The sequence below is a fragment of the Podarcis filfolensis genome (genome assembly GCF_964270895.1).
Source record: "Podarcis filfolensis genome assembly, chromosome: 16".
NCBI lineage: Eukaryota > Metazoa > Chordata > Lepidosauria > Squamata > Lacertidae > Podarcis > Podarcis filfolensis.
In genome coordinates, this window is record NC_139620.1 from 7,127,761 (window position 1) to 7,198,710 (window position 70,950).

A 70,950-nucleotide genomic window follows, 5' to 3' on the forward strand; every position below is an offset into this window, starting at 1 on the left:
GTCTTACCAAAGTCAGCAATGCAAGCAAACTTGCCCACCCCCTCCTCAATGCAAGAAGGCACCTCAGAAATGCTGCCCACCACCTCAGCAGTGCTGCCCCCCTCCCCAGAAGTGCTGCCCCCCACCTCAGCAGTGCTGCCCCCCTCCTCAGCAATGCTGCCCCCCTCCTCAGCAGTACTGCCCCCCTCCTCAGCAATGCTGCCCCCCTAAGCAGTGCTGCCCTCCCAAACAGGACCCCCCATGCTGTTAAGCGACGTCTGCCACAGCCTACCCAGAGAAGTCCCCGCAAGGAGAAGGGTAGGAGGGAAGGAATGGAATATGGAAGCATGGTCTGATATTTATGATCCCATTCGTTTTCCATCCACCTTTGCTGTCGGCTCCATTCTAGCAAACACTTTCCTACCTCTTTCAAAAAGGCAAGCTGAGAAGAACAGAAAATCTGGGAATTGATGTTTCCAGGGCACACAGGACCCCAGCCCATCTAGTCCCGTCAACATCAATGGACACTCATCTAGTCATCAGCTCAGAACATCGATAGCCAATGGATATCTGTGTGTCTCACCCTGACAGACCTTGTGAGCGCTCAGCTGAAGAGTCCTGTCTGGAAAAAAAACCTTCTTTGCAACCTAATTTCCCCTATATTTATTTTATGATGTATCCAAAATAGCACATTGAATCATCTGGTTCACCCTTTCCCCCTTACAATATATCTTTTCTTCCAATGTATTGCTCTGGGCTCTGACGGCAAGATATTATTAAAATTTATGCACAAGCATCAGTCTGCCTTCTCAAAGTCGTTCTTCCCTGTGTGTCTTATTGCAGGATTTGTACTGCAATGGTTGCTTTGGTCTGGCCAATGGGAGGTGTTCCCTGGCAGGGAATCCTGAGAAGTGTGGGTCCAGTGTAGTGTAGTGGTTAGAGTATCAGGCTGGGAGCTGCAAGACCAAGGTTCTAGTCCCCACTCAGCCATGAAGCTCTCTGGGTGACTTTGGGCCAGCTGCCACCTCTCAGACTAACCTACCTCACAGGGTTTGTGTGGGGATTAAATGAGGATGGGGAGAACCATGTATATAGGAGACTATGGTCCTTCAGATTGCCTGGGCCTAACTGTACAGGAGGAAGAAGAAGAAGAAGAAGAAGAAGAAGAAGAAGAAGAAGAAGAAGAAGAGGAGGAGGAGGAGGAGGAGGAGGAGGAGGAGGAGGAGGAGGAGTGGGAGTGGGGGGAGTAGTTTGGATCTGATATCCCGCTTTATTGCTACCCGAAGGAGTCTCAAAGCGGCTAACATTCTCCTTTCCCTTCCTCCCCCACCACAAACTGTGAGGTGAGTGGGGCTGAGAGACTTCAGAGAAGTGTGACTGGCCCAAGGTCACCCAGCAGCTGCAGGTGGAGGAGCAGGGAATCGAACCCGGTTCACCAGATTACGAGACTACTGCTCTTAACCACTACACCACACTGGCAGAGCTTTCCAAACTGTGTGACTTGACAAGTTAATGGGTCAGCTGCAGTGTGTAGGTGTGTCAGGCGAATGGTCCCCACGCTCCACCCGGGACTGGAAAGGGGTTAGTTTAACCTCCAGTTTGTTAGTAAAACTGAATTACCATGTCACAAAATGATGTACATCTAAAAAGTGTGTCACCAACATGAAAATTTGGGAAAGCTCTGGTATAAAGGTAAAAGGTGAAGGACCCCTGGATGGTTAAGTCCAGTCAAAGGCGACTATGGGGTTGCGGTGCTCGTCTCGCTTTCAGGCTGAGGGAGCCGGCGTTTGTCCACAGACAGCTTTCCAAGTCATGTGGCCAGCATGACTAAACCACTTCTGGCGCAACGGGACACCATGACAGAAAGCAGAGCGCACAGAAATACCATTTACCTCTCCGTCACAGCAGTATCTATTTATCTACTTGCACTGGCGTGCTTTTTAACTGCTAGGTTGGCAGGAGCTGGGACAGAGCAATGGGAACTCTGCCGTGGGGATTCGAACTGCCAACCTTCTGAATAGCAAACCCTTAGTGGTTTAGCCAGGCATGGCCAAACTTGGCCCTCCAACTGTTTTGGGACTACAACTCCCATCATCCCTAGCTAACAGGAATAGTGGTCAGGGATGATGGGAATTCTAGTCCCAAAACAGCTGGAGGGCCAAGTTTGGCCATGCCTGGTTTAGACCATAGCGCCACCCACATCTCATGGTATAGGGCTTTATGGACCATAAGCAGCACTTTGAATTGTCCCTACAAACAGACGAATAGCCCGTGGAGCTGTTTTAACAAGGGAGTCATATGGGCTTCTTACAAAGCCCATGGACCTATGGGAACAACCACATAACCTCCAACATTTCTATGGTGAAAATAGGGATGTTCTATGCCAATAGCAACAACAACAGCAGCAGCTATTATTATTATTATTATTATTATTATTATTATTATTCCACCCAACTGACTGGAGTATACAGGGCTGCCTTCAGATGTCTTCTAAAAGTTGTATAGTTACTCATCTCCTTTGCTCCAGGGTTGCATAGCTCCATACCCTCCAACATTCTTCCAGTGAAAATAGGGACATCCTAAGCAAAAGGGGAGGGACACGGGTGGCACTGTGGTCTAAACCACAGAGCCTAGGGCTTGCCGATCAGAAGGTCGGTGGTTCAAATCCCCACGACGGGGTGAGCTCCCGTTGCTCGGTCCCTGCTCCTGTCAACCTAGCAGTTCGAAAGCAAGTCAAAGTGCAAGTAGATAAATAGGTACCGCTCCAGCAGGAAGGTAAACGGTGTTTCTGTGCATTGCTCTGGTTTCACCAGAAGCGGCTTAGTCATGCTGGCCACATGACCCGGAAAAACTGTCTGCAGACAAACGTCGGCTCCTTCGACCAGTAAAGCGAGATGAGCACCGCAACCCCAGAGTCGCCCACGACTGGGCCTAACAGTCAGGGGTCCCTTTACCTTTAAAGAAAAGGGGAATATTCCAGGATCCAATCAGAAACCAGGACGGCTTCTGTAAATCCGGGACTGTCCCTGGAAAATAGGGACAATTGGAGGGTCTGCAAACCCGCATATTCAATAGTCAAGAATGGCAGGAGTTGTGGTCCGGTAATGTATGGAGGGCCACTGATTTTCCATCTCTGCTGTTTAAGAACCCTCCCAGTACAGTGGTACCTCGGGTTAAGTACTTAATTCGTTCCGGAGGTCCGTACTTAACCTGAAACTGTTCTTAACCTGAAGCACCACTTTAGCTAATGGGGCCTCCCGCTGCCACTGTACTGCCGGAGCACAATTTCTGTTCTCATCCTGAAGCAAAGTTCTTAACCTGAAGCACTATTTCTGGGTTAGTGGAATCTGTAACCTGAAGCGGATGTAACCTGAAGCGAATGTAACCCGAAGTACCACTGTAGAATCACATTACTATACCATATAGCAGACATCAATATATTTACAGAAGGGCTGAAGAATCTGGTGCCGGCTGGAGGATAGGTGAATATGGCACTGCCCCTCCAAATTCAGCCTATGATGTATGCCTTCTTATCTCACAAACAGTCCAGAGCATTAACACCGCCTGCCAACTTCTGCTCCTTAGTCTCAGGGCTGTTCGTTGTAGAACTCAACCGGGAGGAAGACGGCGACAAAAGTAGAACGGGTTGTTTCTGCTTCTCGTTGGCTCTGACTCCACAAAATGTTGGGCTCTTTGCCTTCCGTCCCACTCGTGCCTGAGGGCATCAGCCACCAATGATTTTTCATGGGCAACCCAGGAGCTAAAATCAAGACACGGTGAGAAAGACTGCTTAGCCAGAATAGCAAAGCTTGCAGTGATTCCCAGGCTCAACGTGCTTATTGCCAGATCCGTTTCACAATCATGAGGACCAGTAACTCATGCATTTCCCGACAAATCCCTGCATGTAGAGAAATGCAGAGACGAGATTCAGCTCTCCTCTCTCACTCCTTGGTCAACATCCAACAGGAAAATAGGAGTCTGCCAATTTCAGTGGCTTGTGAAATAACAGTTCATAATGACCGCTCCCCACATTAAATGGGGGGCACCCTTTGCGTGGTCACGCGCAGCCCCCTGGACCCTATGCGGCACCATTAGCACAGGCCTGGCTTTGCCTTCCCCAGGTGGGATACCTGGAGGTCTCTGCCTACCTCAGCCAGTTGCCCAATCCCGCCTGGGGAGGCGTTGCCAAGGAGATCAGGCCAGGTAGGGGGAGGGACTACCTGCCCACACAATAGAGGGAGGATCTTACCTGGGAATCGTCAGTTGGCTCCAAAGCTTCTCCCACCCTACCCACCCTCAGTGACCTTCTTTTGCAGGTTAACTTTTTCTTCACATGCTCTGCTATGTCGTGGTCGCTGTTGAAGGGCCAGAAAGGAAATCTCCTGCATTGTCAGGTTTGCCTTTCCCGTAGCAAAACGTTACAACTTTGGTGGTATCGGGCCTTGGGTGGAATCCTTTAGTCTATCTTCCTTGAATGGGGGGGCATGCAGCGGTGACCCACACACCCCTCCTCTTTGCGGCGGCGATACCGGGGTTCCCTGTTAAAGGGGTTGTTTGAGGGGAGGCTTTGCCGTACGCCTAGTGGTTGTCATTGCTCTCCCCTGCGACAGCGGCATAACGGGGGCAGGCTTTCTCTGCTTGAACATATAATAATGATGATGATAGTTTATTATTTGTACCCTGCCCATCTGGCTGAGTTTTCCCAGCCACTCTGGGCGGCTTCCAATCAATATGTTCTCCAGAGCCAGCCCCCACACTCTGGATAACCCTGATGTTATCCCTGGCGGGGGACTGGGAGAGATAAACGCCCAATGCCTGAGCCAAGGTCTACCCACATCTGAAACATAATAAAGTTGTGGCCAATTTTAATCCCATAGCACGTTGTCTTGAGTCGTTATTCCACACGGGGGCCGCCCAGGGTTTGGGGGACTCAGCCTGTCCACGTACTGCTGTTCTGCCCTGCAGATCACCCAGAAGACAGCACGTCATGCGTGTGGAGGGTGGTCAGGTGGCCTCTTCGCAGGGTGCAGTATTTTGAAGGTGTCAGCTGTTTGAAACTTTTTCCCTTAGCCTCATCCTCCATGAATTTATTTTTAAACGCCGCCCAAGTTGCTTGTTATCACTGCCGCCTGTGGGAGTGAGTTCCACAGTTTAACACTGCACTGTGTGAATAAGTCCTTATTTTATCTGTCCTGAATCTTCCAACATTCAGCTCCATTGGATGTCTATGAGTTCTAGTGTCATGGGGGAGAAAGAGAGAAACATTTCTCTATCCCCTTTCTCCATGCCATGTATAATGTTATAAACGTCTGTCTTGTCACCTCTTACTTTTTCTCTAAAACTAGAAAGCCCCAGATGATGCAGTCTTCCAGCCAAGTAATGTGTACATAAATAATGCCTCTACTGGCATAAAAATGCATTTTTCTGTGAAAAGAACGTTCAAAAACTGCTTTATTTGGGGGGAAACAACTGCATAAAAATGTGTGCATTTGGCAAAAATGTTTATAACAAGTGCAATTTGCACGACCACGCAAATTTCCACGAAACCAAAATTGACTGATTCTCCCATCCTTACCTCTTCAAACAGCTGGGCACTCATAAATTCAGGCAAATGCCTGAAAATGGCTTAGAAAACATCTGCAGGGCATCTAAATATGGGAACAGCTGGATATGGTATTAGGAAAGGGTTAGGGTGCCCCCTGGTGTCCAACCATAGGGCTTCTGTACATCCAGAATTTCCCAGATATAGCCAGAATACAGTGGTACCTCAGTTTACGAATTTAATCTGTTGCAGAAGTCCATTCTTAAACCAAAACTGTTCTTAAACCGAGGCACGCTTTCCCTCATGAGGCCTCCCGCTGCCGGTGCCCTTCCACTGTTCGGATTCCGTTCTTAGACCAAAGTAAAGTTCTCAAACCAAGACACTATTTCCGGTTTTGCAGAGTTTGTAAACCAAATCCTTCTTAAACCAGACTGTTCTTAAACCAAGGTACCACTGTATTGATCTTGGAGAATTTTCTTTAAAATAGCTCAAACTTTGCCCCCCCAAAAAAGCTCAATAACTTCTGTGTCTGGATTTTCACTTTTCTGTCTATAAGACAACCCCATCTATAAGACACCCTCTATTTTGGGGGACTCACATTTTTTAAAAGGGGGGGTGTATCCGTGTGTAAGATGCCCCCTAATTTTTGACATTATTTTTTAGGAAAAAAACCTAGTCTTATACACAGAAAAATACGGTATGTCACCCCCAAACACTGACAAAGGAATATAGGAAGTGACCTCATAATAATTCAAACTGTTGATCCACCTAGCTGCTTGATGCCCTAGCTAGGGTTGCCATATGTCCTCTTTTTCCAGGACATGTCCTCTTTTTCAAGGGTATGTAAAGTGAAAGTTGTCAGCGACCCATAGTTAAAAGTAGAAGTCGGCAAATATGTCCTCTTTTTTGCTCTTCAAAATATGGCAGCCGTACAGCCCAGAGCTTTCCAAACCATGTGTCATGACATGTTAGTGTGTCATCTGCAGTGCATAGGTGTGTTGGCAAAAGCGCTCCTCCCGGGGCTGGAAAGGGGTTAGTTTAACCTCCGGTTCGCAAGTAAAACTGAATTACTGTGTCAAGAAATGATGCATGTCTAAAAGGTTTGCCACCAATATGAAAAGTTTAGAAAGCTCCGCTGGCCTAGCACATGGTAGAGGGCCTGTCACATGTTGTAGTACCAGCTTGCCCCCAATTCCAGTGAGTGATCTTAGAGCTCCTGAATGGGGTAACTGTGCCCCTGAAGAACCAGGTGCGCAGCCTGGGAGTCATTTTGAACTCAAAGCTGTCCATGGAGGAGCAGGTCAATTCTGTGTCCAGGGCAGCTGTTTACCAGCTCTATCTGGTACGCAGGATGAGACCCTACCTGTCCATGGACTGTCTCGCCAGAGTGGTACATGCTCTGGTTATCTCCCGCTTGGACTACTGCAATGCACTCTATGTGGGGCTACCTTTGAAGGTGACCCAGAAACTACAACTAATCCAGAATGTGGCAGCTAGACTGGTGACTAGGAGTGGCTGTCGAGACCACATAACACTGGTCTTGAAAGACCTACATTGGCTCCCAATACGTTTCCGAGCACAATTCAAAGTGTTGGTGCTGACCTTTCAAGCCCTAAATGGCCTTGGTCCAGTATACCTGAAGGAGCTTCTCCACCCCCATCGTTCTACCCGGACACTGAGGTCGAACGCCAAGGGCCTTCTGGCGGTTCCCTCACTGCAAGAAGCCAAGTTACAGAGAACCAGGCAGAGGGCCTTCTCGGTAGTGGCACCTGCCCTGTGGAACGCCCTCCCACCAGATGTCAAAGAGAACAACTACCAGACTTTTAGAAGATATCTGAAGGCACCCCTGTTTAGGGAAGCTTTTAATGTTTGATGCATTACTGTATTTTAATATTTTATTGGAAGCCGCCCAGAGTGGCTGGGGAAGCCCAGCCAGATGGGCAAGGTATAAATAAATTATTATTATTATTATTATTATTATTATTATTATTATTATTATTAAATGCACACACAATATGCTTAACCTCGTTATGCACGATGGAGTGTTACCGTAGTGCAGTGCCAGCTTGGAATACAAGTTGAGATCTGGCTGTGAAGCTGACAGCATAGGTCCATGTGACGTTCAGGAATGTTTCCAAGACAATGCGCCAACAGACAAGATGGAAGAGCGACCGGACCTGGCATGAAGGCTCGGGCATGATTCCAGCTGAACAACAGGCTCTCGTTAAGAATTCTCATGGTTCGGTTGACTGACAGTACAATGGTGTATGTGCCTACTCAGAAGTAAGTGCTCTTACTTTTCCTCTAAAACTAGAAAGTCCCAGATGCTGCAGTCTTCCAGCCAAGTAATGTGTACATTAAAAATGCTTCTACTGGGGCTAAAATGTGCATAAAAATGTGAAAAGAACGTTCAAAAACTGCTTTATTTGGGGGAAAACAGCTACATAAAAATGTGCATGTTAGACAAAAATGTGCAATTTGTATGACCACACAAATTTATAAGAAATTGACTGCTTCTCCCATCCTTATCTCTTCAAACAGCTGGGTACTCATGAGTCCAGGCAAATGCCTTAGAAAACATCTGCAGGATATCTAAATATGGTAGCAGCTGGATATGGTACAGTGGTACCTCAGGTTAAGTACTTAATTCATTCCGAAGGTCAGTATTTAACCTGAAACTGTTCTTAACCTGAAGCACCACTTTAGCTAATGGGGCCTCCTGCTGCTGCCGCGCCGCCACTGCACGATTACTGTTCTCATCCTGAAGCAAAGTTCTGAACCTGAAGCACGATTTCTGGGTTAGTGGAGTCTGTAACCTGAAGCGTATGTAACCTGAGCTACCACTGTATTAGGAAAGGGTTAGGGTGCTCCCTAGTGTCCTACCAAAACACTGACAATGGAATATAGGAAGTGGCCTCATACTGATTCAAACTGTTGGTCCACCTGGCAGCCTCTCAGTGGTGCTTGATGCCCCAGCTAGGGTTGCCATATGTCCTCTTTTTCCAGGACACATCCTCTTTTTCATGGGTATGTAAAATGAGAGTCATCATAGCGATCCATAGTTAAAAATAGAAGTCGTGTCCTCTTTTTTGCTCTTCAAAATAGGGCAACCCTACAGACCAAAGCTTTCCAAACTGCATTTAAAAGGGTAAAGGTAAAGGGACCCCTGACTGTTAGGTCCAGTTGTGACCGACTCTGGGGTTGCGGCGCTCATCTCACTTTATTGGCCGAGGGAGCCGGCGTACAGCTTCCAGGTCATGTGGCCAGCATGACTAAGCCGCTTCTGGCGAACCAGAACAGCGCACGGAAACGTCGTTTACCTTCCCGCCAGAGTGGTACCTATTTATCTACTTGCACTTTGACGGGCTTTCGAACTGCTAGGTTGGCAGGAGCAGGGACCGAGCAACGGGAGCTCACCCCATCATGGGGATTCAAACCGCCGACCTGCTGATCGGCAAGTCCTAGGCTCTATGGTTTAACCCACAGCACCACCCGCGTCCCTACTTTAAAAGGGTAGATTGCGCCCAATTGGTAGAAGATTAGATTAGCAGTGACTATTAGCTACCACGGCTGTTTCCTGCTTCTAGTATTAGTATATATTAGTCCTCATAAGGGCAGAAGCAAAGTGTTTCGCTAGACCTTGTCCTGTTTTTCTGCTAGAAGCAGTTCCTTCAGAATCAGGAATGTGCCCAGCCTTGGTTTATCCATCAAAGGTACAAGTCACTACAAGCCTATGGTTTCAGAGAGCGAGCGAGAGAGATGGTGGGATATCTTGGAGATCCAAACTGTGGTTGAGGAACCCATGGCTCTCCATGTTGGACTCTAAATCTCATCAGCCCCAACAGTCACTCAGCATTGCTCAGTTATCACCTGGGTGTTCGGGAGGGGGTGGAATACAGTGGATTCCTCTATTTCCTCTGTGTGTTTGGGGATCCAGACAATGGTTTTTTCCACTGTGTGTGTGATTCTATTCCTCCCTCCAATTTAGTTGCCATTCTCCCTTTTTCAGCAACTCAGCATACCACGCCATTGAGGTTTTATGGGGTTGTTATGCGAACACATCGATTTCGATGTGTAGATCTCACTTCTGTCTCCAGGAAGCATCCAGATGTTAACCAGTAAAAATTACAGATCCAGTAAATAGATTTCAGACATTATTGTTTTTTTAAGGAAAGGGGACATGTAAAATAAATAAATGACAAGAGCAAAGCTGTGGTAGAAAGAAAATACTTTGGTTGTTTTTTTAAAGAATTCCAAAAAATGTAAATAAATAACTTTTTGCAAATGAAACAAATGCAATGGAAATGGCCAAATTTACAAACCAGAAAGTTTAAACCCTATCTATTGTACTCAGTTCTTGGTGGTAATTGAAGCTTTCCATTCCCCTCCTCCTCTATTTCTCTGACTCATCAACCTTCCAGTCCAGCAGATAGAACATTCCAAAAGGACCAGTGGAAGAGACAAACGTAGAAACAATTTCAATCTCCCTCTCCTCAACATGGACTAGGATCTTGCCCAAAGGCGTGTTTCCATCACGCATGGTGTGGCTTGGTAATGTAAGAGTCTTGACTGGTCAGGTGTGGAGGGAGGGATGATGGCCAGGTATTGGGGAAGAAGGAGTGGGAATTTGGTGGGGTTGGCAAACACACACACACAAACACAAGCACATATTTATAAATGTGTGCACATACGTTTTCGCGCGTGCACACACACTGGCTTTTCCTGTGTGTACCCTACTGTTACATTGTGATGCCAAAGGTATTTGTGTGGCTCCCAAGCACACACACCTGAGCTCAAAAAACATACGTCAATTTTATTTTATTAAAAAATCACTTTTGCTGGCCGCTCCTTTGGGTCCCCTTGGAAAAGAAGCTTGAGAACTACAGTTCTCACCAAAGCCACTTTGTCACGTTGGCTACACTTTGGCAGTTCCCCATCGCTTGGAGGGTTGGCTTATGTGGCCTTTGGCTCAGAAAGGTTAGCTGCTTTTTGAGGTTTTGTTTCTCTTCCTTCAAGTCTGCTGCCTCCTCATCTTCTGAGTCTCACCCCTGGACTTGTGGCCCAAAAGTATTCCATGAACCCACCACTGAAGGTAATGGCCCTGGCTGCTGGTTGCCCCCCACCCCTGTTGTAAATGGATTATTGCATCTCACCCTCCCACTGCTCAGTTATTAATTTTTGTGCATCGTAAGCATTGGCACCCAAAGCAAACAGGATCGCTGATTGTTTAGTACAAGACGTGTCTATACAGGATGGCTGTCTCTCTCTCACACACACACACACACACATGCACACACACACGAAGGAGGAGGCACAACTGTTCTTTCCTATTCAAATGCCCCCCACTTCCACAAAAGAAACAGATTCTTGACCCCATCACATCTCGTTGATTGTTCGGGTGACTTCATCCAGAACTTCCTCCAAGGAGCTCTGAGTCCTGCAAGAGAGAAAGGGGAGAAATCATTGCAAATGAGCGTGGACAGTGTGGCTCAAAATCTGTGCTGCATCAACAGTACAAAACTGGCATTTTCAATCAGTGAAAACAACAACAACAACAACCTTCCATGAGAAAACCACCCACTTCTCAACGTATTGGAATAATTGATTTATTTGCTGTTGCATTTCTATCCCAATTAAAGGGGGGGTTCAAGAGGGCATACATAGTTCTATCCTCTCCCTATTTTTATCCTCAAAACAACCCTGTGAGGTAGGCTAGGCTGAGACACAATGACTGGCCTGAGGCCACATCCAGTGGACTACATGGCCCAGCAAGGATTTCAACCCTGAACTCCTGGGTCCTAGCCCAGCACTCTAACCACGACCCAACTGTACCTAATGCTAGTCCTACTCAGAGTAAGGTAAAGGTAAAGGGACCCCTGAGCATTAGGTCCAGTCGTGACCGACTCTGGGGTTGTGGCGCTCATCTCGCTTTATTGGCCGAGGGAGCCAGTGTACAGCTTCCGGGTCATGTGGCCAGCATGACTAAGCCGCTTCTGGCGAACCAGTGCAGCGTTTACCTTCCCACCGGAGTGGTACCTATTTATCTACTTGCACTTGATGTGCTTTCGAACTGCTAGGTTGGCAGGAGCAGGGACCGAGCAACGGGAGCTCACCCCGTCGCGGGGATTCAAACCGCCGACCTTCTGATCAGCAAGTCCTAGGCTCTGTGGTTTAACCCACAGCACCACCCATGTCCCTCCTACTCAGAGTAGACCCATTTAAATTACAGGTCAATTTAGGCCCATTAATTTCAGTGGATCTACTCTGGGTAACACTAACAACGGACTCAACCCAATGGAAATAACTGGTTTGACACCTTGCCTAGCTGGATCTGCTGTTGTCAACATAGCCTTTTGTTCTCAGGGCAGATTATACCAAGAGAACAAATGAAACACAATGCAAGAAGTAGGTCAGCAATTTAGCACTTAAGAGTGTGTTTTGTCAAAAGCGTTCAGTAACAAATCTTACAAAACCACACCCTCTGTGAAGGTTTGAGGCTGGGAGAGAAACATGTTTGAAGCTGACAGTAAGGAAAATGGGGATCTCTGAGTTGTTGGGCTGGTTTGTTTTGGTTTTTTCCTAGCTGATTGGTCTGAAGGTGATGAGGAAGAACTGTAGTTCAGCGGTGAGCATCAGATTTCCATGCAGAACATCCCAGGTCCAATCACTGGAATCTCCAGGTAGGCCTGGGAAATGCTCCCTGTCTGCAACCCTGAAGAACGGCTGCCAGTCTGAATAGGCAACACTGAGATAGACAGACAGTCTGACTCAGCATAAGGTAGATTCTGAAGTTCCTATGTTCAACAGTAATTAGTTGGGTAGGAAAGATGGGGGGGGGGTCACACCTGGCAACCAATGAGCCCCTTTCTGCAAGATCTCTCCTATGGATTTAAAATTGTACAAAGATAGAGACTTGCTTTTCCCAAGAGCAATATTGTCTGGTTCCAGAATTAACCTTAAATACATTATTTCTGTTAAATGAGCCACTATAGCCTCTAGAGGGCCATGAAAATTTGTGTCCCAGGCTTTTTAGACTCATCTACCCATGTACTAAAAGGGGCGTGGGTGGCGCTGTGGTCTAAACCACAGAGCCTAGGGTTTGCCAATCAGAAGGTCGGCAGTTCAAATCTCCATGACGGGGTGAGCTCCCGTTGCTCAGTCCCTGCTCCTGCCAACCTAGCAGTTCGAAAGAACATCAAAGTGCAAGTAGATAAATAGGTACCGCTGCGGCAGGAAGGTAAATGGTGTTTCCATGCGCTGCTCTGGTTCGCCAGAAGTGGCTTAGTCATGCTGGCCACATGACCCGGACCTGTGGACAAACGTCAGCTCCCTCGGCCAGTAAAGCGAGATGAGCACCGCAACCCCAGAGTCGTCCGCAACTGGACTTAAAAGTCAGGGGTCCCTTAACCTTTACCTTTACCTTTACCTTTACCCATGTACTATCTGAAAGCAAAGGGTTTCCCAATGTGAATACTGGCACAATTTTCCACTTTCCTACCCCACTACAATTGGAAACACCCTCAGAAAATAGCCTCAGCCTTAGTGTCTCTCCTTTGCAGTAACTTCCTTCGTACACACCTAACCATTTGGGAAGGGAATATCTGCCATCTAAATATATCCTTTGAAGAAGAAGAAGAAGAAGAAGAAGAAGAAGAAGAAGAAGAAGAGGAGGAGGAGGAGGAGTTTGGATTTGATATCCCGCTTTATCACTACCCGAAGGAGTCTCAAAGCAGCTAATATTCTCCTTTCCCTTCCTCTCCCACAACAAACACTCTGTGAGGTGAGTGGGGCTGAGAGACTTCAGAGAAGTGTGACTAGCTCAAGGTCACCCAGCAGCTGCATGTGGAGGAGCAGAGACACAAACCCGGTTCACCAGATTACGAGTCTACCGCTCTTAACCACTACACCACACTGAGGTGACCCTTTGATGTGACGCTTTGGGGAAGGACCATAGTTCAATGGTATAGCATCTGCTTTTCATTTAAAAGGATCCAGATTCAATCCCTGGCATCTTCAACTGAAACAGGAGCAAGGTTGCACTCCCCCTGTTCCTCTCTCTGCATAGGTCATCCATCAGGGCAACTAAAGCCAACTCAGTCCTGTGGTCAGGACTGAACCCATATTGTCATTGACTCAAGTTCTACCCATCATCAGCTCTGGCTCCCCCTACTGTTGGGCTCCCAGCCTTTCACCCTACCAAACCCAACAGGTGCCAACCACTATTGTTGCTCCTTTGGAAATATTAGAGCCATACTAATGAGCTCCAGTAATCTCTCCCTTACGGAGGCTGGCTTTGCAATGGCTTCCAAGGGGAAAGGGCTGCCAAAGGTTCATGAATGACTTTCCTACCCCCGATAGATAATGCAGTTGCAATAGAATACCCCCATATGGAACAGTACCTTCTTTGAAGTCCACGCTAGGGACACAATCACCTGGGGCACACTTCAGTAAACACAGGGCACAACCTCCTTGTCATTCATCAGTTCAACGTCGGAGTCGGGGAGATTCTTCATATGCTTGTACTTATTACTGGATGTCCTCTGGAGCCACAAAGAAGGGAAGAGGATGAAGAAGAAGATAAAAGATGTGAGGGATCACAGCTTTGGAGAATGAATCATATCTTACCCCCCCACACACACACACCTGAAACCTTTACTTCTCCAGGTATCAATGGAATTCCTTTTCATATAGCAGAAGTCCCAACAAATTATGAGAACCTCATTGGATTAGCCAGGGGAGCTGCCCATCCCCTCTGTAGACCCACCTGAATTCTTGGTCATTGGTTTCAAGGCCAGATAAGGATGGCAGCCTTTTCCCCCTTTCCTTAGTGTGAGAGGTGTTGGTTAAGATAGATAAGATAAAACTTTATTTGCATCAGCCAATGGCTATAGCAACAGTAAAACATTACAGTATACGCAGGAAAGGGAATTTGATATAAGAGCACAATTTAAAGTCCTGAATCAGCCGTCAGTTAGTGGCCCTTATTCTGATTGCCCCTGCTATGAACCTAGCAACCTCTGCTGTTATCTGCTCATTTTGATCTGATAGAAGAAAGGACAATGTGGCAGTGGTTGAGCGCCCTGGGATGGTTAGTACAAGTGGGGTGATGATCTCGTTCCTCAGGTCTTTGTAGAGAGTACAAGACAGGAGGACGTGGGCCGCTGTTTCGGTGCTACCATCTCCACAGGGGCAAAGACGTTTCTCAGGCGGGATCTTTTAGAATCGACCCTCAAGTACCGCAGATGGCAAAACATCCAGTCTTGCAAGTGTAAAAGCACGTCTGTATTTTGGGATAACAAGAGGTGTTGGTTGCTTGAAATGCAAATTGGCCTGAGAGGAGTATGGTGATTGGAGAAAGCCATTTCCGACCTGGGAGGAGAGGGGGTTGCGGGCAGAATTCCCTCCCACATCTCGCGCGGGGGCTGGCCCTTGCCCCCGCGTGGTTAGGGAATCCCCGGGCGTGTCAGCCACCCGGCCCGCCAATCGGCGGGCTGGGGAGGCGTGGCCTAGCCTATTTATGGCTGGGCACGACCGGGGACCGCCCTCTTTGCCCCTTCGTTTCCAGCTGAGCGGTTTTCCCATCCCACCCTCCCTTTAGGTTTAGCTTGCCTTGACCTTGCTATGGACTTCGGTTGGTCGCCGCATGGGGCCTGGTAGGAATTTTTCCAAGTTGGCGCATTTCTAGCCTTTTGGTTTTTTCGCCTACCTCGTAGCAAACGTCACAACTTATTTTGGTATTGGCGGTTAGGCATTGGCAGGGGTCTATTGTTATGCAAATGAAGGGGGGGAAGGAAGCGCCATCACCTTCCCCAAAGTATGGGTAGTCCGGTAGAGGACTCCGAGGGGCGTGGCCTTGTCCGAAACCTAGGGAGGTAAGGGCCTCCGGCACGCCCCAGAGCGGTGACACCCGTGGGATCCTAGTTGGCGTACTTCAACAGGACTCCCACGGTTTGTGGACAACCCACCCCGGTCACCATACCGGGTAGTCGGTAGGAGCCAATGCCTAAGGCCAATACCTTCCAAATTCTGTAATCAATAAAGTTGTGGCCTTTTTATGCCCATTAACCTAAAATTCTGTGTCTGGCGTCTTCATTTCACATGGGGGAGGGGTCTTGCCACGCAAAGGTCAGAAAGCCACCAACGATGCCTCCATAGATACAGGCCTTGTTTGTACCCTACATTTAAAGCAGTATTATACCACTCTAAGAGTCATAGCTTCTCCCCACGAATTCTGGGAAGTGTAGCTTGTTAAGAGTGCTCAGCACTTTTAGAATACCCCCTATCCCCCCACCCAAAGCTACAATTCCCAGAGTTCCCTGGGAAGAGGGATTGATTGATAAGCTACTTGTCTAGATGATATTTCTCCATCTGCCTGCTGCTCTGGATCCATCTGTGTTGCTAGACCCCTTTCCCCTCAAACAAGGATTACCTTGACCGGTGAGAGTTCCTGGTGAATTAGTTTCTTAAACTCACTCTTCTGGAACTTCTCCGTCTCGGCCACCTTCTTGTGGTTTGCCTTGGAGTTGCGCTCAATCATGTTTGTGAAGGCTTTGTACAGGCTTGACATCTTGCGATGCTCAGATGTTTTCCTGCAAGTAGGAATGAAGGCTGATCACAAGAACATAATAAAAGCCTGCTGGATCAGGCCAAAGGCCTATCTGCTTCAGCATCCTGGCTCAACTGGTATTCAGCAAAAAGGGTTTATTGTATGAACCAAAAGCCGTAACAATTTAACTGGTAGTCAAAGACATATTGTGGAAGGGCTAGGAGTCCCTTCCTAGTGCAGGAGGCTGAATAGGTCACTGTAGGTCTTCTTTTTATGGACCACCTTAAAATACCTGATGACCCTGGAGAACCCATTCCTGATTTTTATTCCATTTTGGAAGCAACTGCAATGTGCTTTGCTAGATGCTGAATTATTTGTAGCTGTCCTCTCGTTGCTTCTTTTATTTCTTATGTTGCATCTTACTGTATTGGAATCTGCACTCATAGAATTCAGATTGTAATAAAATGCAGTAGAAGAAAGAAAAGATGCAATCAAAATGCAATGAAAATTCAACATGAAATTTCAATGCAGACATGCCCTGGACCACCTGAATGAAGCTCATGGATCCACAGATTGCAGTTTGGGTACCACTGTTGCAGGGGTGCCACTGTGGGTACCCACTGCTGCAACGTGGGCATGCAACATCACATGCACTACATGCAGGCGTGTGTGTGTGTGACGTCACACATCTGCGTTGCGGCGGCAGTGGGGACTCCTCTTCTTCCTCCTATCCACAGACAGCAAAACACCCTTTTCCATGGGGAGGGGCTTGGACTTGGAGACAGAGAGACCCACCCACCAGAAAAGGGTACCTGTTAGGTGAGTGAGTCTGAGAGACTTCAGAGAAGTGTGACTGGCCCAAGGTCACCCAGCAGCTGCATGTGGAGGAGCGGAGACGCGAACCCGATTCCCCAGATTACGAGACTACCACTCTTAACCACTACACCACACTGGCAGAGTTGAACTACTTCTCTCTAGGAGACAGTGTTGCTGCCACCTGCTGGTGTTTTTCATTGACTTTGTGGGCACCCAGCCCCCAAAATTATATTATTATTTTTTCTATTTTATTGAATTTTACAAGAAAAGAAAAAGAAAGAGAAACAAAGAACAATAGATAACACTGTAAACACATTTATATACATTTTTTCCAAAATGCAAACTAAAAACAAAGACAAAAGAAAAGAAAATACTTTTCATAACCAATAATATTACCAAATTCATGCTTCAAACATTACAATATATAAATCCTAGTTAAAATATTATAAAAGACTTCCACCGCATTCACCACATGTCTTAGTTATCTTGCTCGCCTTTACATCTGTTCTTCCTTAGGTTCTTTCATAATCAGTTAAATCTTTATGTTCTCTATATTCTTCACAAGGTTAGTCTAAGCACAACCAAACTTTTGTATTTGAGCCCTGCTTGTATAAATAGTCATTTAAGCATTCCCATTGTTTCTGAATTATAGTTTCGGATTTATGCCTTATTAAATCCGTCAGGTACTCACATAGTTTACTTAACCATTCCCCTTTTGTTGGGATAGAATTTCCTTTCCAATGTTATATTATTATATAATTCCAATGTTAGATATTATATACGGAATTTCCTTTCCAAAATTATATTATTGTGGGCGCCCAAGCACCCATGGCCCCCTGGAGTTGGCTCCTGTGCACTGTTATAGCCATTTGATTTTCATGACCCATTTTTCTCCTGGCAAGCAAGCAAGTATCACCCAGGGAGCTACACCCCACGGCTGCAATTGAACAAAATAGGAGGCGGAGGAGTGAGAGGAGGATTTGGCCATGACTCACACCCAAAACCGCCCATATGTTCTCCCACACAAATCATGGGTGTCTGCTGGAACACTTGGGATTAACCTGGAGAAATGACACCTGTTGACACAACAGGCAGTGCAATCCTAAGAATGTCTACTCTGATGTAAGACCCATCAAGTCTAATGGGTCTTGCTACCAGTTAAGTAGGTGTCAATTTGCAGCCTCTCAGCTGTCAACCCGGAAAATACTTTTTTGTTTTTTCAATCAATCTTTATTATGGTCCAGAGACCCAACAAATAGTTACAGAGCAATGCACAATTCAGACAGCCTACCTCCAGGTTAAACAAGCATTTTGTTCAGACTTAAAGACAGGGATCATTGGTTCTTGCAACCACCGATAAAAACTTCGCCACTGCTAATGTTCTAGCGTTTGTCCGGTCTTCCAATAGGAACCTGACATAGTGAGCCTCTGATTTTCCCGGGAAAGGTACCAGCAAGGTTTTTTTTAATTAATTTATTTGGTTTTTGAGGTTAAAATTTTAGTCACATATACAACATAAAAACAAGATTCCAAGGAATCTCTTGGACTTTCCTCCTCCCCTTTGTGGGTCCTATTGTCAATCATTTCCCCCTGCACAGGCTTCCTCAACCTCGGCCCTCCAGATGTTTTGGGACTACAACTCCCATGATCCCTAGCTAGCAGGACCAGTGGTCAGGGATGATGGGAACTGTAGTCTCAAAACATGTGGAGGGCCAAGGTTGAGAAAGCCCGCGTCCTGCATCTTTTATGACAATCCAAATATTTTACCTCTCTATTGTGTCCAAAATTCACCAATGAACCACAAGTGATATTCCAATCCTACGAACGATTGTAACTGTTTACAATGGACTTTAAGATACGTTATAAAATATTTCCCCATTCCTTATTAAAATTTTGGCCTTCCTTATTTCTGATTCTTCTGGTCATTTTAGCCATTTCTGCATAGTTCATTAACTTAATCTGCTATTCTTCTCTGGTTGGGACTTTATCTTCTTTCCATCTCTGGGCCAATAACATCCGCACAGCCGTGGTCGCATACATAAATAGTCTTATCTGTTCCCTAGGAATTTTGGCATCAACCGGGAAGATTAAGGACAGTCCAAAGGAAGGATTTCCTCACATAATGCGTAGTTGAACTATGGAATTTGCTCTTCACAGGAGGCAGCGATGGGCACCAGCTTGGATAATAACAATAGAATACAGTGGTACCTCGGGTTACATACACTTCAGGTTACAGACTCCGCTAACCCAGAAATAGTGCTTCAGGTTAAGAACTTTGCTTCAGGATGAGAACAGAAATCGGGCAGCAGGAGGAGGCCCCATTAGCTAAAGTGGTGCTTCAGGTTAAGAACAGTTTTAGGTAAGAACGGATGTCCGGAATGAATTAAGTACTTAACCCGAGGTACCACTGTAATAATTTATTAGTTTCCCCAGCCACTCTGGATGGCTCCCAATCAAGTGTTAAAAACAATACAGCATTAAATATTAAAAACTTCCCTAAACAGGGCTGCCTTCAGATGTCTTTTAAAGATAAGATAGCTGCTTATTTCCTTGACATCTGATGGGAGGGCATTCCACAGGGTGGGCGCCACTACCGAGAAAGCCCTCTTTTTGGTTTCCTGTAACCTCACTTCTCATCAGAAGGCCCTCGGCGCTGGACCTCAGTGTCCAGGCTGAACGATGCAGGCGGAGATGCTCCTTCAGGTATACAGGACCGAGGCTGTTTAGGGCTTTAAAGGTCAGCACCAACACTTTGATTTTGAAAGGGGATTAGACAACTTCATGGAGCAGAAGGTTGTCATGAGAGTTTTGTTCCATCTCCACAGTCCAAGGCAGGACGCCTCTGAATACCAATCACTGGGCCTCAGGTTCTGCTCTCAGGCTTCCCAGATTTAGAGCAGACAAAACGAAGGGCTATAGGTCATAGGTGCCCAGCGCATTCACCGTGATGTCATGATGTCACATTGCAGCGTGATGTCATGACATCACGCGCCCTGCAGCCTCAGAACCTGGCTTCTGGTGCCACCAGAAGTCAGGTTCCAAGATCCTGCAAGGCCTCAGAGAGCACCAGAAGTTGCATCGGGGGGGCCCTGCAGTGTGGGTGCTGAGCTCAGGCCCCCAGGGGCCCCTATAGGGAAATCACTTCAAAATGCTTCATAAAAACTGATTCATATGTGAAAAAACAATAGGTTGCATTTAATGTTAACGTATACCATTGAAATTGATAGGCATAACAAACTTAGATCAATTAATTTCAAAGGGGGGGATGACTTGAAGTTGTCTGCAAAATAATAATCATATACTGGTAATAATAACAAGTTCGAAGAATTGATGCTTTTGAATTATGGTGCTGGAGGAGACTCTTGAGAGTCCCATGGACTGCAAGAAGATCATACCATTCCATTCTTACGAAATCAGCCCTGAGTGCTCACTGGAAGGACAGATCCAGAAGCTGAGGCTCCAATACTTTGGCCACCTCATAAGAAGAGAAGACTCCCTGGCAAAGACCCTGATGTTGGGAAAGATGGAGGGCACAAGGAGAAGGGGACGATGGAGGACGAGATGGTTGGACGGTGTTCTTAAAGCTACGAACGTGAGTTTGCCCAAACTGCGGGAGACAGTGGAAGACAGGAGTGCCTGGCATGCTCTGGTCCATGGGGTCATGAAGACTCGGATGCGACTATATGACTAAACAACAACAAATCAATACGCATGCCTTATTGCAGAACGAAATCATCGTACTCATCATCTAATACAACAAAATAATATGCCTCTGAACAGTAATTTACTAGAATGCAATAGTGGGGCAAGGCTGTTTGCTTCCCGCCCTGATTTTGAGCTTCCCAGATCATTTGGCTGTCTACTATGGGATAGGGCTGTAGCTCAGCAGTAGACATTGGTGCCAACTCCCTGGGCCCCTGGGTGCCTGAGCACCCACAAAATCCCACATGAAGGGGCTGAGCACCCACAAATTTCAGTGCCAGGGACATGCATGCTGCATGGCACCCATGGCACGGGGCACCCACAGTCATGGAGCCAAGTTGGCACTCCTGGACTTCGTCATACAGTAAAAACCATGTACAGAACAATTGCATATATAAGAGTAGTCAAACACACACACAAACATATTCAGATACCAACTGGAACCACCATCAGCCTCTCATCATCAATGCATTTCATAACATACCATTTTTCTATAAAGCACCAGTACTTCCACTGATGATGTTCTACAGTCTGAATTTCCCCCAGGTTGGTTTCAGGGGCTGGGGGCACTGCTAAACCACTGAGCCCCTTGGGCTTGCTGATCGGAAGGTCAGCAGTTTGAATCCCCCGACGGGGTGAGCTCCTGTTGCTCTGTCCCAGCTCCTGCCAACCTAGCAGTTCAAAAGCACACCAGTCCAAGTAGATAAATAGGTACCATTGTGGCGGGAAGGTAAATGGTGTTTCTGTGCGCTCTGGCACTCATCATGGTCCTCCATGCACCAGAAGCGGTTTAGTCATGCTGGCCACATGACCCAGAAAGCTGTCTGTGGACAAACGCTGGCTCCCTCGGCCTGAAGCAAAATGAGCTCCGCAACAGTCACCTTTGACTAGACTTAACCATCCAGGGGTCCTTTACCTTTACCTTTACCTTTACCTTTACCTTTACCTTAACTTTCATGCATAGTGAATCCTTACAGCAATGGAACCTCACGGAAATGAGCTGAGCTATATGGGCTTTCGATGCCTCCCTCATTCCCAACTCTGTGGTCCCAGCACTGCACCCACAAAATGTATCTAAGCCATTTATTTATTTTTTAAGCACATTACTTTCTCCAAAGAATGCTGGGCACTGCAGCTTACTCCTCACAGAGCTACAAATTCCCAGCACTCTGAAGAAAGTGTGCCTCCCCCTGGATTCTTCAGCCTAGTTTGCTTTAAATATGTATGCAGCCTAAACCTAAGACAGAATAAAATCCCAAGACTTACCCAGGTCAGCTCTGAGAAATTGGCCCGGGCAAATGCAGCATTTGCAAAAGCAAGGCACCCCACGCCAGCTTCCCTTATGCTGAGCGGTGAGAGAAAGTGGGAGGCGGATGGTGAGTTTCCTTCTGGCCAAACCTGCTCTGCTGTTGTTGTTGCTCCATTTCCCCTGCGTTCCTGCTGGAACCCTCCCAGATGATCATATGTCAGGAAGGTGTTTATCCACGTGGGTGAGAGACAGGTTGAGAGAGATGGGGAGCAGCTTAGCTCTCTGCAGGAGATTGGGGTCAAGGGAATAAGAAGAATGAAAAAGAACGTTTCCTTTTTAAAAAATATATCTTTATTAATTTAAAACAAATAGATTTATGAGAAAACAGACGTACATACATGTAAACAAACATACAATCAAACAAACAAATAACAGAAAAATCAAACAAACCACCACACTATAAGATAATTAATTAATATAATTATAATATAATTAATATAATTATCCTTATATATACTCCTGATACTAAACACAATTATAAAACTTATAGAGAAGAAATTTAAAACTGACTTCCAATTAATCTCACTGTACTTTATCTATCCATTGCTTTATACAGCACAGTTACATATTTCTTATATAATTTCTTTTTACCTCCCTACGAACTTATATTTATACAATACAGGGATCAGTCCAATTGTGCCAAGATGTTTCCTTTTATTCCATAGTTTTCTAAATATTCTTTAAAGATTCCCCAGTCCTTATAGACTTTTTGTTTTGGGTGGCCTCTTCCTCTTCCTCTTCCTTTCGCTAGCTGCAGATATTCTACCATTTTATTATTTATTTTTTATTTAGAATACCTGCGAAAAAGAACGTTTCCTATGCACTGAAAAAAATTATAGCTGTCCTCTGCCTCCACAGTCAGAGGCAGCAATGATTCTGAATACAGTGGTACCTTGGGTTACATACGCTTCAGGTGACAGACTCTGCTAACCCAGAAATCGTGCTTCAGGTTAAGAACTTTGCTTCAGGATGAGAACAGAAATCATACAGGGGCGGCACAGCAGCAGCAGGAGGCCCCATTAGCTAAAGTGGTGCTTCAGGTTAAGAACAGTTTCAGGTTAAGTACGGACCTCCGGAACGAATTAAGTACTTAACCCGAGGTACCACTGTACCAGTTGCTGGAAACCACAGGAGGGGAGAGTGTTGTCCAGTTTGGTTCAGCTTATCTATTTCCCACTGGGGAACAGATTCTGAACCAGATCATTCATTCATTCTTAAATTTGTATACCGTCCTTCATCCGAAGATCTCGGAGCATTTTGCAAGATGAGTATAGAAAACAAAAATACATAATGAAAACTAAAACAAAATAACCCCATAAACTCCGCTCCCACAAATACCGGTACATTGAAAACAAAAAATTATGGAAAAGTGGGATAGATATATGTTCAAAAATACAGTCAAGGTTGGCTATCTATGCTAGCATTCGACTGACGTTGGAGAGAGACCGAGATGAGAAATAAGACAAGGGTACATATTGATATAGGAATGTATTAGATAAAATGTAAAGAAATATACTATAATAAGAGTACATTCATTTGTAAAAAAAAGGAATATACAACGGGATAGACAGGAAGTCCAGAGTGTTGGTACATATATAATTTTGGAATAGTTTTTTGTCCTTGTTCCCCCTTTTTTTTTCTTTTAGTATATAAACTTTGTATACATGTTGAAAATTATAGTACAATAAGCCTTGTGATGCAATATGATAATGTTTACCGATGTAACATAAGAACTTTAATAAATAAATCCAGATTAAACGTCTTTCTTTCTGCAGTGTTGGATGGCAGGTTGAGAGGAGTTCCCTACCAGGACAGACTTCGCTCGTGTGCTGAAGACATCGATTCTATAAAACATATTTTGCTGCACTGTGCGAAATACGAGCAAGCCAAGGCTGAACTGATATTACCCTTGCTGGTACCTTTCCCGGGAAAATCAGAGGCTCACTATGTCAGGTTCCTATTGGAAGACTGGACAAACGCTAGAACATTAGCAGTGGCGAAGTTTTTATCGGTGGCTGCAAGAACCAATGATTCCTATCTTTAAGTCTGAACAAAATGCTTGTTTAACCTGGAGGTAGGCTGTCTGAATTGTGCATTGCTTTGTAACGATTTGTAAGGTCTCTGGACTGTAATAAATGGAGTTAATAAATAAATAAAATTCAAAATAAATAAATAAATAATAAATAAATAAATAAATAAATAAATAGTACAGTGGCACCTCAAGTTAAGTACTTAATTTGTTCCAGAGCTCCGTTCTTAACCTGAAACTGTTCTTAACCTGAAGCACCACTTTAGCTAATGGGGCCTCCTGCTGCCTCTGCGCCGCCGGAGCACGATTTCTGTTCTTATCCTGAAATAAAGTTCTTAACCCGAGGTACTACTTGCGGGTTAGCGGAGTTTGTAACCTGAAGCATTTGTAACCTGAAGCGTTTGTAACCTGAGGTACCACTGTACCTGCCAAAACAGCCTAATGTGGGTCACCTGTGCTCTTCAGCCATGGAATGTTGATTGGCTATTGGGATGAGAAGGGAAAATTGGAATGGCATGTTGTGTAGCATGGTTTGGCTGGCTGGAACTATGAGAGAACTGACACACTTCTTCATTCATCCAAAAGAATAATACAGTATAATCACAGTGTTGGAGAAGAGCCTGTGTGCCGTGTAATTCAACCTTCCCCAACCAGATGTTCTACAAATGAAGTTGAACCGTGACTCCCATCATCCCTTCACGTTGGTCATGCTGGCAGGAGCTGAAGGATGTTGGGGGTCCAACAATATCTGGAGGATGCCACATTGGAGAAGACCAATCTAGCAGGACACTGCTACCCTTCTTGAAGGAGCAAATCCAGGATTGGGAGATTCCGTTCCACCTTAAGGAACAGGCATGATTGTTATGTGTCACATGCTTGTTTACACTCCAACACAGCTTGCTGGGAACTTCTGTTTGTATATAGCTTTTGCTTTTGCTGTCTTGCTTTGGACACGAAAGGGATCAGACATGTTTCCTTTTGTCTTGCTGTATGCTGAATAAACTGCTTGTAAATATGCTCACACAACTGCTGCTGTCCCTTATTGATGATGTCCTTTAAATTTCCCGAGTTTCAAAGGAAGCAGCTCCTCTCCCACCCTCCCTGCCGGCCAGGGAGGAGGGAGGCTCCAACTGTGTTGCTTGGCTGCGTTGCTCACCCAATAAGGGGTCTAAGAAGGACTGGGGGGTGGAGCTTGCATGCCTTGTGCCGATCAAATCGGCCGCGTTGCCTGGGGACTCGCCTTTGCTCAGCGCTTCCCAGCGAAGAGGTGACGGTGGTTTTCCTTGCTGCATCCCCTTTGCCGGGTTGCTGCGCTGTGGGAACCACCGCTTGAGGCTTCGTTTGGCTGCTGGCTGGGCTTTCTGCCTTTGGCTCGGAGGGGCTCAGAAGTTGAACATACCTGTGCTTGGAAAATCCCTTATTTTGGCTGCTGATCCCTTATTTTCGAGGCTGCTGGTCCCTTATTTTCAAATCTGTAAGTTGACAGCTATGTTTCTGAAGCTTCTGAAGCTCGGGTCACTAATGCTGCACCAAGGACTGGAGATCGCCCAGCACACCGGACAGTGGGCTGGAGCCAGCTGGGGGTCTGCCAATTGCCCCCGTTTCCTTGGTAGCTTGCCAACAATGAGCACTCCCAGCAGAGGTGGATGTCCTTGAAGACTGAAGACCATTCTCTGCTAGATGTGGTGGTTATGTTCTACCTCGACTGCCATAGGCAGTAGGTCTCTCCCTACCACTTGCAGGGCATCACAGGCTGGGAGGGTGTTGCTGTTGTGCTCAAGCAGAGACGGATTTAGGGCAGCGCACCCAGTTCTGCCACACTGGGTGCCAAACATAGTGTCAGAATGGAAGGCGAGAGGCAGTGGGGCACTGAATGTTGGCCTCTCCCAGGATGCTGCTGAAATTTGAAAGAGCAAAGTTTGCCCCGGGTCAGGTCCTCTTGTGAACTTCCCATTGGGGCACCTGGTCAGTGTCAGGCATCAGGAGATCTGACCCCCCCCCCCACGGTTGGCTACCAGGAATAGATAGACAATCCAAGTTCTTACCCCAAACTCGGCCCTCCAGATGTTTTGGGACTACAACTCCCATCACCCCTAGCTAACAGGACCAGTGGTCAGGGATGATGGGAATTGTAGTCCCAAAACATCTGGAGGGCAGAGTTTGGGGGTGCCTGTTCTTACCAATGTATTTTATTCAATATTCACACAGAGTGGTTTAGAAATGCAGTCTCCTGGAGTAATGGCGTTGTTCTGGGTAATCTCCACTCCGCTTCTCTCCTCAGTCGTCAACAGCACCTCATCTTAAAGTGACCGCTTAGGGGCATTTGTCTCTGAGATCTTTGCTCTCTTAATTTTAATGCTCACCAGGTTCTTGGAGAAGGGGTGGTCTGGAATGCTTTCTAGTGATAACGTGTCAGCCAGCTGCTCCAACTCTGCCTCTTCCTCCTCCTCTCCCATTTTTTTCCCAACTTTAACTCCTCATCTGGCTCTGAGCTGTGACCTCCTGCAAACCACTGTTGTAAATCTATACTAAGCCCTTTGTGGCTTAGGGCCCTCGTATTTATGGGACCGCCTCTCCAGGTCTGCCCCACGGAGGACCTTAACGTCCATGGGTAACCATAGTTTAGAGGTCCCAGGCTCTAAAGAAGTCACACTATCCTCCGCCAGGGCCAGGGCCTTTTCAGTGATGGCTCCAACCTGGTGGAATGCTCTGTCCCATGAGACTAGGGCCCTTCAGGATTTAACCTCCTTCCGTCAGGCCTCCATCCGCCTGGCCTTTAATTTGAATTCAGCCTGATCTTTTATTTCCCTTCCCTTCTCTTCCCTCCCCCTCCCCTTTTATAAAGATTACCAGCTCTGAGACCCCGACAGCTAATTCTCCCCTGGCCTCCTCGCTGGCCCAAGTAGGACTAATTCAGCCAGCTAGCCCTGGTGACTATCTAATTAGATGGATTTCCCCCAAATTGATTTCTGAACTTTGAATTTTATTGTTATTCATGTTTTTATGCTTTATTTTATGCTGCTTCTACAGCATTGTTAGCCAACCCGAGCCCAGTTTTCTGAACCAGGAAGGGCAGGGTATAAATAAATTTTTTTTATTATTATTATTATTATTATTATTATTATTATTATTATACTGTCTTCTTCTTCTCTGGGAGGTTCAGGCTGGGGAAGTGATCTCCAATATTCCTCCCCTGTCCAGTGCCTGATAGTCGGCCACTGTGAGAACAGGATTCTGGACTAGATGACAGCTTTGGCTTAATCCAGCAGGGTTCTATCTAGACCAGCCTTTCTCAACCTGTGGGTCCCCAGATGTTGTTGAACTACAACTCCCAACACCCCTAGCTAGCAAGGCCAGAGCTCAGGGATGATGGGAGTTGTAGTCCAACAACATCTGGGGACCCACAGGTTGAGAACCACTGATCTAGACAAATTCATGGAGGATGAAGCTACCAGTGGCTAGTACCCATGAAGGCTATGTCAGAGTCAGCCTCTGAATAACACCAGTTGCTGGGGGCTGCATCCAGGGCAGATCCTGTGTACTCGGATGCCACTGAGTTCAGCAGGGAGCTTACTCCCTTTTAATTGCGTATCAGATTGCAATCTCTGAGCTGTCAACCGGGAAAATCCAGGAGAGGCAAAAGGAAGAACTTCTTCACACAACACATATTTAAAGTGTGCAATTCACTCCCACAAGATTGAGTGATAATGGCCATCAGTTTGGACAGATTTGAAAGAAGGATTGGGCAGCTGTCAGTGGCGTCAGGTTACCTCCAGTGTCAGGTGGTGTATGCTTCTGAATACCAGTTGCCCGGACCTGCAAATGGAGAGAATTGCTGTTGCACCCAGGTCCCACTTGCCCGTTTTCCCTGGGCATCTGGTTGACACTCTGAGAACATGATGCTGGTCTAGATGGGCCTTTGACCCGATTCAGGATGGCCCTTCTGATGTTCTTATGTTAGGGAAAGGCTATCAACCCTTTAGGTCAGGCATGTCCAAAGTCTGTTTAAGGGGCCTAATCCAGCCCCCATGGCAGCATATGTCCTGGGGTAAAATCCTTAAAAAAGCTCAGCAACTTCAATCCTTAAAAAAAGCTCAACTTTGGCTGGTCCTCACGCATGTCCACTTCATCAAAGCTGGCCCTCTTTGAAAAAAGTTTGGGCACCCTTGCTTTAGGTACAGTGGTACCTCGGGTTACAGACACTTCAGGTTACAGATGCTTCAGGTTACAGACTCTGCTAACACAGAAATAGTACCTTGGGTTAAGAACTTTGCTTCAGGATGAGAACAGAAATCACGCGGCGGCGGCAGGAGGCCCCATTAGCTAAAGTGGTACTTCAGGTTAAGAATGGACCTCCAGAACGAATTAAGTTCTCAACCTGAGGTACCACTGTAATTGCTTCCATTGTCCAACTGCTCTCATCATCTCCTGGCATCCATGTGGAATTAACCCTTCTCCAACACAAGCTCATTAAGTCTCTGTACAGGAGGCACCAGCTTGCAAGGGTGATTAGGGGTCCAATGTTGCTCGTGTGATGTCCTGATGTCACACGTGTGACGTTCGTACGTTGGGAGGAGCCAAAAGTGGAGACAGATGTGGTGCCCCTGCAGCTTCAGTGGCCAGTGGCTCCTCCTTTGCCTCCTCCTGGTACTGCCACTGGCAGGAGGCTGCTTTGACTCTCCTTCCCTCCGTGGCAGGAGAAGGATGACTCAGCCACTGGAGCCCGCACTGCAGTCGGCTCCACGCTTCACCTCCGCACTTTTGGAACACTGGGGGGCGGGTCCTGGCTTCAACCCCCAAAATATGGGAAATGGACCCAGCCCCCTGGAGCTGGCCCTCTGCTTTGTATTCTTCCATGTGATAACCCTTCGCTGCTCCTGAATACCAGCAGGACACGACTGGGAGAGGGCTATTGTTGACGACAGCATGAAATCATGAATCATACTGGGCTAGATTGTCCTGACTTCACAGGGCTGCTATGATGATAAAGCAGAGGGAATGGCTTTGTTTACTACCCTTAACCCCTAGAGAAAGGGTCATCTTAGGAACATAGGAAAATGCCTTCTGCTGTGTCAAGCCATTGGGTCATCTCTCCCAGGTTTCAGGCAATTCCCGCCCCACCTGGAGTTGTTGGGGATTGGACCTGAGACTTTATGCACACAGAGCAGGCGCTGTTCCACTGAGCTGCAGCTTTTCCTGAGTGTCAGGAATGAGCCAGCTCTAAGCGAAGGGTTACAGCCAACTGCAGAAAGCAGCCAGAAACAAGGAGGCTTTGATGTTAGTCAGGGGAGAACTGGCAGCTGCAGAAATCGGCTCTTCCTGACCTTGATGGGCAAGCTGATAAGGCAGTAGCTGAGAGCAGGCTAGAACACTGCCAAAGCACGCTGGAAGCTCAAATGGGCGCAAATAGACAAGGAGACAGTTTGCTGGAAAAGGAAGAGTTGGGCACTAATCTAATCTCTCCAAGGAGTTGGCGAATGGGAGGGCTTCTAGACAGGAAGCAAAACAAACGGTGCAAGGGGTGTCATTTCAATATATTCTGCAAATCCCGGAAGGAATCTTCAGAAGGTTCATCATGAGTAATGATGCAGGAGGCTTTGTTAGATCTGTCCGGAGATATCTGTTTGCTTTTCCAATAAATCCTCCTTTTTAATTATCTACACTCACTGTATTATCAAGCTGGGAACCAGGACTCCTGATACTTAGCTGCAAGGTGTCCATTACTTCTCCCAAGTGCTATTTTCTGGGGGGCGGGGGGGAGGATGCCAGAACTCACCATGAATGCCTCTCATGTTCTCTTATAATGGCAATGATGCCTGCCTGAGAGGTGTAGGAACTGAGTTCCAGTGAGTTGTGGCTGAAATAAAGCCCTGCCTGTCCCACACCCAACCCAGGCTGTTTCCTCTCTCAGAATTAAGCAAAGCCACAGATTCCAAAACACAAAAGACAGTACATCTCTTTATTTACACCACAGCAAAGTTGATTCTAAGCTCCCCCTTGTGGAATTTGTGTGTAAATATATTAACATATTAACCAACCGCCATGATGCAACCCAACCATCTAGAGCAGGAACATCCAACTCCCAAGAGACTGCGATCTACTCACAGTGTAAAAAAACTGGCAGTGAGCTACTCATTGTCATTGGAGGATGGACCAGAGTTGCTGAGCTTTTTTTAGGAAGCCAAAGTTGTTGGGCTATTTTAGGGAGCCAAAGTTTTTGGGGGACATTTACAAATCACCAGGGGACAAAAGATCAACCAGGATCAACCAGGAACACCCCGCGATTGACCAGTAAGTCACGATCGACCTGCTGGACATGTCTGATATCTGGAACGCCCAAATCATATATGCTCAAAGCAAACTCAGTCTTGTTACGTTGCCAAAACCGCACTGCACACATGCAAGAAGGAGACATCAGCAGGTTAAGTGGGCGCCAAAATTAGCAGAAGTGCAAGAGATCATTAATGAGAGAACCGCTAAGGAGAGTTTTATTTAAACACCTAAAAACAGCACAGTACGTACCTGCTGAGCATGGTTAGCGGCCCCTGAACAATGAGTGTTTTTTGGAGAGAGGAAATGGAAAACAGGGGAATGGTGAAATGAAATATCCTGGTGAAAGGCATGTCTTAATGGATGGAAACCTCAACAGTTGCAGTCCAGGCTGTGGCATTTTGTTGTAAGGTCTCACTTGGAGTCACTCTCATTCCTCTCTAACACTTCCAGCACTGCAGCGGATGAGTGAAGAAGTCTTCAGTTGTGCCTGTAATTGGGCCACTTGGAAATTTCCGAACGGATCGGCTCTCCGGGAGAAACAAGATTGCTGATGTCGCTGTGGGCTACTACGAGGTAATCTGGAGACAGGTACCCGACCTTGACAGAGAAGTCAAGCAGGCACTTCAAAGCTTTCCATGCCGCTTGGTTGGGAGACCTCTCTGGAAGAGAAAAGGATGGTGGCATGAGACTCCAGAGTTTTTACAAACACACCCGTTAGCTATGCATATATTTTTTTTAGAAGCATAAGAAGAGCCCGCTGGATCAGGCCACATGCCCACCTGGACCGGCATTCTGTTCTCACAGTGGCCAACCAGATTTCCCTGAGAAACCACTGGTCTGATCCAGCAGGGTTCTAAGTCCATTTTCCAGCATCCTATTTCACCATAGCGAGCCAGATGTCTCTGGTTAGTCCACAGGCTGAAAATGAGTGCTATAGCGCTCTCCAACTCTTGTTTCCCATTGACTGGAGGTGGACCACAGACATAGCTGTTGATAGCTTTATTCTCCATGAATCTGCTTAATCTCCTTTTCAACAAAGGGACTCAATAGATCTATGTGAATGGACTCAACGCTCTAGAGCATTCTAGCATGTCTCCGCCCATGTGCCATGTTTTCAGAGCACACACCTGGAGGGCAGGTGGGGGAAAGCAGGGGTGTTGCATCAAAGCATACAGTGGTACCTCACGTTACATGCGATTCAGGCTACATATGCTTCAGGTTACAGACTCTGCTAACCCAGAAATATTACCTCAGGTTAAGAACTTTGTTTCAGGATGAGAACAGAAATCGTGCTCCGGTGGCGCGGCAGCAGCAGGAGGCCCCATTAGCTAAAGTGGTGCTTCAGGTTAAGAACAGTTTCAGGTTAAGAACGGACCTCCGGAACAAATTAAGTTCTTAACCCGAGGTACCACTGTACTTCAGTTTCTTCTGTGAAACAAAAACTGGAGAGCATTCACTTCTAAAAGATTGCTCTGTAGCAAGATGACTCTTTCACACACATCCAGGCCCAATTTAGGAATGTGTCGCAGAGCAACCTTTGACTTCAGAGGACCAACACCCTCCGCTTCAGTACAAAGCAAACTGTGTTCCCTTGAGAACCTCCCAAGAGTGGCATTCATTCAAAGATGCCTCTGCACCATCCCATACAAAGCATGCAGTCCAAAGGGTGAGGTCATAAGCGAACATAAGCCTGGCTGCTGGATCGACCAAATGGCCCCATCTAGTCCAGCATCCTGTTCCCACAGTGGCCAACCAGATGTTTCCATGGGAAGCCTGCAAGTGAGACAACAGCAATTCCCCCGATTCTAGATTCCCAGCAACTGGTTTTGAGAAGCTTACAGCCTCCAACAGGGGTAAAACATAGAATAGAATAGAATTTTATTATTATGGTCACAGACCATTTCCAGGTCACTTACAATATCAGGAAACTCATAAAACACAACAGGAATACATTAAATTGCAATTGGGTATAACAGAGACAATTCAGATATAGTGGCAGTTAAAAATTTTTATTAAATCTTGATCACTAAAATATAACCTAAAATTATCATTTAAAACCTTAATCATTTCGGTAGTACAGCTTGTTCCCTAAGTTTTTATGGCAGCCGCACCGAATTTGGCCACCCTTAGCGTGATCTCTAGATCCTTGTCCTCTACCAGGAGTTTTAGACATTGAAATTCGGACCCATTTGGAGACTTTTGTGTAACAGGAATGATAAATACCGAGCGTATATCCCCGTGGAAACGGCAGCGTAACAAGACACGAGAGACAGTTTCTACCTCCATCAAGCCGCAGGGGCAGACTCGTTCCGCGTATGGTTTGCCCTCAAATCTGCCCTGCAATAAGGCAGATGGCAGCACGTTGAATCTAGCGAGGGTAAATGACCGTCTCTATTTGGGTATTTGTAATTTTGACAAATAATTTGCTGGGGTGAATCCTCTCCCATTATTTTTTATTGCTGGGTGTTTATTCATCTCGCTCACGTGGCATTGCAGTTCCACATGCCAAATTTTTTGCCGGATTATTGCTGTAGCTTTCTCATAATTTCTCATAATTATTGCTCTAGCTTTTTCATGCAATCATAGAATCATAGAGTTGGAAGAGACCACAAGGGCCATCGAGTCCAACTCCCTGCCAAGCAGGAAACACAATCAGAGCACTCCTGACATATGGTTGTCAAGCCTCTGCTTAAAGACCTCCAAAGAAGGAGACTCCACCACACTCCTTGGCAGCAAATTCCACTGTCGAACAGCTCTTACTGTCAGGAAGTTCTTCCTAATGTTTAGGTGGAATCTTCTTTCTTGTAGTTTGGATCCATTGCTCCGTGTCCGCTTCTCTGGAGCAGCAGAAAACAACCTTTCTCCCTCCTCTATGTGACATCCTTTTATATATTTGAACATGGCTATCATATCACCCCTTAACCTCCTCTTCTCCAGGCTAAACATGCCCAGCTCCCTTAGCCGTTCCTCATAAGGCATCGTTTCCAGGCCTTTGACCATTTTGGTTGCCCTCCTCTGGACACGTTCCAGTTTGTCAGTGTCCTTCTTGAACTGTGGTGCCCAGAACTGGACACAGTACTCCAGGTGAGGTCTGACCAGAGCAGAATACAGTGGCACTATTACTTCCCTTGATCTAGATGCTATACTCCTATTGATGCAGCCCAGAATTGCATTGGCTTTTTTAGCTGCCGCGTCACACTGTTGACTCATGTCAAGTTTGTGGTCAACCAAGACTCCTAGATCCTTTTCACATGTACGTACTGCTCTCAAGCCAGGTGTCACCCATCTTGTATTTGTGCCTCTCATTTTTTTGCCCAAGTGCAATACTTTACATTTCTCCCTGTTAAAATTCATCTTGTTTGTTTTGGCCCAGTTCTCTAATCTGTCAAGGTCGTTTTGAAGTGTGATCCTGTCCTCTGGGGTGTTAGCCACCCCTCCCAGTTTGGTGTCATCTGCAAATTTGATCAGGATGCCCTTGAGTCCATCATCCAAGTAGATTTGCAATGTAGCTTTCCATTTAGGTTGGTAGGAATCCAGTTAAGGGTGCCAACCCAACAGGGATAAAACAGGGGTAAAACATAGTCATTGTGGCTTGTAGCCATGGAGAGCCTTCTCCTCCATGATCCTGCTGGAGATGTTTGTCATTCTGAGGCTCAACGGTGGTGACTCTTGGGTCATTTGTTGGAGCCTCAGGTTGAGGAGGAGACCAGGGAACCTCCAGATTTTGCTGATCTACATCTCCCTGGCCACTGGGCAGTGCTATGTGTGGCTGATGAGAACAATATTATTGGGAGAGTCACTGGGAATCTATGGGCCCTTTCTATGATGGTAGATAGCCAGTGCAATTAGGGAGGAACCACTTATGGGGGAAGGAGAGGAAGGCAGGCCAGCAACCCAGTGGGGTTCAGCCCACTGACTTCAACTTATCCTAGGGCTGCCATATGGCTGGGTTTTCCCGGCCACATCTGGGAATCAGGCAGTGAAATCAGGCAACTGGGTGGAAATGGCATCTGGGAAAACCCAGACGCATGGCAAGTAGGGCATTGTTTTAAAAGAAATGCTTAAAAAATCCAAGAAAGGCCCAAAACTTTGTTGTTGTTTTGCAGAGGGGGCAGGTGTTCCCAAAAAAAGCTCAGTGATTTTGTCCAGATCTTCACTTTGGGGAACATGGCAACCCTAGTTCATCCTGTGTGCATCATTTGATGTTACCAACCCACTGATGGCAACATGTTTTCCTAGGCTGTGATGCAACACCCTTCCACAAATGAGACAATCCACTCACCAGGGATGCTGGCTCCTAGGGGCCTCTGGGCCCTTTTGGGGCCCCTATATTTGGGGAGGTAGAGGCTGGCACCCCCCCCCCAATATCCCAAAAGTGCAGGGCCAAAGCACAGAACTGAGCACAGCATGCCCCCAGCAGCCAGCTCCTTCTCCACTCCCAGCTCCTCCCAACGTCCTGACGTCACACGTGAGACGTGACCATCATAAGCTGACGCCTCTGCCACTCACTGAGCTCCCATGTAATGGAAGAGTAAACAAGGAGAGGATGCCAGAAACTATGGGATGGTTCTGGACTTGGGATATCACCCGAAGCCCTTTTTTTCATGTGCCTCCTCCATGAGAGATCCGGAGGGTGGCAAGACAAGAACGGGGCCTTTTCTGTGGTGGCTCCCCATTTATGGAATGATCTTCCCATGGAGGCTCACCTGGAGCCACCATTACATATCTTTAGACGCCAAATGAAAGCATTCTCCTTCTCCCAGGCCTTTGGCTAATTCAACAATCTACAGCCTTTTAAACTATGGGGAGGGGCTTTGTTTTTGTTTGTTACCATGTTATATTTTCCTGTTTTTTATATATTCTAAACCACCATGTGAGGGTAGGAGGGTGAAATGAGAGACAGAGCGAGAGAGCGAGAGAGCGAGAGAGAGAGAGAGAGAGAGAGAGAGAGAGAGAGAGAGAGCACTTTTTTCCTATTAAAAAAATGTTTAGGGGTACTCTCATTTTCCTACTCAGATTGAAATACTGCCCCTCACCGAGGCCAAACTTAGATTCACAAAACGTTTAGAGGTATGCATACCCCTGCGTCCCCCCAGAAAAAAATCACTGGTTTAATAATAATAATTTATATCCCGCCCATCTGGCTGGGTTTCCCCAGCCACTCTGGGCAGCTTTCAACAGAATATTAAAACACAATAATCTATTAAACATTAAAAGCTTCCCTAAGTAGGGCTGCCTTCAGATGTCTTCTAAAAGTCTGGTAATTGTTTTTCTCTTTGACATCTGGTGGGAGGGCGCTCCACAGGGCGGGAGCCACTACCGAGAAGGCCCTCTGTCTGGTTCCCTGTAACTTGGCTTCTCACAGCGAGGGAACCACCAGAAGGCCCTTGGATAGATAGATAGATGATATAGATGATAGATGACAGATAGATAGATAGATAGATAGATAGATAGAAGATAGATGATAGAGATTAGATAGATAGAGAGATAGATAGATAGATAGATTAGATAGATAGATAGATAGATAGATAGATAGATAGATAGATTAGATAGATAGATAGATGATAGATAGATGATAGATAGATGATAGATAGATAGATAGATATAGATAGATAAATATTCCTCTGTTCCTATTAAAGTTAACCCTTGATCCATCACCATGGGGACTAGAATCTTACTTCGTTTGTAGGCATGAGGCCATAGCTCAGTGCTAGAGCACTTGCTTTGCATGCAGAAGGTTCCAGGTTCAACCCCCAGCATCTCCAGGTAGGGCTGGGGAAAGACCGTTCTCTGAAACCTTGGAGATCCCCCGCCAGTCGGTGCGGGAAATACTGAGTTAGATGGGCCAATGACCTGACTCGGTTAAAGGTCTCCTAAGGCATGGATCTACTCACCTACGAAGGTGCCAATGAAAGCGATGCCGAGGGACAAATCGTTGTAGCCGTAGGTGTGAGATCCAACATTGCGCCAACCGCGCCCTTCATACACAAGCCCATCCTCGCCAATCAGGAAGCTGGAAGGAAGGAAGGAAGGAAGGAAGGAAGGAAGGGAGGGAGGGAGAGAGAGAGAGAGAGAGAGAGAGAGAGAGAGAGAGAGAGAGAGAGAGAGAGAGAGAGAGAGAGAGAGAGAGAGAAAGAAAGAAAGAAAGAAAGAAAGAAAGAAAGAAAGAAAGAAGATATATTCTTGTGAGCGGCTGTGACTCCTGTACTGCAAGACTCCAAAGACTAAGGATAGGGAGAAATCTGCATCTCCTCAAAGAATACACCATAATCGAATCGAATCCTACAAAATCTACTTTCTCCCCTGAATTTTACAATCCAGTTCTCCAACAATCCAGTTCTCCAATCCATATATATATGAAGACAACGTACAAGAATGCATTATATTAAACTGTCTGCAAAGAAACAAAGAGGCAGGCAAAATATTGAAATTTAATGCTAATATTTTAATTAAATTTACATTTAATTAAAATAACGTTTTAATTAAAATACAAATTGTAACAGATGTTCACGGTGGCTTTTTAAAAATAGCAGCAGCAGCAAAGCAAAGCAAAGCAAAATGGAGAAGTAGCAAACTGAACTTACGATGTGGAAGAGACACAGAGAGAAATTGAACAGATATGGCTTCTTACATTGAAGGGCGTGAAAGGAAGTGAGTGAGAGATTGAGTGTGCCCTTCTTTTCTCACTTTTCCCCTTTACACCTCTTGTTCTGTTTGCTAGACAGATGTAAATACCTCGTCCAAATGAGGCCTCAAAGTGACTAATCTTCTTAAAGTCATACAAGACAGTGACCTTCACAGCCCCTTGTGGGAGTTACTGCGGTCATTTAACGATTTGTTGTTGTTAAAATTTATTAGTTGCTTCTTTTTTTTACCAAAAGCAACTGAAATAGACTTGCAGCAGAAAAACTAAACAACACATGCATATATCATTGCTACACATGTGTTATAAAACTAGCAAAATGGACTGTGCTTAAAGTAGTCTAGGTTCTTCAACACATGCAAAATTCCAGTCTAAAAGCAAAAATACAGCAGCAATTTCCTATATGGAAAAACAAACAACACTGATTCACAGCAATATGAGTTAAGTGTGATTGTAGTAAGACTCGGAGCTCTGTAGAAACAGCTACTGACTTGCTACATTATTCTGGAATCCAACACCTTTCCCAGTCATTTTATAAATAAAAAACAGAGTTAATTGTTAACAATGATGTGCTTTTGTTTTTTTGTTTGTCATGTATCTGGCAACATTCAATTCTACTGGAATATCCCCAAATTCCAGTGTTATGAGGGCTCATCGCAAACTCAGTTGAATTACTAATTGGCACGTTGGGGCTCACAATACCTGAATCTGTTTTATTGCCTCAGTTCCTCTGTTGTTTGCAAAAGGGGTTCACATTAATCTGAGCCTATCCAACCCAGCTCTGGAGTGGCAAGCTCCATGGGGCAAGGAACTGCCTCTTTGCTTTATGTTTGAGCTTCTAGTTCTTATAGTTGTTGAGATATACAGTGGTACCTTGGGTTACATACACTTCAGGTTACAGACGCTTCAGGTTACAGACTCTGCTAACCCAGAAATAGTACTTCGGGTTAAGAACTTTGCTTCAGGGTGAGAACAGAAATCGTGCTCTGGCGGCGCGGCAGCAACAGGAGGCCCCATTAGCTAAAGTAGTGCTTCAGGTTATGAACAGCTTCAGGTTAAGAACGGACCTCCGGAACGAATTAAGTACTTCACCCGAGGTACCACTGTATAGGGAAACCCATTCAGGCAGTATATATATATATATATATATATATATATATATATATATATGGTCGTACCTTGGTTCCCGAATGGCTTAGTTGCAGAACAAAATGGCTCCCGAACACCACAACCCCAGAGTAAGTGTTCCAGTTTGCAAACATTTTTCGGAAGCCGAACATCCGACGCCGCTTCCGTTTGAGTGCAGGAAGCCCCTGCAGCCAATCGGAAGCCGAGCTTTGGTTTTTGAACGGTTTCGGGAGTCAAACGGACTCCCGGAATGGATTAAGTTCGAGAACCAAGGTACCACTGTAGGCTACTTTATTGTTAAGTTGGTATTTGAAGCGGCTTAAGCAAAGTCAAACAGTGATCTCGACTAACAGAAATGCAGCAAGGAAAAGAGATAATTAAGATACTTTGGTACAAGAATAAGAGCAACGCTCTTACTTATAGGCCACATCGCACCACCCTTTGAGGCCCAGGTGATAATCCTGAGCGTTCCTGACTTCTCTGGAGCATTCGGCTCGCGTTTTGCACGGATTCTGAGCCGTGTGGATGATGATGACGTACTCAGGCGGGAGGTCCTTCAAAGGTTCAGAGCAGTTGGCCGGCTTTGCACCCCACTTGGAGGGGGTGATGAGTTTGAAGCACCCCGAAGCTGGGAACACACAAAAGGAAAACTGTGAAGTGGCACGGGGGTGCGAAACCAGGGCTCACAGAGTTCCTTCCAAGCTCTACCACTCCTCTTGATTCCAATGCAAGCCATCCGATGACTAAAATCCTAACTGAGGTCTGCTCAATGAATTATGGCAGTGCCGGATTTATGTGTAAGCTAAACAAACCATAGCTTAGGGCCCCACTCCCTTGGAGGCCCCCCAAAAAAATTAAAGGAAAAAAACCTGGATCTACATTTCGAAAATATAAGATAAAAAACAAATAAAATAAAACCTACATACAGCAACAGTGTTTTGTGTTGTGTAGGCTCCTATTTGTGATGTGCAAATGGATTTAGATACCTATTAGGTCCATAAATTACCATATATGGGATGCGGGTAGTGCTGTGGGTTAAACCACAGAGCCTAGGGCTTGCCGACCGGAGGGTCGGCGGTTTGAATTCCCGCGATGGGGTGAGCTCCCATTGCTCAGTCCCAACTCCTACCAACCTAAGCAGTTCGAAAGCACGTCAAAGTGCAAGTAGATAAATAGGTACCGCTCCAGTGGAAAGGTAAACGGCATTTCCGTGCGCTGCTCTGGTTTGCCAGAAGCGGCTTAGTCCTGCTGGCCACATGACCCGGAAGCTGTATGCCGGCTCCCTCGGCCAATAAAGCAAGATGAGCGCCGCAACCCCAGAGTCGGCCATGACTGGACCATTAGGTCAGGGATCCCTTTACCTTTACCTTCATTATGTGCAAATGGCTTTAGATACCTATTAAGTCCATAAATTACCACATAGCATATATTCAACACAAAAAACAGCGACAATTTGTCGTTGACAAAGGACAGGTGGACAGTAAAGGGCCTCATTACCTTCAATAGCTTAGGGCCTCATCAAACCTAAATCCGGCCCTGAATTATGGTAATTCTATCCCCATGCATTAATAATAAAATAATAATAATAATAATAATTTTTATTTATACCCCGCCCTCCCCAGCCAAGGCCGGGTATCAGGTGGTCCAGTCATGTTGATGATCATACCACATCCTCCAGTTGTTTCGATTGGCTTTCAAGCTTACCTTGTGACAGAGCACACAGAAAAAGCAGAATAATCTCTTGGCTGGCCATCATCTTGCTATTAAAGACCTGTGGGAAATAAAATATTGATGGGTTAAAGCTGGTCTAGACAACATTATATATAATCCAAGCTTGTGAGGAGAGATATTACAGTAGACAATGTTCTATGAAACAAAGAGATAGAGGGCTTACATTTAATCACAAGACTACAGTGGTGCCTCGCAAGACGAAATTAATCCGTTCTGCGAGTCTCTTCATCTTGCCGTTTTTTCGTCTTGCGAAGCACGGCTATTAGCGGCTTAGCGGCTATTAACGGCTTAGCGGCTTAGCGGCTATTAACGGCTTAGCGGCTTTAAGAAAAAGGAAACAAACTCGCAAGAACTCGCAAGACGTTTCGTCTTGCGAAGCAAGCCCATAGGGAAATTCGTCTTGCAGAACGACTCAAAAAACGGAAAACTCTTTCGTCTTGCGCGTTTTTCGTCTTGCGAGGCGTTCGTCTTGCGAGGTACCACTGTATTCATAATATATTTGCAGAATATTATTCTGATTTATCTCAAATAACTGAACCTTTGGAAAAGAAGACTTAGTTATATTTGGGAAATGTAAGACTGCAATTTCAAAGCTGAAACAAAATAGACCCCCCTCCAGTTTTGCACTTCTTTCTATTATTATTATTATTATTATTATTATTATTATTATTATTATTATATTTGTATCTCACCCTTTATCCGTAGATCTCTGGGCAGTTCACAGCAGACCTGATGTGACTAATTTTGTTTAATGATGTATGGTGGGGAAGAGGCACCCAAAAGACATTGAATGCTTCTCAGATTATTGTCTCACTCAAACCTGGACAAGATAGGCAGGAAGTGGGATCATAAAGACCTTTCACCCTGCTCAATCAGGATTAAAGAAAATGATTGTATCAGTTTTGGCATTTCATGTGTGCAGGGTGATTGCAACAATTATGAATTTAGATCAGACAGGGTTCATACCCAATAGACATATGGCAGATCCAGTATGCTGTTTATTAAATGTTACATTTGATTGTAGAAGGAGGAAAACTCCATTGGCTACAGATCCCTATAAAGCATTTGATTCCCTGGAATGGTGTTGCTTGTTGGGTGTTTTAAACAAATACCAGTTGGAGGCTAAATCTACAGCAGCAACTGCTTAGTTGTATAAAGTGAATTATGGCACAGTGTGTACCCATGATCAGGATTCCTCACTGATTTTTATTTGAAGGGGTACTAAACAGAGATGTCCCTGGTCCACATTGCTCTTCCCTCTTTTGCAGCTGCTGGCTGAATTTATATATCTCAGTTTTTATGAGGGTACAGTTGAGTCTTTATGCTAATGAGTCTTTATGTTGAGTCTTTATGCTGATGATGCGGTGTGTATGCTGAGAGATCCTAAAAGGGCTTTACTTGCAGCGTCACCAGAATAAATTACATTTTGATGAAGCAGTAGGCCTGCATACAGATTTGGATGAATCTATTATTTCCACACAGATTGTCCTTTGCCTCAGACAGAGAGAGCAGGGGAGACAAGCACAGCAGGGCTGGATTTCCACGTTTGGAAGACACATGTACCATCTGAAGAGAGCCTCCCCATAAGACCATTTGCAGGAATATACAGTGCCAGAGAAAAGGGAAGGGGTCAGTCGTGTGGTCCTCCAGGTGTGATTGGCTTCCAACTCCCATCAGCACCAGCCAGCACGGCCAATGCTCAGCAATGATGGGAGATGGAGTCCAGCAACTTCTGAAGGGCTACATGTTCCCCATTCCTGCCTTATAAAGAGTCAGACTTTGGTCCATCTGGTTCAGCATCGTCTGCATTGAGAAGCAGCAGCTCTCCAGGATTCAAACAGGGGTCTTCCCCAGTCCTACGCAGAGAGACCTCCTGCGTGTGCACTTTGCCATGGAGGTATAATCATCCTCACCTTCAAAAAAAGAAGATGGGCAGATGCTGTTGGGTTCTACCTGCCAACTGCTCCAGCCAGCATGGTCAACAGCCAGGGTTGATGGAAGCTGTAATGGTCCCACAAATGTTGCTGGACCTATCATCTCCTGTGAGCACAGCCAATGGCCAGAGTTGGCAGGTCTTGTAGTCCAAAAGAGGGCCACAGATTTCCCCAGCCCAGCTGTAGCATCATGAGACCTGGGATAGCTCAGTCAATAGAACTTGACCCTCGTGATCCCTTCGAATTCTGGAGTTCTATGAGTCTATGAAGGGACGCAGGTGGTGCTGTGGGTTAAACCACAGAGTCTAGGACTTGCCAATCAAAAGGTCGGCGGTTCGAATCCCCATGGCGGGGTGAGCTCCCGTTGCCCGGTCCCTGCTCCTGCCAACCTAGCTGTTCGAAAGCATGTCAAAGTGCAAGTAGATAAATAGGTACCACTTCAGCGGGAAGGTAAACGGCGTTTCTGTGCGCTGCTCTGGTTCACCAGAAGCGGCTTAGTCATGCTGGCCACATGACCCGGAAGCTGTACACCGGCTCCCTCGGCCAATAAAGCGAGATGAGTGCCGCAACCCCAGAGTCAGCCACGACTGGACCGAATGGTCAGGGGTCCCTTTGCCTTTACCTATGAGTCTATGAATTTAAAGCCCAGCAATAAGAACAGATATTCCAAAGAACAAAATTATCTATCCACACTGCTGCCTCCCATCAGCCAACAGTCAGAGATAATGGGAGCTGGAGTCCAGCAACATCAGGGTGGGGAAGAAATGAGCTCCCCGTCCCTGGCCTGGCCCATTTCTTGAAAGCACAGAAACAATTGAGAACCTACCTGTGCCCGGTTTAAGCTTAGCCTTCCTTCTAAAAGCTGCAGGTTTTACCTCTCTCCCTTTTTAAAGGGAGGCGGAGGATTGTGGGGAAAGTCAGAATGTCGAAACCAGAATGTCGAGGTGTCGCCAGGCTGTGGATCCTGGCAGCAGCAAGGGTGTGACCAGAGGGATAATAAGCAAGGGTTATGAAACCCCCTAGTATTGGTGCAGATCCATCAAGTCACAGAGACAAAAGCAGAGGAAGCAAAGGCTTTATCTCTTGGAGGATTATGTAAGCGAAATGCTTTTGCAGAAGGCATCTATGCTGGGACAAGGGAAACCCAGCTGTTATGTCGTGTTAATTATAACATGAGTTATGATGTGTCAAGCCACCTGCCTTAGAGATGTTTAATATCCCAGGGAAGGCTTCGATGACTCAAGGAGATTTCTGTTGAGACAAACTGTAAAAAAACAACACCACCAAGGTGAAATTAAGCAGGAAAGCACAAGCATTGCTTGCAAGCCCGTCGTAGCTTTGATCCTGGCATATCCATGTATTATTATTATTATTATTATTATTATTATTATTATATAAACAAATACATTTGTATATCACTTTACAGTGGCACCTTAGGTTACAGACGCTTCAGGATACAGACGCTTCAGGTTACAGACTCCAATAACCCAGAAATAATACCTCGGGTTAAGAACTTTGCTTCAGGCTGAGAACAGAAATTGTGCGGAGGCAGTGTGAGGCCCCATTAGCTAAAGTGGTATCTCAGGTTAAGAACAGTTTCAGGTTAAGAACGGACCTCCAGAATGAATTAAGTTCTTAACCAGAGGTACCACTGTATACCTGCAAGTCTCGGGGGTGGTTCGCAAGATAAAATCACAATACAGTGGAACCTCGGTTGTCGAACATACAGTATTTTTCCGTGTATAACACGTCCCCGTGTATAAGAGGATCCCTATTTTGGGGGACTCAAATTCAAGAAAATGGGGGGAGATGGCCCAGAGTTGTTTAGCTTGGGGGGCGGGCATTGCCCAAGGTTGTTGAGCTTTTTGGGGGGGAATGCAGAAAATCACTAATCCAACTTACAAACGCTGACAATCACTCGCATCACTGACGCCAAAAAGCGTCTGCCCGCTCACCAACAGCAGCCGGCAATCGCACGCCCAATTGCTGCAACGGCAGCCAATCCACAACAACCAATCACCCACCAAATTACCGCAGCAGTGAGAGGCCACCACGTGGCGCGTTGGAAGATGGCCGACAATAACATCTCTCTGACCCATACGAGGTAATTAAGGGGCTGCTATGGGAAGTATGCAGCCTTCCCTCCCCCCTAGGATGTGGGGGGGTCCTGTCTTGCCAGCGGTGTTCACAATGCACCCCCTGATCCGAGAGATGGGGGTGCCGAACACTTGGCACGAGCCCTCAGTGAAGTCAGCTCTTCCTGATGCTGATTCCAATTAGCGCGTGCTGGTTGCTTCAGCTCGGAATTATAATTGGAAACATACGATTGGAAATGAAGCTGAAGCACATACATCAAGTAAAGCTCGACAGATAAGGCTGCTGATTAATGGATCTCTGTGACCGGGAGTGACGGATGGATAAGTAAATCTTTTGATGAGTCACCACCAGGAGACTGTGTGTTTGGAACGAAGGGGGGGTGGAGGAAAAAACTCTTTTTTTTCTTTGCACGATGTGATAATAATAACCCTTCACCCCAGAAAGAAATAAGATCGTCGCGTTTTTATTAATCATAAGCAGGATTTTAAGAACTGTGTGGGGATGGATGGATTACAACAGGTGAGAAAGTGGAAAATTTTTATGACGCAGTTAAAAAATGGCGTCTCGCCAAGACAGGCTTGCCGGAGAAAGAAGGACAGGGGGGAGGAGAATCAGGATCGTTCGAAAGAGAAGGCGTGTTGGAATGCAAGTTTGACCTGACAGAGCCCCCTGATCTATTTGATTTATTTTGCTAGCCTAAGAAAAAATAAAGGACAGACCGAAGATTAACTTTGTTTATGGAAGCGTTGTTTATGGAAGAGTTTCACCTTCAAGAAACTCCCATCTATCTTGGATTTCTTCTCTTTGAGTATTTCTGACCACGCTATCTCTCCCGTTAGTTCTTTAAGCTTTCAGAAATCGGCCTTCTTAAAGTCCAGAGTGCATGTCCGCCTTCACTCCTGCTCATGAGCTCATAGGGACCGCAAGCAGCTATGTAGAACTTTGGAACCTTCTATGATTTTTTTGTACATTTGTATGATATTAATTTAAAATTTGTTTATTTTAATAAAGCTGACATTGTGGGCAGGATTTAGGTTTGATGAGGCCCTAAGCTACTGAAGGTAATGGGGCCCTTTATATGTCCAGCTGTCCTTTGTCAACAACAAATTGTCGCTTTGTCGCTGTTTTTTGTGTTGAATGTGTTGTGTTGTGCTATATGGTAATTTATGGACCCAATGGGTATCTAAAGCCATTTGCGCATGTTGCCATGCAACCAGTCCATGCACAATGTAGGCACCCTATATATAGAAATGAGCAAACCTGAGATATTTTAGGGAGCAGGCTAGCAGGCGGGGTCCATTACTTAAATCGTAGGAGCCTACACAACACAAAACACGGTTGCTATATGTAGGTTTTATTTTATTTGTTTTTTATCTTATATTTTCAAAATGTACATCCAGATTGTTGCTTTTCCTTTAAATTTTTTGGGTTCCCCGAGAGAGTGGGGCCCTAAGCTATAGCTTGTTTAGCTTATATTTAAATCCGGCACTGATTGTGGGCAAAACCTGGGTGCTCTCTGATCTGCAAAAAATAGTATCTCCACTTGCAGAAAAACCTTGCATTCTTCTATTGTGCCACCAGGTGGCAACAAATATTCCCCAAATGCTCAGCAAATTCCATTTTCCTACAGGAAATAAAGAGCCTACAGTTTCTCCTCACCCACCCACCTCCAGCCACAATATCAGCTCCTCCAAATGTCCGTATTTTCCAGAGATAGTCTCGGATTTTCAGAAGCCATCCTAGCTTCTGATTTAATCCCAGAATGTCCCAGTTTTCCTTAGGATGTCCCTATTTTCATCAGAGAAATGTTGGAGGGTATGGAGTTATGTGACCCCTGAGCCAAGGAGATAAATAACTATGCAGCCTCTAAAAGACATCTGAAGGTAGCTGTCAGGGAACTGCCATCGGAGCCAAGAGTGGAGGTAAGGCTCCCCAACGATGCAGGAGAAGGGACCAGCAGGGAGAGAGAGAACACTTCCTTTGGGGAAGGAAATCGGTGTGACACCAGGAAGAAAGGGGAGCAGGGAAGGACTTCGGAGACATGGCTCCAAGACTCTTCCACAGAGACCAGCGGGGAGAGCCCAGGACCTCCGCTGGCCACGCCCACTCTGCGCAGAAGACTTCCATGCAGGGAGGCTAGGTGGAGACTTGGCGTCAAGCAGCTTTTATGTTGGAAGAAGTTCAGGAAACACCCACTGACGGATTCTGCCAGTGACTGACACAGCCACGGAGAAAGGGCTGTCCAGCCAGGGAAAGGTTTAGCCAGACAACGTTGCCTAGAGCAGCAGCCCCCTTACGCACGAGCAACCCCAATTCCCTTTACAGTAGCCCTGTATAGGAAGGTTTTAAACATTTAATGTTTTATTATGTTTTTATATACATTGGGTGCCACCCAGAGTGGTTGGGGCAACCCAGTGTTATAAGAACTTTAAGGTCTCAGATATAGAATAAATATTCATAAATGCATACATATCAAAATACATGAACCATGTGTCTGAAATAGTACAGGAGAGCAATCCTGAAGTCATTTTGACTCTCCCAAAGGCCTCAAATGTTCCTCTGCAGTAAGGGAGGCAAATGGGGAAAGCCATCCCATTGTATTTTTGCTTGAAAATCCTGTCTTAAGGGCATATCTGTGTATGAATAGGGTGAGCCTGTGACCTGGATTCAGGAACTAAAGAATTAACCATCACGCAAAAAATGGCCAGGCTGCCCAGATAATGCAATCAGTGACCATTATCAGGTATCCTGGCAGACAGGATTTCTGCTGTAGACCGCCTCCTCCTTTGATGGATGGATGGATGATGTTTTTTGGGGGGTGGTATTGGGCTACAGGGTGGACAATTTCAAAAGTCTATATAGCATCTTAAAAAGCAGAGACATCACCTTGCCAACAAAGGTCCATATATTTAAAGCTATAGTTTTCCCAGTAGTGATGTATGGAAGTGAAAGCTGGACCATAAAGAAGGCTGATCGCCGAAGAATTGATGCTTTTGAATTATGGTGCTGGAGGAGACTCTTGAGAGTCCCATGGACTGCAAGAAGATCAAACCTCTCCATTCTGAAGGAAATCAGCCCTGAGTGCTCACTGGAAGGACAGATCCTGAAGCTGAGGCTCCAAGACTTTGGCCACCTCATGAGAAGAGAAGACTCCCTGGAAAAGACCCTGATGTTGGGAAAGATGGAGGGCACAAGGAGAAGGGGACGACAGAGGACCAGATGGTGGGACAGTGTTCTCGAATCTACCAGCATGAGTTTGACCAAACTGCAGGAGGCAGTGGAAGACAGGAGTGCCTGGCGTGCTCTGGTCCAGGGGGTCACGAAGAGTCGGACACGACTAAACGACTAAACAACAACAAGGAAAAATGGGGCATTCCGGGATCAAATCTGAAACCAGGACGGCTTCTGTAAATCTGGGACTGTCCCTGGAAAACAGAGACACATGGAGGGTCTAAACTACTGGTCAGCCAACTTTAAGCTCCTGTTATTCATTTGTAGCCTTGTCCATACATGTCTCACACCTGATATCAAAAGTATTGGTGGTAGATGGGTGTTGTTTGTGAGGAAAAGCCTCATGGGCCAAATCTGGGCCGAATGAGGCCTGTGGGCTGGTAGTTCCCCATCAATTCAATGGTAACAAGGTTACTCTGGGAGTTTTGCTGGGGTAATGAAAAGGGGCCAGAATTTGGCCTCTTAGCCTCCCCTGATGTGCACACACAGCAATCTGGTTTAAGAGGAAACAGACTGCAAATTGCTCATGATAGTGTTGCATTCTTGCACAATTTCCTCAAGCTGGGTTTTCCCTTGATAGTGCAAGCTGGTTTTAAAACAAAAAGCCACCAGTTTTAACAGGTTTTTCTCATAATAAAAAAAATCAGTTGGATGGGGCAGCATTCCTCATTGAGGCAGATTTGAGAGCAAAGGGACAGAGCAGTCCTTGTAAGGTGAATCAGCACAGCAGAATACGCCCCTATCCAATGTAAATGTATGTTTGACATGTAGGCTTAGGTGCTGACTCCTCTCACACAGTCTGAGAAGCAGGGCGTTGAATAGCATAAAAAATACACAATAATATAAATAAACTGGTGTTATAAGAAAAACTGCTCCCTTTCCCTTATGGGGTATTGAGTCGTATTGAGTCTTTAAGTGGGCTCTATATCTGTAGGAGAAAATAACAGAGGCATCAATTCTTCGGCGATCAGCCTTCTTTATGGTCCAGCTCTCACTTCCATACATCACTACTGGGAAAACCATAGCTTTAAATATAGGGACCTTCGTTGGCAAAGTGATGTCTCTGCTTTTTAAGATGCTGTCTAGGTTTGCCATTGCCTTTCTCCCAAAGAACAGGTGTCTTTTAATTTCGTGACTGCTGTCACCATCTGCAGTGATCATGGAGCCCAAGTAAGTAAAATCTCTCACTGCCTCCATTTTTTTCCCTTCTATTTCCCAGGAGGTGATGGGACCAGTGGCCATGATCTTCGTTTTTTTGATGTTGAGCTTCAGACCATATTTTGTGCTCTCCTCTTTCACCCTCATTAAAAGGTTCTTTAATTCCTCCTCACTTTCTGCCATCAAGGTTGTGTCAACTGCATATCTGAGGCTGTTGATATTTCTTCTGGCGATCTTAATTCCGGCTTGGGATTCATCCAGCCCAGCCTTTTGCATGATGAATTCTGCAAGGGAGAAGCAGGGAGACAATATACAGCCTTGTCGTACTCCTTTCCCAATTTTGAACCAATCAGTTGTTCCATATCCAGTTCTAACTGTAGCTTCTTGTCCAACATAGAGATTTCTCAGGAGACAGATGAGGTGATCAGGCACTCCCATTTCTTTAAGAACTTGCCATAGTTTGCTGTGGTCGACACAGTCAAAGGCTTTTTGCATAGTCAATGAAGCAGAAGTAGATGTCTTTCTGGAACTCTCTAGCTTTCTCCATAATCCAGTGCATGTTTGCAATTTGGTCTCTGGTTCCTCTGCCCCTTTTTCCTTAAGAAAAGCCCCTTTTTCCTTAGGACGTCCCTATTTTCATCAGAAAAATATTGGAAGGTATGTAGTTATGCGACCCCTGAACCAAGGAGATAAGTAACTATGCAACCTCTAGAAGACCACCCCATATAAAAAGGTAAAGGGACCCCTGACCATTAGGTCCAGTCGTGACCGACTCTGGAGTTGCAGCGCTCATCTCGCTTTATTGGCCGAGGGAGCCGGCGTACAGCTTCCGGGTCATGTGGCCAGCATGACTAAGCTGCTTCTGGCGAACCAGAGCAGCGCACGGAAACACCATTCACCTTCCCACCGGAGTGGTATCTACTTATCTACTCGCGCTTTGACGTGCTTTTGAACTGCTAGGTTGGCAGGACCAGGGACCAAACAACGGGCGCTCACCCCGTCATGGGGATTTGAACTGCCGACCTTCTGATCGGCAAGTCCTAGGCTCTGTGGTTTAACCCACAGCACCACTTTTAATGTTTAATGTTTTATTATGTTTTTATATATGTTGGAAGTTTGCCCAGAGTGGCTGGAGCAACCCAGTCAAATGGGCAGGGTATTATTATTATTATTATTATTATTATTATTAAACGTCCCTATTTTCATTGGATAAATATTGGAGGGTATGGTAGTTTATTAGCAAGCAGGGTTTGCTTTCAGTGTGGGTGCTGACCTTTAAAGCCCTAATCCATGGGTAGGCAAACTAAGGCCCGGGGGCCGGATCCGGCCCAATTGTCTTCTAACTCTGGCCCGCGGACGGTCTGGGAATCAGCGTGTTTTTACATGAGTAGAATGTGTCCTTTTATTTAAAATGCATCTCCGGGTTATTTGTGTGGCATAGGAATTTGTTAATTCCCCCTCAAAAAAAAAATATAGTCTGGCCCCCCACAAGGTCTGAGGGACAGTGGACTGGCCCCCTGCTGAAAAAGTTTGCTGACCCCTGCCCTAAACAGCCCCAGTCCAGTATACCTGAAGGAGCATCTCCACCCACGTCGTTCAGCCCGGACGCTGAGGTCCAGCGCCGAGGGCCTTCTGGCGGTTCCCTCCCTGAGAGAAGTGAAGTTACAGGGAACCAGGTAGAGGGCCTTTTTGGTAGTGACGCCCTTCCCCTTCCATCAGATGTCAAGGAAATAAACAACTATCTGACTTTTAGAAGACATCTGAAGGCAGCCCTGTTTAGGGAAGTCTTTAAGGTTTGAAAATAAGGTGCTGGACTAGATGGGCCTGATCCAGCACCCTATTCTTATGTCCTCACCTTCTTCATGCACACCTGGGCTTCAGGTTAAGATGGCGACAGGCCAGGTAGCCAGCTCCAGAGCTCTGGGTGCAGCCCTGTTCAGGGAAGTTTTTTGTGTACGATGATGTATTGTGTTTTTACTATTTTTTTTATCATGAGCCGCCACGAGCGGCTGGGGCAACCCAGTCAGATGGACAGCATATAAATATTATTATTGAAGAAGTAGTGATATGCAGTTGAAAATAGGATTAATAGGGCCCAAGGAAGGGATGGGGAGGAAGTCAGACGATTCAAAGTGATCTCGACATTTGGATTCAGAATTGTTATTATTGTTATTAATAATTATTATTGCTCTTCTTAATATCATCATCACCACCACCACCACCACCATCATTTTGTTCTGCTATGGCACCATGTCCCCTCTCACTTGCTTTGCAGGTTCAACAGAAATATTCCTACAGAGGCCCCACAATTTCAGAGGGGTTCCAGAGTGAATATCAACTCCCCACACAATTCCACTAAGTGCATATTGAAGAAGAAAAATCAGACCACAACTGTCAAGTTTTCAGAAAGAGAGAGGTGCACCCGGTTGTCCAAACTCACTAAGGCGTACAGACATTTTACCACTCCAGGACGAATCACGGCTCAGCTGAACTGGAGCCGTGGGGTGGTGGCTATAACAGGAACACCGACATTTCAAAGATCAAAGAAAGGCATTGTTGTAACCTCCTCCAGTTTTCGCTCTGAGGTAGAATGAGCCTCGCCCATCACCCATAATAGGGATCGGCAGCAAAAATGTTGCCATTGGACATGTCGCTGTTTAGCATGCCAGCTGGCAGACATGCCCTCTTTCAGAGTACAGTCATACCTCGGGTTACAGACGCTTCAGGTTGCGCGTTTTCGGGTTACGCACCGCACCGAACCTGGAAGTACCGGAACGGGTTACTTCCAGGTTTCGGCGCATGCACAGAAGCACTAAATCGAGCTTTGCGCATGTGCAGAGGTCTGCAGTTTGAATCCCCGCGACGGGGTGAGCTCCTGTTGCTCGGTCCCTGCTCCTGCCAACCTAGCAGTTCAAAAGCACGTCAAAAGTGCAAGTAGATAAATAGGTACCGCTCCGTCGGGAAGGTAAACGGCGTTTCCGTGCGCTGCTCTGGTTCGCCAGAAGCGGCTTAGTCCTGCTGGCCACATGACCCGGAAGCTGTACGCCGGTTCCCTCGGCCAATAAAGCAAGAGGAGCGCCGCAACCCCAGAGTTGGTCACGACTGGACCTAATGGTCAGGGGTCCCTTTACCTTTACCTTTAACCCTCTTCCTGGAGAACTCTGGGAACTGTAGCTCTGTGAGGGAGATAAGGGGTCTCCTGGTGACTCTCAGCGCCCTTAACAAATTGCAGTTCCCAGAATTCTTTAGAGAAAGCCTTGCCTCTTTAAAGTGGCATAAGATTGCTTAAAATGCATGGTGTGAATTGGGCTTCATTCACTCAGTAGGGATGGATCTGTCAGTTTCACGTCTCTCATCTTTCCCCCGCTTTAAAATCAGTTATTTACATTTCTGCAGAAATGTGCTTCTATGGGGTTTTGTAATCCTCGTAAAAATTCACCAGCGTTTTAGTGTGACTTTCTCCTAAGAAACACATTTTTGAGTGCGGTTCTTAATACGGTGCATCTTTTTGCAAGCAATTCCCCCAGACAGAATGTATTTTTCATGTCATTTTCGCTAACGTAGTCATCCTTATGGACACTTTCCCTTAATAGATTGTGTTTGTTTAAGCATTGTTTGGATGGAGAACAGCAAATGCAAAAGTGTGTCTGTGTTTTGGTTATGATTCTATTTTGGAAAGGGCCATAATGTCGCTGGTCTCCAAATCCCATCATCCTCAACCATAGAATCATATCCGAATTGTAGAGTTGCAAGGGACCACATTGTTTTGTGTTTAAGATCATTGATCTCTTATTCAAAAATGAATTCAAATAAATGAATACAGGCAGACAGCAAGAATGATATAAACACGAGGACTTATTTGTTTATGGATACACTATGGACAAATATGGAAAACGAATAACAAGATATAAAATGGAAGGAAATAATGCGATAAAATTATATATGATATAAAAAACCAGAAGAAGGAAGGAGGAAAGTCAGCTCTGAAGAGCAAGTATAAATGTAATACAATATGTGTATGTGGAGTATCTAATTGAAAAACTAATAAAGATTATTTGGAGAGAGAGAGAAATGTCTTCCTTAACCAATTTTGGCCTTTTCAAACTATGTCAGAAATACTTGCTATGCTCTAATGTTTATCAAGAAGAGCCAAGGGTGAGAGCTCACACAGAGCACGCAGTTGCACCTGCAATGTCATAAAATTTGCAGTATCCACCAAACAGAGATCCCAAGAGAATCAGCCCCCTGGCTGTAGGAAAGAAAAATACTCACCAAGGAGGTAGCTTGCTCCAAAAGGTAGTCAATCGGTCAGGTGGCTGAACCTAAATCAGAATTAAATCAAGCAAGGGATTCAAGGATGATTATGGGTGTGCAATGCACTAGTCCTGTTGAAGGTCACCGAATAGAATCGTGCGGTGCTAATGAGCAAGGATCTAAAAGGGTGGCATTTTTAAATTCTCCATGTTTGCTTGTATCAAAGTGTGTCTGATTCCCCCCTACATAACTGGCTGTTGTAAGTCACCTGCACTGATTGTCTGCCCATGTTTGGATTGGTTTGTTCTGGTGGGGGGGATTCAACTGGTTATGTAGCATGTTGATGATGCAATGTTTTGTTGCCGTTGGGTCCACATGTAATTGTAAGCTTCTGTAAAGGTCACACAGTAACACGATGTGGACTCTAGCAAGCTCTTCTCCAGCTAATTTAGATGTTCAAGTCTGGAGAACTTCCATACATTATCAGCTAGCGCTGAGGACAATCGTGGCGGTGGAAATAAGAAGATCTCTGCTGGATCACAATAATAATAATAATTTTTATACCCCGCCCATCTGGCTGTGCTTCCCGAGCCACTCTGGGCAGGTTCCAAGAAAAGATTAAAATACAATAATGCATCAAACATTAAAAGCTTCCCTAAACAGGGCTGCCTTCAGATGTCTTCTAAGAGTCTGGTAGTTGTTTTTCTCTTTGACATCTGATGGGAGGGCGTTCCACAGGGCAGGTGCCACTACCAAGAAGGCCCTCTGCCTGGTTCCCTGTAACTTGGCTTCTCGCAGGGAGGGAACCGCCAGAAGGCCCTGGGAGCTGGACCTCAGTGTCCGGGCAGAACGATGGGGGTGGAGACGCTCCTTCAGATATACAGGACCAAGGCCATTTAGGGCTTTAAAGGTCAGCACCAACACTTTGAATTGTGCTTGGAAACGTACTGGGAGCCAATGCAGATCTCTCAGGACCAGTGTTATGTGGTCTCGCGGGCCGCTCCCTGTCACCAGTCTAGCTGCCACATTCTGGATTAGTTATAGTTTCCGGGTCACCTTCAAAGGTAGCCCCACATAGAGCGCATTGCAGCAGTCCAAGCGGGAGATAACCAGAGCATGCACCACTCTGGTGAGACAGTCCACGGGCAGGTAGGGTATCATCCTGTGTACCAGATGGAGCTGATAAACAGCTGCCCTGGACACAGAATTGATCTGCGCCTCCATGGACAGCTGTGAGTCCAAAATGACTCCCAGGCTGTGTACCTGGTCCTTCAGGGGCACAGTTACCCCATTCAGGACCAGGGAGTCCTCCACACCCAACCGCCTCCTGTCCCCCCAAAACAGTACTTCTGTCTTGTCAAGATTCAACCTCAAACACACACACAACTCTACAAAGCCTGGGGATCCAGTCATGGCTGACAAGATTCCTCCAAGGAACTCTCATGCAGGGCCTGAAGGCAGCAGCTCCCTTCCCCCTATTGTCTGCCTCCCAGAATTGAGTTTTCAGCGATATAATAATTGAACATGGGAGTTCTATTGTGTTCACTTATATTCGTACCGCCGCCCCCAGACAGAACCCACAAAAAGCCCTTTGTTGAAGACCTGGACCATGGCTTCCAAAGAACAACACCAACAGCTGTAGTATTACAAAGCCCACCATGCAGCGTGACTGTGAATCAAGCGCAGATGCACAATGACAGACCCTGATTTGTATTAAATACAGACGGGATTGTGCTGTAAAGGAAGAATCTGGGAAACCAACAGGAGGGAGGGGGGAACCAAGAAGTCACCCCCTCACACTGCGGCCACTTCATTTAAGGCAGGAGGAGAAGGTTAGTGTCAGGTGTGTGTGCAGGAGCCAGGCCCTGTGACCAATAGGACTTTGCAGAACTGGGGCCTTCCTAAGTTTGTTCTGAAGAGGCAAGGCGCAGCCGCACAGGTGAGGCCGATTGGTAACTCACAGCACCTGGTGGCAAGAGCCGGGAAGGGATATAAAGTCAGCATTTCCCTTCGGCTCTTTGCCACAGCAACATGTTCCCTGCCTTGCTACGTTTGGCTCCTTGAATCCTTGCTTCTTGATCCTTGGCCCCTGACTTCGTGACTCCTTGCTTCCTGACCCTTGGATCCTTGGCTTCTTGACTCCCAGCTCTCTGACCCTCGGACTCTTGGCTTCCTGACTCCTGGCTTCTGGACTCCCGTTTCTGCTCCCACCCCGCCATCTTGCCCCCGGTCCCAACGTCCCCAGCTGGGACTTAGATCGCCCATGAACCAGACCGTGACAGTTAGTGGTCTGGGGTCACGGCAGGATGAAGACCTGTTGCTATTTCTGCAGCAGGGTCCCTGTCTCCTGCATCCAGTCAGCATGAAAGGGGAACTTTGGGGCCACAGGGGGCAAAACAAAAAAGTGCCAACCCCTGATTTAAGGTATGGCAGCATATGCCTATGTAAATCGGTTCTTCATTCAGAAGAAATACAGACTGGGGTCTGTATTTTTGGAGGGAGGGCTGTGGCGCACCGGTAGAGCACCTGCAAAAAGCCCAGCTTCAATCCCTGTCCTCTCCAGGCAGGGCTGGAACCACCTGAATCCCTAGAGAGCGGGCGCCAGTGAATGCTGAGACAATACCAAGCTGGAAGGACCTGAGTCAGCTTCCTAGTCTCTTTCCCCTACTCCTGGAGCCAACCCCTAACAGCATTTCTTGGGACGATAAGCACAAAGTGGTGCTTTTCTCAAAACTCTGCACGGTCCCATTCGGACAAAGTTTCATGGCCTCACCTCTTTCTTCCCAGGGAGACGGGCTGTTCTCTGCCAGCCCTTGTGTGTCAAAACCCAAAGGCGAGATATCTTGAGGAACCCGTTTTGCAAGAGGCAAGGAGGCAATCGATCAGGGACAGGAGGGATGTTGCCACTGGACATGTCTCAAGTTTCGACCAGTTTCTTAACAGGAAAGTTTAGGAAGAGCAGCCCAGCACAGAGTCGAGAGAAAAAGGCCAGGCTAGAACCAAGTGTCATTTTTTCCACTGTTTGACTATTGATCCAAAACCCTTAACTGTATTTTATATAATTGACTTTTTATTTGTATATTGTATTGTTGTTTTATTGCTAAGGCCAGTGGCTGATGCAAATAAAGATTCATTCATTCAAAACCAAGTGTCATTATTATTATTATTATTATTATTATTTACTTTTATTATTATTATCTGCAGGCCAACGCTGTCTGCAAACATGACATGAAGGCTTGCAAAATCAACCCTGCCGATTGGGAATCCCTTGCAGATGACCGCAGTGCCTGGAGACAGGCGGTCAAGTCATGCATCAATAGCAGTGGCCAAAGGAGAAATGACTCCTGGGAGAAGCTCAGAGTGAAAATGCTAGCGTTCATCTGCAATAGCACAACCAGATGCCTTCATCTGCCCCAGCTTCAGCGAAACATGTCTCTCCTGCATAGGTCTCTATAGCCACAGCAGGAACTGCAACCTTCCAACAGCTTGACCTCACCCCCAAAGGCCCCCTCCTCCGTTGTCTCCTGAGATAGACGGATGCCAGCCATCATTATTAACATTTGTTGGCCTCTCTATGCAAAAGACAAGAAACGGTTCAGTAAGACAAAATAAGGATGACATTAATTAAAAGCAAAAGACACTTCGACAAATGCTAAATGGGTCTCCATTTGCACTGTACATTAAAAGCAGTATCATACCCCTTTATGGACTCACGGCCTCCCCCCCCCCCCAAAAGAATCCTGGGCACTGTAGTTTGTCAAGGGGGCTGAGAGATGTTAGGAGGACCCCTCCCAGAGTGCAATTCCCAGAGTTCCATGGGAAGATGGATTGACTGTTAAACCAGTCTGGGAATTGTGGCTCTGTAAGGGGAAAGAGGTTACGGTTCCCGAGGTTCTTTATGGTGTCCACCCTCTTTCTCACCTTTCTTTGAAGGTGAAAGCAAGGAGTTTTCCAGGCAAGCAGTCATCCATTCCCCCAAACTGATTTTGCCCCTCTTGTTTTTGCCCAGGTTGTTTTTCTTTGTCCTCTTGGGTTCGGCAAGAGAAGCTGGGCGGGTTTGTTTGTCGAACTGATTTTCATTATTGCACAAGGTGGCAATTTTTAGACTAAGCAGTTGGCAGCTGGAAGCCCTTTCCTTGGCCCAAATATCAGCCCAAACTGGAAGCAAATGCAAAGGGAGAGACAGCAGTAAAACAGGCTTTTTCCTCAAGTGCCTTCTGAAAACACACATTCCATCAGACTCAGATGAGAGACTTCAGTGACTGCCAGCTCAGCGAAGAGACCAGCAATTTCTGACCCCTCCTGTCCTCTATTTCCGTTCAAGCTGGTCACTAATGGGGAAAGGTAAGGAGTCCTAGGCTCTGTGGTTTAACGTGCCACCCATGTCCCTCGTCACTAAGAGGAGTATATAACAAAAGAACAAGTACCTGAGCTCGCCTTTCCACCTCCTCCTTCGAAGGCTGCATTTACACAGCTATAAAATACGCTCTGAAAATGCTCTGAAAAAACAGCAGCGCCATCTGGTGTCAAAGTGCAGTTGCAACATTGGGTTTCATTACCGTTACCGTTACCGTTATCGTTATCGTTGTCGTTACCACTATCGTTATCGTTATCGTTACCGTTACCGTGATCGTTACCATGATCGGTATCGATATCGTTACCGTTACCGTTATCGTTAATTGGCGATCACTCATAGCCGAGTAAGATTGTCTTCCATAAACGCAGTTTTAACAATGAGTCCGTAAGTGACTGTGGAGGCCAATTCTGGATCCACACCTCCTTCCACAGTGGGGACATTAATTTCCGGGAGGGAGCTGATCACGGTGTGGATTTGCCCAGCGTGCCTTCCTCTTAGCACATTTCTCCCTTGCGTCCTGAGTTTGAGTGTCTTCAAAGCCCATGACACCTTTGGTAAAGGCTGTTCTCCAACTGGAGCACTCACAGGCCAGTGTTCCCCACTTGTCAGTGTTTATACTGCATTTTTTTAGATTTGCCTTGAGACAGTCTTTAAACCTCTTTTGTTGACCACCAGCATTACGCTTTCCATTTTTAAGTTCGGAATAGAGTAGTTGCTTAATAATAATAATTATTATTATCAGTTCCTGCCTCACGGGCCAAATTTGACAGGCGGGTGGCCCCCCACACTTGCCAATCAGCAGATGTTGCAAATGACCTTAGGGGATTTGGTGCTTGGAAGCCCCAAAGCGGGGCGTAGCCAAACTGAGCAGTCTCCAAAGCAGACCCTCCTTTATTCAGAGCTCGGGGGGAAAGGAGAAGTGCTTGGGAAGATGCCCACAGCTACCGCCATTTTCACTACCCCATAATGCCTCTGGGCCCTGACCCAGAGGCATTATGGGAAAATAACAACCACAGACCCCCCCCCCAGTCATGTTCCTGCCCTGTAAGATTACCCTTCCAAGATCAGACCTTCAGTCTCTGCGTTAGAGATGCAGTTGATGCTGGTGACTTCCAAGCCGAGGGCATCAAACCAGTCTAGCCCTAGGAGGCTTGGCCACTGACCTTTGACCGCCACCAGTCGGAGCAGACCCGAAAAATCCTTGAAGGCTATCTGAAACCGGCCAACGCCTACCACGGGAATGTCGTTTCCCTGGTAGTCTCTCAGGTGTATGCAGTGAGAGTCGAGTTGCCTTTTGGACACTCTGGGTACCAGATTACAGTTTACAATGTATATACGTCTGATATATCTAGGAGGCTTGGTTTGGTCTGAATCGAGTATACACTTCTGGCGTTAACTGAGCCACTGTGGCCGCTAAGGGGCTGTGAAAATTTGTGTCCTCTGCTTTTTAGACTCATCCACCGGTGTGCTTGGGTAGTGGGTGGTGCTGTGGGTTAAACCACAGAGCCTAGGACTTGCCGATCAGAAGGTCAGCAGTTCGAATCCCCACGACGGGGTGAGCTCCCGTTGCTCGGTCCCTGCTCCTGCCCACCTAGCAGTTCGAAAGCACGTCAAAGTGCAAGTAGATAAATAGGTACCACTCTGGTGGGAAGGTAAATGGTGTTTCCGTGCGCTGCTCTGGTTCGCCAGAAGTGGCTTAGTCATGCTGGCCACATGACCCGGAAGCTGTAAGCCGGTTCCCTCGGCCAATAAAGCGAGATGAGTGCCACAACCCTAGAGTCGGTCATGACTGGACCTAATGGTCAGGGGTCCCTTTACCCTTTACCTTTACCCATGTGCTATCTGAAACACATTGGTTGTCAGGTGTGATTCCCCCCCCCCCAGCTTTCCTACCCCACTACTGTTGCCTCTTGAATAAGTAGGAAAGAGGAGGGTGGGGACAAAACTAGACAGGGCTCATCCAAACTTATCTTTTACCACTCTCTTTCTGGGCCTGCACTTTAAATCTCTGTGTTTGGGCGCTTCTCACCCCCACCCCGAAGCTTTTGCCAGGAAAACCCTCTCTTTAACGCTCAATTGGAACAAACAGCAATTCAGGTTTTCCTTGTATTGCTGTTTGCTCGGATTCACTGGAGCAAAAGGCAAACAGAAATGCTCCGACACAGAGCCTAGATGTTTGGATGAGCCCTTAGCTGGTCTCCCTACTAATACATGTGTGTCCCGTTTTTCCTTCCAAACAGCTCAAAGCGGCCACACGTGGTTCTCCCCCTCCCTGTTATACCCTGAGAAACACACACACACACACTGCAGGTTAGGCTGAGAGAATGTGAGTTCACATCCAGAAGGCATCAGGAAGACTGGGGGCTTTAAACTTTGGGGATTTAAGCTAGAATTATTTGGTTTAGCCTGCACTTCCTGCTAGCCCTATAGGTTGCAATGGGCAGCAGCCCCACGGAACTCAGCAGAGAGGAGAAGTATGGAGAAGTCTTAGAATTAGTTGGTCCCACCTGCCTTTGGCTCTTAAGCTCAGGATGACCATGCATGGTTCTTCCCCTCAAAGTTATATCCTGACAATAAGCTGGTCTCCAACCGTAATAAAATTATCTACCATCTATCTGCCATCCTGACAACCACCCATGCATGGTGGGTTCGGCTGAGAGACAGTGAAACAGTCCAATGTCACACCCAGAAAGATATATGGCTAGGTGGACATCTGAACTCTAGTCTCCCAGGTCCTAAGATGCAACCACCACAGCAGGGGATGCTTCTGGGTATAGGGACCCTTCCCCAGCAAACTCTATGGTTCTATGAGTCATAGAATCCCTTCCCCAGCAAACTCTATGGTTCTATGAATGAACTTATAAGGTAGGTGAAAATGCGACTCTCTTGTCCTCTCCCACAGAAGAGCTTGAATGCCGTGCAGGAAAGCCCATTTGACAACAGCTTGCCGAAGCTGGGAAGAAATGACACATCTGAGGATTTTGAAGTGAAATATTTATTTCTTGTTTTATTGTCAAAAGTTTCCATTCCTAGCTAGAGAATGTAGGAAGGAGGGGGTGGGTGTGAAGAAGGTTGTCATCCCACACGCCCCTGAGCACCATCTCCCGAAGGATTTGCTGGGTTTCCTTCTCACTGCTGTTGTGGCTGCTGCTGCTGCTGCTGCTGCTGCTGCTGTCCGCCATGTTGTTGGTGGAACTTTTCGTGGGAGCAATGGAGGAATCTTCCAACCAGGCGGGTCCATTCCTCAAAATTCACTACGTTGTCCTTGTTTGTATCCAGCTCATTAAAGAGTTGTTCCTTCGCTTGTTTCTTGCGTGGGCACTGCAGGGATTGAGAGTAGAAGTTTATTGCTATCAGAAAACAAAACTGTGGCCCTCCTGGCACTATTAGACTAGAATCCTAGAATTGTAGAGTTGGAAGGGATCCTAAGGATCATCTAGTCCAACCCCCTGCAATGCAGGAATCTCAGCTAAAGCATCCAGGTGGCCCTCCAACATCTGCTTCAAAACCTCCAAGGGAGACCTTCTGAGGGCGACCGTTCCACTGTCAAACAGCTCTCACTCTCAAAAAGTTCTTCCTTCTGTTTAGTCGGAATCTCCTTTCTTGTAACTTGAAGCCATTGGTTCACGTCCTACTCTCTAGGGCAGGAGAAAACAAACTACATCCCATCCTCCCTGGCTTTTAACCAACCTTACTGAGATGGGTGGAAGTTGTATTTCAGATTAGCAGAACGAAATTAACACAGAGTAACATCGGTGGGCGTTTAACTCAGAACCAGACTCACATCCTGCTTTTAGGCTTCCTTCCCATAGACGTATTTGAGAAAAGGATTCTAGGCTAGACAGGCTTTTGGCATGATCCGGAAACCAGACTCTTCTCAGAAGCATTGTTTTGAGGTGGTTGAGAGGTCCTGAACCCCGCTACCTCCTGCAACTTCCCCATATGTATCTTCCTATATAAAGCAAAATGTAGAATGTCGACATGCTCCGCATTTGGAGCAGCCACTGATAGGGGGCCACACAAACTGCAGGGTGAGGAATGGCAGGCCAGCCCAGGTGAGCTGCTTAATGGAGTGGGGAGGGGCTTACCCTGTAGGTTTAGTAAGCCTGAACTCCCCTATCTTTTGCGCATTCCCTGTTGGGGGTGGAAGGAGCTGTGAGGGTTTGGCAAGATGAGTGAGCAGAGATGGAGCCGTGTGTGTACAAGTGTGTGCACACACACAGACACGAACACAAACTTAGGGAAGGGGGAGAAATTTGATCCAATTCACATTTTAAGGCAAATCTACCAAACCAGCACTTTCCCAAGCAGTCCACAACTCAGAACCCAGGCATCACTTGAAATCCTCAGTTCTCAGGATTTGGCAATGCGTTTCTCCAGCCAAGTAATAGGTACAAGTATATAAAAGTATATGCATTAAACCAGTAATGTGGAAAAAAATGCATTCTAACAGGGAAGATTGCTTTGCAAAAAAAAAAAAAAGGTGTGTGTTCTGCAAAAATGCATGTTTAAGTGTGTTTATTGGTAGATAGCAGGAGAATACTTTTTAAAAGCTGTATGGAGAACTGAATTTCAGACTGGGAAAGGAGGACATGAGGGGAACTGAAATGGACATATCCACTCATCCCTAAGTAAACTTTGCTTTCATCTGAACATGCTTCAAAACACTGTCTTGGGGAGACGCTAGTCCCTCGCCATCTTAACATCCCCTGCACCTTAATGCCAATGTGCCAGCTAGGGCTTTAAGTGCCCAGCAGTTGCCCATGCCCTTCTGCTCTCCACCTCACCTCAACGCAGTCGGGAAACTGCTCAAGGATCATCTTCTTGAACTCCTGCTTGTCAAGGGTGTCAGATTGCCCAGCATACTTGTGGAAGACGTCGATCAGCTGATCAGCCAGGACTTGCATCTGAGTCTTGGACTTGGACATTTTGAAGGTTTTCGGTTGGCAACCTAGATAGACATATGAACATAAGAAGAACCCTATCAGATTCCACCAGAAAGCCCACAGTCAGGCCATGAAGATGGGAGACCTCCTTCACTCATAAAAACACAAGAGGAGGCCTACTGAGTCAGGAATAGAGTCCTACATAATTTGAATCTTATTACTTAACTTGTTCATTTAAGTTACTTAAAAGCTGCTTAATTCTCTAATGCAGACATGCAATTTATATATTGGGCTTGTCTTAAAATAATGAAATTTTGGGGTGTCGTAGTAAATGAAATGGAAATAAAAACACAGGTGTTGGGCTGTCTCTCTCAACATCTGGAGAACACCCTGGTTTTGCCACCCCTGGTGGACACACCCTTATTTCTGAATTCACACCAAAGCTAAGTCCAGCCATTTTGTTGCCACACACACCCTCTCAAATTGAAAGTGTCAAGTTTCCAATATCAGCTAATCAGGTGTAGGGAATCCTTCTCCCTCCAGATGTTTTTGGAGTCCAAAAGCAAGCATGGCTGATGAGCAGGGATAATGGGAGTTCTAGTTCAGCATCCTTGGGAGAGCAGCAGGTTCCCAAACCTGAGCTAAGATATTTGGGGTCATGAGGCAAAGCATCTAACACTCCTCTCTTCCCCCTTTGCTGCCACCAAAATTAACTTCGACTATCTCCTACACTTGCCAAGAATCTGCTCAAGACAAGAGAATACAGAGAATGCTAGCTTAGTAAGGAAACGTAATCAGGAGAGCATAACCTCTTCACATCGGCTGCTAGGTGTCCATCTGAATCCTTTTAGGACAACCTTTCTGCCCTCCAGATGTTTTGGAATCCAGCTCCCTCCTATCAGCTCTGGCCAAGGGATATGATGTCAGGGCAGATGGGAGTTGTAGTCCAAAACAGTTAGATGGCGCCAGGTTAGAGAAAGGCTACCACAGAGCAAGCAGAGTCAATTTGGTGAACCTCAAGATGCTGTTAAGACTCCCAATTCCAGTGGTCAATGGTCCATGCTCAAGGTTGATGAGTGTCAGAGTTCAGCAACATCTGGAGAGCACCAAAATGACTGCCTCTGCTCTAAGACAGCCTAACCCAACCAGGTGTCCTCCCGTCATTTTGGACTTCAGCTCCCATCATCCCTGGCCATTGGCCACAGTGTTAGGTCTGATGGGAGTTGCAATGCCAAACAGCTGGCGAGAAATAGGTTGGGGAGACTTGCCTTAGAGCCAGGGTAGCTAGTATGGTGTCCTCCAGATGGGCTCACCTCCCATCAGTGCCAGCCAGCATAGCCAATGGTCAGGAATGATGGAAGATAGAGCCCATCAACGTCACCAAGTCCATCTAGGAGAAATATTCCTCTCTAACATGCTCTCTGCTATTGCTGCAGGGAGGACTATCTAGAGATGGGAAGGCCTGGGTGTTGGTGTCCAACAGCATCCGGTATCCACAGAGAGACAGACAGACAGACAGACAGACACGTGTTTTCCATCCCTGCCCAAGCTGCTACCCTCAAAAAGATTTAGCACCCAACGTCCAATGCAAAAGCTAAAACCTGAAAGCAGCACAAGAAGGCCTCCCGTTCTTCTCCAGCTTACCTCAGTCGGTGATCAACGAGAGAGCTAGGATGAGCCAAGGTGTGGTAGTGAGCCCTGTGACAGCCCCTCTTCTTATAGTCCCTGTCCAGATCCCTGCTCCCACCCACCCTAGTTGCAAAACCTTTGATCCTTCTCAAGCCATCTCCCTCTTGCACCACTCACCTCTTGCTTAAGATATCTGTGTTCTTCCTTCAGCTGCACACCGCTGTAGGGTTTTTCCCCCCTGCTACGGCCAGTCAGGCTCTGTCATTTTCCAGTACCTTGTTTGCACAGCCTGTGAGGCAATCCTTTTGAAAGCTTTGTAAAACTCCGACAAATCCGGCTGGTTTTTTCCGCACAAAAAGCAGTCAGTAGGCAACTCTTCCTTTCTGGAAAAAGAAATAACAGTATCTGATAATGAAGTAGAGGAGGGTGGAATCTTGTGAAGGTCCTTTGTAGGTTCTTAAGATTCTTTTTAAAATATCAAAGGGGAACAAGAAATGAGTCAGATCAATGGAGCAAACTCTGGGTGAAGCCTCCTTTCAATTCGGTTTTAGTAAGGAACCAGGAATGGGTTTTGAAATTAATAAATCTGTGGAGTTTGGCCCCCTAGAAAGTTCACAGTGATTCGCCCAGGATCCTCACCAAACTGGATGCCACTCCTGTTACTTACGGTATTTCCATGCATGGTGGGATTGCCTAAAGGTGAAAGCATTTGGGTTATCCGTTTTCACTGAAATGAATAAAACAACAAAGCGACAGATTGAACCACAGTTGTTTTCATTGTGTTTTTCTTCAGGAGGCAACATAGACTTACGCAGTAAGGAGCATGCTGGACACCTGTTACAAGCTATAAGAAGTGTTATAGGACTTAATGTATTTTTAATCTTTGTTGGAAGCCGCCCAAAGTGGCTGGGGAAACCCAGCCAGATGGGCGGGCTACAAATAATAAATTATTATTATTATTACCCACACTTAGTTTGCCTCCACTCTTCCTGGACATGGTCCACACTTAAAAGCTCCATGTCCAAGCACCCTTAATTTTTTTGCTATGAGGGCTTTCCCCACAAAAACACACTCTTTAAAGCTCAATCGGAGCAAACAGAAAACCCAAATTGAAGTTTGTTCCGATGGAACGCTAAAGAGCAGCTTTTCGGCAGAAGCTGAGGGGCAAAAACAAAACGCTCTGATGTGGAGCTTCTAAGCACAGATCTGGGCAAACGGACAGTGTGGAATAAGCCCATAGTTAGGCATTGAAAATATCTCTCAGGTGCTATACTGTCAAACTGGTACCAAGTGGTATGGGACTGCGCAATGTGTTTTTAGGAAAATTAACAAACAAGCCGAGGGTTATACAGGGCAGGGTTGAATAAAAATACTGAACAAAATAAAATATTGGGGTAGGCCCCAGGTAAACCCCGCCCCACATAATCAATCACATGATGTGGTGCACGTACACCATTTGAATGGCAATGCCCATTAACCTAGGAGTTGGCTCCTACGCAGGGCCGTCTTTACCCGGGGGTGCAAGGGGTGCAGGGCCCTCAGGCGACGAATTCTGGTGGGTGCTACTATATACCCGTCCCTCTCGATCGGCGGCAGTGAAAAGAAATGGAGCGAAAGTCCCCGCCCCACCTCCATCACTCCGTTACTAGGTAAAGGTAAAATGACCCCTGACCATTAGGTCCAGTCGTGACAGACTCTGGGGTTGCGGCGCTCATCTCATTTTATTGCCCGAGGGAGCCAGCGTACAGCTTCCGGGTCATGTGGCCAGCATGACTAAGCCGCTTCTGGCGAACCAGAGCAGCGCACGCAAACGCCGTTTACCTGGAGCGGTACCTATTTATCTACTTGTACTTTGACGTGCTTTCGAACTGCTAGGTTGGCAGAAGCAGGGACCGAGCAACGGGAGCTCACCCCGTCACAGGGATTCGAACCGCCGACCTTCTGATTGGCAAGCCCTAGGCTCTGTGGTTTAACCCACAGCGCCACCCGCGTCCCTCACTCCGTTACTACGTAGCGTCAAATATTTCCCAATGAGTCTTCCACTGCGTCGTCGTTACAGGTGAGCGATTTCCCCCCCTGAAAAAAGGTCAACAACTTCCCCCCCTCCCAAAAAAAGCTCAATAAAAGTCAATTTGGGGGCGCTGGGCGGATCTTTGCACCCCGCCGGCGCATATGGTAAAGACGGCCCTGCTCCTATGGTACAGGGTCAGATTAAGAAAGATATGTTTACTGTGGTGTGGTCTGAGTTTATAGCATTTACCAATATTGAAGAGCAATATCAGCGTAGCTCAGCTGGTTAGACCGTGGTGATGGTAACACCAAGGTTGCAGGTTCATTCCCCGTATGGGACAGCTGCATTGTATTCCTGCATTGCAGGGGGTTGGGCCAGAATGGGTCCCCAGGTGTTGTTGGACTACAACTCCCATCATGCCTAGCCAGCATGACCAGTGGTCAGGGATGATGGGAGTTGTAGTCCAACAATATCTGGGGACCCACAGGTTGAGAACCGCTGGGTTAGATGATTCTCAGGTTCCCTTCCAACTCTACAATTCTATGAACCCCTGTTACCGCTATACAATAAGTTTTATTTGATGTCGGCACACCTTTCCTTTTCATGTGATATATTTCTAAAACAGTAAAATACATTTGAATTTTTATGTATAAATTTTGTAATTTGTTTTTAACTCATTGATCCTGGGAGAATGAATAACATGCTTACCTGCCTGGTGGATATGTTTTGGATACGCGATACACTGCAGTGGTAGGGTGTGTGTGTGTGATATATATATATTTTCCCTACTCTTTATGGTGCTTTTCTTCAGTTTTTTATCAGCTGCCCATCTTACGTTGCCTCAGTCCGTTTCTTTCAAGTGTATAACATACTTTCGACAGCCGCAATATTTTTTCTTTCTATGCTTCCTAGAATGTAATGAAGATAAATTAATTAAAACGGTTTGCTGCTGAGAGCATGCGTGGCCCTGGGGCTTCTTGGAAGCTACAATAAGTGCTGTGCAACCTTTCATGCTGGGTAAAATTTTTTGCAGCTGTGATGAAATGAGCTCAGTGGGTTATGTGCAACCAACTTACACTCTGTGGAAACCTACTGAAGTGAATAGACCTGAGTCATTCATGTCTATTCATGCCAATAGGCTTTCTCTGAGGCAAGAACAACTACTGGCTACAACGAGGGATGGGCTTATCTACCAATTCCAGTTCCTCATTTCTCCAGTCTTGCGCTCTGTATACCGTATTTCCACATCAGCGGGTGATTTATCTGTTTGCTGAAGCCCCCATGAAAACCCATCTCCATTTCTCCTAATACACCCATTGCTGAGTGCAGTTTGACCTAACGCACATATTACGGCCGAGCATCTTTCCCAATAGGAATTGTAGGGCTGGAAGGGATGTCAAGGGTCACAGAGGTCAACGCCATGCAATGCAGGAATCACAACTGAAGTATCCCTGACAGGTGACCATCCAACCCCTGCTTGCTCCATCTTCCATGAAATAGGCCTTCAAATATTTGAAGATGGCTATCACATCCCCTCTCAGTCTTCTCTTCTCCAGGCTAAAACATACCAAACTCCCTCAACCGTTCTTCATAAAACTTGGTTTCCAGGATCTTTGCTATCTTCGTCACCCTCCTCTACACACAGTTTAGCTCGTCAACGATGCATTTTGGGGTGTTGTTTTCACTTGAGAGATTCATGCACCAGCACGACTCAGGGTTGGGTAGACATTCCTGCCTGCAAGTCCTGGCCAGACATGGCCTGCCATTTACCAGCACCACATCTACGTGCCCTGTGAGGAATGCGAGCAGTGTCAGGTTTACGTATAAGCTAAACAAGCTATAGCATTGGGGCCTACTCTCTTGGCGGACCCCCAAAAAAATTAAAGGGGGGAAAACTGGGTGTACATTTCCAAAGCATAAGATAAAAACCAAATAAAATAAAACCTGCATACAGCAACCCTGTTTTGTGTTGTGTAGGCTCCTATTGTCAGGTGTGTGTGCAGGATCCAGACCCTGTGACCAATAGGACTTTGCAGAACTGGGGCCTTCCTAAGTTTGTTCTGAAGAGGCAAGGTGCAGCCGCACAGGTGAGGCCGATTGGTAACTCACAGCACCTGGTGGCAAGAGCCGGGAAGGGATATAAGGTCAGCATTTCTCTTCGGCTCTTTTCCACAGCAACACATTCACTGCCCTGCTGCGTTTGGCTCCTTGACTCCTTGCTTCTTGATCCTTGGACCCCTGACTTCGTGACTCCTTGCTTCCTGACCCTCGGACCCTTGGCTTCCTGACTCCTGGCTTCTGGGCTCCCGTTCCTGCTCCCACCCCGCCATCTTGCCCCCGGCCCTGACATCCCCAGCTGGGACTTTGATCGCCCGTGAACCAGACCGTGACACCTATAATGTAAGTCATGGGTCCCGCCTGCTAGCCTGCTCCCTAAAATATCACTGGTTTGCTCCTTTCTATATGTATGGTGGCTACATTCTGCATGGACTGGTTGCATGGCAACATGCGCAAATGGCTTTAGATACCTATTGGGTCCGTAAATTACCATATAGCATATATTCAACACAAAAAAGAGTGGCAATTTGTTGTTGGCAAAGGACAGCTGGACATATAAAGGGCCCCATTACCTTCAGTAGCCTAGGGCTTCATCAAACCTAAATCTGGCCCTGGGAAGAAGGAGCCAACTCCTAAGGGCTGAGGTCCCTTTGCCTCCCCAATAAAATATGTGAGGGGGCCAGCATGCACCCCAAGTCGATGGGCATTTCCATTCAAATGGTCTGCATGTGCTGTGTCATGTGATCGATTTTGCAGGGCTGGGCTTACCTGGGCCCAACATTTTTTAAATTCAAGTTGGCACTGTGAGGCACTCCTTATAGGTTTGCTTTCTGTGAGGTCTAGAACTACTGCTTTTTTCCTAAAAAAAAAGTTTAGGGGTACTCTCTTTTTCCTACCCATATTGAAATACTGCCCCTCAATGAGGCCAAACTTAGATTCACAAAATGTTTAGAGGTATGCGTACCCCCAGGGAAAAGCACTGTCTAGAACTGTGGCAAATATCCCCAATTCTACACCCATTTCGGCTGCTTTCTTACCCCTAGGCACCACTACATTTATTAAAATGGGAATAAAAGGTGCATTTCTATATTTGTCCTGGCCTTCAGAGGGAAGCCACACTGGAATATCGCTACTCCCTGTTCCCTATCTTGAACCCATAGCCTTATATCTCTTGTTACAAAAAGAAAATATTGACTTGGTCCAACTTTCTCTATCCCCTGCTCATAGATGAAACGAATGTTATTTTTCACCTGGATACTTTTAGCACACTCAAATGTGAGCCAAACACATTCTTGTACAACTTGGGTTTTGATAACAAGTCTGCACAACTGATACGCTTTATTAAAAGCAGCAAATGTTTGCATCTGATGTAGTTTTCTTAAGATGTTTCTAACCTTATTTTACTTTGGTGATAGTAGGCTTTGTTTAATCAAAGTTGTTGCAGAAGTTGCAAGGTATGTATTGGGGGCATATGTTTTATCAAATCCTCACATAAAGCTCGATCTTTTGTGGCATGCGGTCTTGTTTTTCTTTGATTGAGAAAGGTAAGAAAAAATTATATCCTCCAAAGGAAAAAATTGAGTGTAATTATTGCTTCCTTTGAGCACAGCACCTTTTGCTTGTTGTTCAGTTCTAGCCTTGCTGATTTGGGTAATTGTGATTTAATTAGGGTTTCTCAGCTTATCTAATATTTTGCCATTATGTCAATATTTTATGAGGATCGTATGCTATTAACTTCATGGTTATTTTCTTTTTTTGGGGGGGTAATAATTTTTATTAGTTTTCCATCTTTAAAATCCAATATTAGCCTTACCAATACAAATTCAAATACCAATCAATCAAATAGCCAATTACATAATTTAGGTGGGGCCCCATGTGCTAGATTTCAAGGTTGAATAATTCCCTTTAATTCTGCTTTCAAACTATTATTCAATCCAATTACAGTCCAATCTTAATAGTAATCCCTTATGCAACAGCTACAATATTTTTAACTTCAATTCATGTTGATGCATTTAATTTGTGATTCGCAAGTTCTTCTTCCTGTGTGCGGCATTGATTTTAACCATATTGTTATGTCTAACTCAGTTATTATGAGCAAAGGAAATGTATTTGCTGTGTTTCTGAAGAATCATTGAACAACGTGTTTTCTGTGCGCTGATAGGAAGGGGGACTCAGGATATTGAAGGTCACACGCAGAGAGCTTCACAGCAGACCGGGAGCTTGAAACCTGGTCTGCCAGGTCCCATTCTGCTCTCAGCAGGCATCTACTTGTGTTCTTACTATCAACCAGCCCTGGGCTTTCTCCTGCCTGTCAACTGCCTCTTCTCTAGGGGTCAGTTTTGCCCTTGGGGATGTCAGTAAGGAGAATGAGGATGGAGACAAAACTAGAATTCGTTGGTTCTGCCAGTTCTTGGATCTGGTTCCAGCTGCTCAGAAATGGAGGGAGGGAGCAGTTAACCAACAAAGGAAGAACGACAGACAAAATTATATAATAATAATTTATTATTTATACCTCGCCCATCTGGCTGTGTTTCACCAGCCACTCTGGGCGGCTTCCAATTGAGTGTTAAAAACAGTACAGCATTAAATATTAAAAACTTCCCTAAACAGGGCTGCCTTCAGATGTCTTTTAAAGATAAGATAGCTGCTTATTTCTTTCACATCTGATAGGAGGGCATTCCACAGGGCGGGTGCCACTACCAAGAAGGCCCTCTGTCTGGTTCCCTGTAACCTCACTTCTCGCAATGAGGGAATCACCAGAAGGCCCTCAGCACTGGATCTCTGTGTCCGGGCTGAACGATGGGGGTGGAAATTGATGGATTATGCAGAAATGGGAAGTTTAACTAACAGAACGAGAGATCAGGAAGGGGGGAAAGCATTTAAGGAAGAGTGGGGAAAATTTGTAGAATATTTGAAGGATAACTGTAAACAAGTTAAAACGTTAGAAGGACTAGCAGTACATAATTAATTTGTGAGATAATGAGAAAGAATTAATACAGAACGACTAGAACATAGGTCAGCAAACTTTTTCAGCAGGGGGCCGGTCCACTGTCCCTCAGACCTTGTGGGGGGCCAGACTATTTTTGGGGGGTGGGGAATGAACAAATTCCTATGCCCCACAAATAACCCAGAGATGCATTTTAAATAAAAGCGCACATTCTACTCATGTAAAAACATGCTGATTTCTGGACTGTCCGCAGGCCGGATTTAGAAGGCAATTGGGCCAAATCCGGCCTCCAGGCCTTAGTTTGCATACCCATGGATTATAATATGCAGCAGCAGAGGATAACCAGAATGGACTATGGAAGGGGAAAAGGGAAGTTGATGGTGTACTGGTTTCTGTTGGTGAATGTAAAGGTGAAAACTTGTAAAAGTGAAGTATGCAAATAAAATTTATTTTAAGAGAATCTGGTTCCACCTGCTGCTGGTCTCCCAGTTTTTACCTCCTAAGTAGCTCAAGGTGACTATAGTGGCTTCTCCTGCTCCCTGTTAAATCCTCATAACCCTCCCTGCATGCTAGGTTAAGCTGAGACAGTAGTGCCCCAAAGGTCGCACCCACAAAGATTCATAGATGAGTGGAGATTTGAACCCCGGACTCTCAGGCAGTGGCATAACATGGGTTGCCAGAACACAGGGC

At 46.1% G+C, this 70,950-nt stretch overlaps 2 protein-coding genes and 1 long non-coding RNA gene across 9 annotated transcripts; all 3 read right to left on the bottom strand.

Moving 5' to 3' along the window:
* Positions 1–5,413: 5,413 nt before the first annotated feature.
* LOC310752026 lies at positions 5,414–6,290 on the bottom strand. The gene is made up of 2 exons (XR_014542801.1): positions 6,236–6,290; positions 5,414–5,697 (listed from the first exon to the last, which is right to left on the bottom strand). It is a non-coding gene; the product is annotated as an uncharacterized lncRNA (long non-coding RNA).
* A 23,847-nt stretch (positions 6,291–30,137) lies between these two features.
* Positions 30,138–55,301, bottom strand: LOC310751843 (peptidoglycan recognition protein 3-like). Of its 6 annotated transcripts, none has more exons than XM_083591573.1 (6): positions 55,146–55,210; positions 52,391–52,440; positions 39,672–39,738; positions 38,385–38,595; positions 36,091–36,209; positions 30,138–30,855 (listed from the first exon to the last, which is right to left on the bottom strand). In XM_083591573.1, the coding sequence occupies exons 3-6, from the start codon at positions 39,721–39,723 to the stop codon at positions 30,674–30,676; spliced, it is 564 nt and encodes a 187-aa protein (XP_083447699.1). In that variant the 5' UTR covers positions 39,724–39,738; positions 52,391–52,440; positions 55,146–55,210; the 3' UTR covers positions 30,138–30,673. The 6 variants fall into 6 exon arrangements, with proteins under 6 accessions (XP_083447699.1, XP_083447698.1, XP_083447700.1 ...); XM_083591572.1 differs by having other exon boundaries at positions 52,391–52,536; positions 55,146–55,166; XM_083591574.1 differs by lacking the exon at positions 55,146–55,210 and adding an exon at positions 54,952–54,967.
* Positions 55,302–59,702: 4,401 nt separating this feature from the next.
* On the bottom strand, positions 59,703–63,664 carry LOC310751526 (protein S100-A12-like). Of its 2 annotated transcripts, none has more exons than XM_083590796.1 (3): positions 63,422–63,664; positions 61,517–61,680; positions 59,703–60,050 (listed from the first exon to the last, which is right to left on the bottom strand). In XM_083590796.1, exons 2-3 carry the CDS (start codon positions 61,655–61,657, stop codon positions 59,859–59,861), a joined length of 333 nt encoding a protein of 110 aa, XP_083446922.1. In that variant the 5' UTR covers positions 61,658–61,680; positions 63,422–63,664; the 3' UTR covers positions 59,703–59,858. The 2 variants fall into 2 exon arrangements, with proteins under 2 accessions (XP_083446922.1, XP_083446921.1); XM_083590795.1 differs by lacking the exon at positions 63,422–63,664 and adding an exon at positions 63,260–63,405.
* Positions 63,665–70,950: the final 7,286 nt, after the last annotated feature.

What these genes read in the sequence shown, in the direction of transcription:
- LOC310751843 (XM_083591570.1), bottom strand. Translation starts at nt 55,286, where the DNA reads ATGTCCAGTGGCAACATCCCTCCTGTCCCTGATCGATTGCCTCCTTGC. An exon ending in GTCTCCCTGGGAAGAAAGAG is followed by an intron (nt 39,739 to 55,145) that starts GTGAGGCCATGA and finishes TATTTCCCACAG; the next exon opens with GTCTTTAATAGCAAGATGAT. An exon ending in TCTGTGTGCTCTGTCACAAG is followed by an intron (nt 38,596 to 39,671) that starts GTAAGCTTGAAA and finishes GTGTGTTCCCAG; the next exon opens with CTTCGGGGTGCTTCAAACTC.
- LOC310751526 (XM_083590796.1), bottom strand. Translation starts at nt 61,657, where the DNA reads ATGTCCAAGTCCAAGACTCAGATGCAAGTCCTGGCTGATCAGCTGATC. An exon ending in AGTTTCCCGACTGCGTTGAG is followed by an intron (nt 60,051 to 61,516) that starts GTGAGGTGGAGA and finishes CAATCCCTGCAG; the next exon opens with TGCCCACGCAAGAAACAAGC.